Source organism: Eumetopias jubatus, unplaced genomic scaffold (assembly GCF_037043125.1).
Source record: "Eumetopias jubatus isolate StellerSeaLion01/CBP00866 unplaced genomic scaffold, mEumJub1_p1.0 scaffold_11, whole genome shotgun sequence".
Taxonomy (NCBI): domain Eukaryota; kingdom Metazoa; phylum Chordata; class Mammalia; order Carnivora; family Otariidae; genus Eumetopias; species Eumetopias jubatus.
Window position 1 is genome coordinate 97404419 of NW_028274817.1, and position 72089 is coordinate 97476507.

The window sequence follows — 72089 nt, forward strand, 5'->3', positions numbered from 1 at the left end:
TCAGATGAGGAAACAAAGACAATTAGTAAGTTCACTAAAGTTTATGGCCACTAATAGGACAAATTCTGATATTCAGATACCTTTAAAAGTTCTATATTTTCCCACTTTGTCATACAACATACAGTTGACCCTTGAACAACTCCAGTCATATCAGCCCTAAGCAACCACTGAGCTACTTTCTGTCTCTTTAGATTTGCATATTCTGGACATTTGATATGAATGAAATCATAGAAATGTGGTAATTTTTGATTGGCTTCTTTAATTTAGCATACTGTTTTCAAGTTTCATCCATATTATCGCATATATTGGTACTTCATTTCTTTTTTATTGTCAAATAATCAACTGTGTGGATATACTATATTCATTAATCAACTGAACATTTGGGTTTCCACTTTTTTGTTATTATGAATAATGTTGCTATAAACATTTATGTACACGTTTTTACTTTCCTATTTAGTGTTTTGAAATTTATTACTCTTATTTACCAAGCTTTATTGAAGTATACTTGAGAATTTAAAATTTTATGTATTTAAGGTGTACAACTTGATAATTTGATATACATATATATTGTAAAACAATCATCATAGTCAAGCTAATTCACATATCCAGCCCCTCACATCATTACCATCTTCTTTTCTTGTGTTTACAACACTTAAGATCTATCCTCTTAGCAAATCACAAATATACAATATGGTATTTTTTTAAAGATTTTATTTATTTTTTGACAGAGAGAGACAGCGAGAGAGAAAACACAAGCAGGGGGAGTGGGAGAGGGAGAAGCAGGCTTCCCACAGAGCAGGGAGCCTGATGAGGGACTCGATCCCAGGACCCTGGGATCATGACCTGAGCTGAAGGCAGACGCTTAACGACTGAGCCACCTAGGCTCTCCTACAATATGGTATTATTAACTGTATTCACAGTGTTGTACATTAGATCTCCTGAATCTGTCTTAAACAACTGAAACTTTGTACTCCTTGACCAATAAGCTTCCCATTCACCCTCCCTCCCCTGCCAGCTTCTGAAAACCAGAACTAGTAGTATTCTCTACTCCTAGGAGTTTGATTATTTTAGATTCTGCATGTAAGTGAAATCATACAGTATTTGTTTTTCTGCATCTGGCTTATTTCACTTGGCATAAAGTTCTCCAGGTTCATTCATACTGTTATAAAAGGCAGGATATTCTTTTTTAAGGCTGACTAATATTCCTGTGTGTGTATGTGTGTCTGTCTCACATTTTCTTTATCTATTCATCTGTGGGTGGACATTTAATTTGTTTCCATATCTTGACTATTGTGAATAATGCTGCAATAAACTTGGGAGTAAATATATCTCAATATCCCTGTGATTTCATTCCTATTGGATATATATACCAAAGTGAGATTGCTGGATCATAAGGTGGTTCTATTTGTAATATTTTGAGGAACTTCCATACTGCTTTCCATAGTGGCTATACCAATTTACTTTCCCACTAACAGTGCACAAGGGTTCTCTTTACTCCACATCCTTGCCAACACTTGTTAACTTTTGTCTTTCTGATGATAGCCCTTCTGGCGGGTGTGAGCTGATATCTCATTGTGGTTTTGATTTGTACGCCCCTAAAAATTAGTGAAGTTGAGCACCCTTTCATACCTGTTGGCCATTTGTATGTCTTCTTTGCAGAAATTCAGGTCTTTTGCCCATTTTTTTATTAAGATTTTTTTTTTTATTTGCGAGAGAGAGAATGAGAGACAGAGAGCATGAGAGGGAGGAGGGTCAGAGGGAGAAGCAGACTCCCTGCTGGGCAGGGAGCCCGACGTGGGACTCGATCCCGGGACTCCAAGATCATGACCTGAGCTGAAGGCAGTCGCTTAACCAACTGAGCCACCCAGGCGCCCTTGCCCACTTTTTAATAGAGGTTTTTTGTTTTGTTTTGCTATTGAGTTGTATATATTTTCAATATTAATCCTTATCAGATATATGGTTTGAAAATATTTTCTCCCATTCTGAAGGTTGCCTTTTCACTATATTGATTGTTTCTTTTGCTTTGCAGAAGATTTTTGTTTGATGCAACCTCACTTGTCTACTTTTGCTTTTGTTGCCTGTGCTTTTGCTGACATAACCCAAAAATAATTGCCCAGACTAATGTCAAGAACCTTTCCTCTATGCTTTCTTCTAGTAGTTTTATAGTTTCCGGTCTTCCATTTAAGTCTTAATCCATTTTGAGTTGATTTTTTTAATATGGTATGAGATAATTTCATTCTTCTGCATGTATGTATCCACTTTTCTCAGCACCATTTATTGAAGAGACTCTGTTCCCATTTGTGTGTTCTTGGCACCTTTGTCAAAGACCAGTTGATCATAGATGTATGGATTTAGTTCTAGGCTTGCTGTTCTGTTCCTTTGGTCTATATGTTTATTTTTATGCCAGTACCATGCTATTTTGATTACTATAGCTTTGCAGTTTATTTTGAAATCAAAAAGTATGAGGGCTCCAGCTTTGTGGTTCTTTCTCAGGATTGCTTTGGCTATTTTGGGGTCTTAAATTCATTAACACTTGTTTTGTGACTTAATATGTAATCTATTCTGGAGAATATTTTGTGTGCACTTGAGAAGAATGTATGTTCTTCTACTTTTGGGTGGTAACTACTGTATATGTCTGTTATGTCTGTTTGGTCTATAGTGTTATAAAATCAGCTGTTTATTGGTTTTCTGTCTGGATATTCTATCCACTATTATTGTACTGCCATCACTTTCTGCCTTTAGATCTGTCAGTATTTGCTTTATGTATTAAGTTCTCCGAAATTGGGTGCCTATGTATTTATAATTACAATATTGTCCTGTTCAATTGACCCTTTTATCATTATGCAATGGCCTTATTTGTCTTCGGAGAGTTTTAGACTTAAAGTCTGTTTTCTCTAAGTATAGTCGCCCTTGCCAGGCTGGAGAAGGGTAAGCCAGGCTGGACAAGGTGAGCAGGACAGGCTCACCACTAACAACAGCATCCCTTTGGGGCCTACCCTGCGGCCCTGCCTTTTAAAATCATGGTGCTGCTAATCCAAGGTCAAGGACAGGAGACTAGTGTTCTCCATACTCCTACCGCATTCCACCTGGTACCAGCATGACATTAAAAAAAAAAAAAGTCAGTGAATAGAATTGACTGTCTTTTTTTTCCTCCTGTAACAACATAAACATAAGTCCAATAAATATATATCCATATCGACCAACTCTTGTGAGAGCAGTAAGTTGACATGACCAAATCATATTATATGAGTTACATGCTAATGAGGTTTGAGAATCTGATAGGCTTTTCTGTTTTTTCATTTTTGTTAGTTTAATAATATATTGACCTCCACTTATCAGTCTGAGCAGCTCATGTGTGTTACAGAACCTAATGGTAGGAAGAACATGCAATCCAAAAAAAAAACAAAAAATGGAGAAGGGGGTGACACGGACCCATCAGAGGAAATATGAGTATGTATTTATCACAGCAATTTGAGGTATTCACTTATATCTTCTTGTGACTGCCATTAGGTCAGCACAGAATTCAGTTCAAGATTTGGTAGCTGGGCATTGTCCTATGTAGTCCTTGCTTACTTAGATATCAGAGTTTCTAGCACTCTCAAACAAGTTGGAGATCCAAAAGATTTCTAAGATCAGCTTGTGTATACTGATAGGAAATGACCTTTGTCCTGCCTTTTCAAGCATATACATTTTTTTTTTAAAGATTTTATTTATTTATTTGACAGACAGAGAGACAGCGAGAGCAGGAACACAAGCAGGGGGAGTGGGAGAGGGAGAAGCAGGCTTCCTGCAGAGCAAGGAGCCCGATGTGGGACTCGATCCCAGGACCCTGAGATCATGACCTGAGCCGAAGGCAGACGCTTAACGACTGAGCCACCCAGGCGCCCCAAGCATATACATTTTTAAAATAGACAATCTAGAGCTATTTCCTTTACCTTTCTGTACCTTTTCTCATGTGTAAAATGAAGTGGTTGAAGCAGATTATCTGGCTTCGTAGACCAAAATAATTTAAATCAGGAAGATTTTTTTCATAAATATCTGAAAAATCTCTGTTTAGGGAGAATTTTAAAGCATCATCTTAATGGTATCTAAGCAGAAACAAAGACCTTTATCCTTCCATTAAGAACAGAATAAAGTTCTTATACCTTAGAAGTAAGCAGACTTTTTAGGAGCTTGGATCAATACATTTAGAAAATAATTTACTCCTCTGTATTAAAGAATTCTTAGTTTCCAGGAAAAGTTGCAGCTGCCTTCCAAAATATAGGCCTTTTGCTCCATTATCTCCCATGATTAGTGCTCTGAGGGATGAGTTGTTTGGTCTCTTTTTAATCAGTCACCTTAATGTTTCTGATGTGGAGAACAAAGGCAAAAACAAAACAAAACAAAACAAAAAAAACCTTAACCTTCCTTACAGCTTGCAGCCCAATGACAAGTAATTGAGACAGGCAGTGATTCCTCCAGGAATTCAACTGCCTTAATGTTAATACTTTGCTAGAGGCAAAAGGCAACCTTAGCTTGATATTAGCCTGACCTCCAGGATCCTGTAAGTCTTTAATATATAGAAATCCCTTTGAAAACTTTCTTTACCTCTACTCCACCCGCCCCCAAGATATATGTTAGCCATCATCCTCCAAGCACATGGCCCACTGATACACATCCGAAGGGTCTCATGACTAAGGTTTTACTAGACAGTAGTAAATGACCTTATCCTAACAATAGCTAGCCCCTCAAGGTCCTGGAAACCTTGCTTCCAGATTCCTTAGAGACTTAAGCTATCCCTTAGGGGTAGCGTACCCCCTCCCAACGTGAAAGTATATAATCAGTCACGCCTCACAATTCCAGTGCAGCTCTTTTTGCCCATGGGTCCTGTTCCCATGCCTTAATAAAACCACCTTTTTGCACTGAAAAAGTCTCAAGAATTCTTTATTGACCATTTCCTCGCGAACTCCAACATTTCATATCAATTTCTTTTCAAATTTTTTTTCTAGCCAGACTTTGGTAATTGAATGAGGTAGTCATTTATCTGCAGTTCAGTCATTGTTACCATCCTGCCTCCATGAGTTTTAAAAGTTCAAATGGATTACTGAAGCAGCACTTTCTGTTTGGGAGAAGCTTACAGTGCCCGTCCCCTCCCACTAAGAACATATTTACTCTACTGTCTCAAAGACCTGCTGCAGTTTTGTTTTGTTTTGCTTTGTTTCCTAGTAAATACCAAGAATAGCATGGGTTGGTGAATAGCTTGATAGGATTGACAGTAAAAGTATTATAGAGCCCTTAATATATGTTTTAATATTTATCAACTATTTATCGATTTTGTATCTCAATGATTCTCTGATTCTTTCATTTATCCATGTATATAGACTAATCAAATTCAATGGAAAATTTGAGTAAGAAGCACTTTGAGTCACCAATATGACAGGAGACTACATTTTAACAGTATGAAATTATCTTTTTTTTTTTAAGATTTATTTATTTTAGAGAGAGAGCACACACCAGGAGTAGAGGGGCAGAGGGAGAGGGAGAGAATCTTCAAGCAGACTGTGCACTGAGCATGGAGCCCAATGCAGGACTCAGTCTCACAAACCTGAGATCATGACCTGAGCTGAAATCAGGAGTCACATGCCCAACCCACTGAGCTACCCAGGTGCCCCATGAAATTGTCTTTAAAAGCAAGAAAAAAGAGATCTGTTTAATTGTCAAAAGCTGATCTGCATTTCAATTTTTAAATACACTCCAGGGTTCCTGATCTGCAAAGCAAAATAAGTAGGGGGGTGGGGGGTTGGGATACAAAATCTTTGATTTCCTTTGCCAGAGATGGTGAACATTGTTAATCCAGCAATACTGCCACAGTTTGAGCCTGGACTCTACATCACCCCCCTCCCCCTCCCCCTTGTCCAGCCTTATAGTCCTGCCCAGATCTTGATTTCCTTAGAGAGTGAGGAAAGATGGGAGCTAGAGAGAATCCTAATATGTCCTGAAGAAGAAAACAAATGAGTCTTGTTGATTTTGGTTTTGTCATTGATATGCAGAGTGCATGCATTAACATGCAGAGAAAAGTGCCAGGAATCTTCACCTGGAGTCATTCTCTAATTCTTTTCTAAAGCAACCTGTTTAACTATATTCACAGATGCACTTTTATATCTCAAAGCAGAAAACAAATGCAATAGTGTAAACAAGTGCTCATACTTTAGAGGTAAAAAGAATCAATGCTGATGGTGCTATTTGATGTGTTGCATGTGTTTCAGAATCTTCGATTCTATATTTTTTCTTAAAATATTTATTTTTCTTGAAGTATACTTGACACACAATGTGACATTAGTTTCAGGTGTACAACATAGTGATTACAAGTCCCGGTATTATGCTGTACTCACTACAGGTGTAGCTACCACGTGTCCCCATACAGTGCTGTTATAATGCCATTGATTATATTCCTTATGCTGTACTTTTCATTCCTGTGATTTCAGAAACTTCTTTTGCATGCCCCCTCAATGGCATTCTCTAAGTTCTTCCTCCAAAGAGGTAACCATTACCTTAAAGTGTAGCTTTTGTTTCCTGTCTGTGTTTTCACACTTTTTCCATCTGTGTAGTTGGTATTGTTTGCGGTGTGTTTAATATTTACAGAAGTTGTTTTGATGTTATTTGTGCAACTTGCTCTTTTGGAGCTATAAAATTTACCCATGTAGGTATGTATAGCCCTTACTTAAATATCTTGACCCTTTTATACAAAGAAATTGTATGCCTGTTTTACCATCTATTTTTTATGGATTTCTCTTGTTTGGGTATTATTTGTTGTTATTGTTGTCGTATTTTGCTATTACAGAAATATTTTGCCATGTATGTCCTAGTAGGAAGTGCCTTGTGTCCATGTGCACTTGAGAGTTTCTCTTTGCCAAATACCTACCAACTGACTTGCCATCTTGGAGAGAATGTACATCTTCTGACATGTGGGAGAAGGGAAATACTAAGCTCCAGCTCACTGTAGAGATCCTGTGCCACCTAAGGGGATAGAAAAAACTAAGGAACACTTGTGAAGTTTACAGTCCAGAGGCGTAGTCTCACTAAAAGATTTTGAGACCTAATCGTAAGACTATAGAATGCTTCCCCTACCCACCCCCCTTAGCACTGTATTACTGAAGGCCTCTTTATAGCAGTTCTTTTTATCCAGTATATCATGTCAGGCAATCAAAAAAAGTTGCAAAGTATACTAAAAGACAAAAAACACAATTTGAAGAGACAAAGGAGGCGTCAGAACCAGTAATGGCAGGTGAGTTGGAATTATCAGACAAGGAATTTAAAACAACCACGATTAATATGCTAAGGGCTCTAATGGGTAAAGTAGACAGCATGCAACAACAGATGGGTAATGTAAGCAAAGAGGTGAAAATCTTAAGACAGAACCAAAAAGTAATGGTAGCAATGAAAAACATTGCAACAGAAATGAAGAGTGCCTTTGGAAGGTTTATTACTACATTGAACATTGCAGAAAAAAGAATCTCTTAGCTGAAAAATGAAACTGAAAAGCAAAGAGAACAAAGGCAAAAAAAGAAAAAGAAAACTGAAAGCAAAGAGAAAAAAGACCGAAAACAAAACAAAACAAAAAAACAGGTCAGAATATCCAAGGAACAAGGACAATTACAAAAGTTGTAACATGTATAATAGGAATACCAGAAGGAAAAGAAAAAGATAAAGGAGCTAAAGAAATATTTGAAGCAATAATGACTGAGAATTTGCCCCATATTAAAGTCTGACACTAAACCACAGATCCAGAGAGCTCAGAAGACTCTAAGCAGCTTAATGCCAAGAAAAAGTATACCTAGGCATATCATTTTCAAATTACAGAAAATCCAAGATAAAAAAAAAATTCCTGAAAGAAGCCAAAGGAAAATAGCTCCCTGCCTATAGTGGAACAAAGATAATAATCACATCAGACTTCTTAGAGACCATGCAAAGAAGAAAATATAGAGAAATAAAATGTTGAAAGAGGAAAAAAAAAACCAACAAACAAAAACCCTGTGAAATTATCCTTCAAAAGAGAAGGAGAAATAAAGACTTTATTAGACAAAAATTGAGAGAATTTGTTGCCAGTAGACAGGCGTGCCTTTCAAAAAATAGTAAAAGAAATTCATTAGAAAGAGAAAAAAATATAGGTTAGAAACTTGGATCTATTTAAAGGAAGAGCATTGAAGAAGGAATAAGGGAAGGTAAAATAAAAACTTGTTTTATTCTTAATTGCTCTAACAGATAACTGTTTAAAATAATAACAACAATGTATTCAGTTGTGGGTGCTTATGTGTGTGTGTGGGTGGGTGTGTGTGTGAGCCAACATATACATGTTTATGTGTGTTTATATATAAATGAAAGGAATGACATCAAAGATACAGAGGACGGGAGGAAAGAAATAGGATTATTGTGTTATAAGATACTCACACTACCCATGAAGTGGTATAGTGTTATTTGAAAGATGACTTGGAGAAGTGATGTCACCAAGATGGTGGAGTAGGAGACCCTAGTCTCTCTCCTCTCACAAAAATCAGCAATTATATAGCTATCCATGAAAAAAATAGTTCTGGGAGAGCTCAGAGATCTACAAAAGGACACACATAAACAGTTTAAGAAAATCAGGAAAATAATACAAAAACAAAATGAGAAGTTTCACTGAGAGAAAACATAAAAAAGAAACAGAAATTTGGGGGCTGAAGAATACAATGAATGAACTCAAGAATTTACTAGAGAGCTTCAACATCAGACTGTATTAAACAGAAGAAGGAATCAGTGAACTCAAAAACAGAGTATTTGAAATTATACAGTCAGAGAACAAAAAGGAAAAGAGAATAAAAAGGAATGAAGACAGGACTTACGGGATCCCATTAAGAGAAACAATGTATGCATCGTTGAAATTCCAGAAGGAGAAGAGAAAGAGAAAGGAGCAGAAAGCTTATTTGAAGAAATAATGCCTAAGAACTTTCGAAACTAGGGAGAGATTTAGATATCCAATTTCATGCAGCTAATGGGTCAACCCCAAAATTTCAATCCAAAATTGTTTTCTCTAAGAAATATTATAATACAGTTGTCTAAAATCAAAGGCAAAAGAGAATTTTTAAAGCAGCAAGAGAAAAAAAAAATTCTCATATAAGGGAACCACTTAGAAGGCTATCAGCAGAGTTTTCATCAGAAATCTTTCAGGTAGGGAGAGAATGGGAAATATTCAAAGTGCTGAAAGAAGAAATATCCAACCAAGAATACTTTACATGGCAAAGTTGTCCTTCAGAAACAAAGGTGAGATAAAGACTTCCCAAAACAAACAAAAGCTGAAGGAGTTATCACCACTCAGCCTGCCTTACAGGAAATGCTAAAAGGAGTGTTTCAAGCTGATATGAAAAGGTGCTAATTAGTTACATGAAAATGTATGAAAATACACAACACACTGGTAAAAGTAATCATGTACGCAGATTCTGAATACTCTGTGTAATATTGTGGTGTGTTAACCACACCACATGAGGTTTATATCCTTCACAAAAATTTAAGGCAGGAGGGTCTGAATAGACATTTTTCCAAAACGACATGCAGATGGCCAACAGATACGTGAAAAGATGCTCAGCATCACTCATCATCAGGGAAATGCAAATCAAAACCACAATGAGGTATCACTTAGCATCTGTTACAATGGCTAGAATCAAAAAGACAAGAAATAACAGGTGTTGGTGAAGGTATAAAGAAAAGGGAACATTTGTTCAATGTTGGTAGGAATATAGATTGTGCAGCTGCTATGGAAAACAGTATGGAGGTTCCTCTAAAAATTAAAAATAAAACTACCATATGATCCAGCCTGTTGCTATTATTTATGATAGCCAACACATGGAAATAACCTAAGTATCTATTAATGGATGAATGGAGAAATAAAATGTGGTATACAGGCATACCTCAGAGATATTGTAGGTTCAGTTCCAGACCATTACAATAAAGCAAGTATGCAATAAATGGAGTTGAATGATTTTTTTGGCTTCCCAGTGCATGTAAACGTTTATGTTTACATTATACTATAGTCTATAAAGTGTGCAACAGCATTATGTCTAAAAAAACGATATATATACCTTAATTTTAAAATACTTTATTGCTGAGCACCTGGGTGGCTCAATTCGTTAAGCGTCTGCCTTCGGCTCAGGTCATGATCCCAGGGTCCTGGGATCGAGCCCTGCATCGGGCTCCCTGCTCCACGGGAAGCCTGCTTCTCCCTCTCCCACTCCCCCTGCTTGTGTTCCCTTTCTTGCTGTCTCTCTCTCTGTCAAATAAATAAAAATCTTTAAAAAAATAAAACACTTTATTGCTAAAAAAATAAATAAAAATAAAAATACTTTTTTGCTAAAAATTGCTAACCATCATCTGAGCTTTCACTGAGTTATTATCTTTTTGCTAGTCCTCGATATTGATGGCTGCTGACTGATCAGGGTGGTGGCTGCTCAAAGATGGGTTGGTGTGGCAATTTCTTAAAAATGAGACAGTGAAGTTTGCCTCATCTTCCTTTCATGAATGATTTCTCTGTAGCATATGTTGCTATTTGATAGCATTTTACCCATGGTAGAAGTTATTTCAAAATTGGCGTCATTCCTCTCAAACTCTGCTTCTGTTTTATCAACTAAATTTATGTAATATTCTAATTTTTTTTTTCATTTCAACAATCTTCACAGCATCTTCACCAGGATTTGATTCCATCTCAAGAAACCACTTTCTTTGCTCATCCAAGAGAAGCAAGTCCTCGGGGTGCCTGGGTGGCTCAGTGGGTTGAGTGTCTGAGTCTTGATCTCAGGGTCATGAATTCAAGCCCCATATTGGGCTTCATGCAGGGCATGGAGCCTACTTAAGAAAAAAAAAAAAAGGCAACTCCTCATCCATTAAAGTTTCATCATGAGATTACAGCAATTCAGTCCCATCTTCAGGCTCCACTTTCTAGTTCTCTTGCTCTTTCTACCACATCTGCAGTTACTTCCTGCACCGAAGTCTTGAACCCCTCAAAATCATCCGTGAAGGTTGGAATCAGCTTCTTCCAAACTCCTGTTAGTGATGATATTTGACCTCTTCCCATGAATCACAAATGTTGTTTCTAAGAATGGTAAATTCTTTACAAAAGATTTACTTTGCCAAAATCCAATAGAAGAATCATAATCTTATGGCAAATAATAGCCTTACAAAATGTATTTCTTAAATAATAAGGCTTGAAAGTCAAAATTGCTCCTTGATCCATGGACCGCAGAATGGATGTTGTGTCAGCAGGCATGAGAAAACATTAATCTTATACATCTCCATCAGAGCTCTTGGGTGACCAAGTGCATTATCAGTAAGAAGTAATACTTTGAAAGGAATCTTTTTTTTCTGAGCAGTAGGTATCAACAGTGGGCTTATTCGGTAAACCATGTTGTAAACACATATGCTGTCATCTGTGTTTTGTTCCATTTATAGAGCACATGCAGAGTAGAGTTGGCATAATTCTTAAGGGCTCTAGGATTTTTGGAATGGTAAATGAGCACTGGCTTCAACTTAGTCACCAACTGGTGACTAAGTTAGCCCCTAACAAGGTAGCCTGTCTTTTAAAGCTTTGAAGCCAGGCATTGACTTCTCCTCTCTAGCTATGAAAGTCCTAGATGGCATCTTCTTCCAATATAAGGTTGTTTTTTATATATTGAAAATCTGTTGTTTAGTGTAGCCACCTTTTCTAATTATTTTAACAAGATCTTCTGGATAACTTGCTGCAGCTTCTCCATCAGCACTTGCTGCTTCACCTTGTACTTTTGTGCTATGGAGATGACTTCTTTCCTTAAACCTCATGAACCAACCTCTGCTAGCTTCCAACTTTTCTTCTGCAGCTTCCTCACCTCTCAGCCTTCATAGAACTGAAGAGAGTTAGGGACTTGCTCTGGATTAGGCTTTGGCTTAAGGGAATGTTATGGCTGGTTTGATCTTCTATTCAGACCACTAAAACTTTCTCCGTATCAGCAAGAAGGCTGTTTCACTTTCTTATTCATGTATTCACTGGAGGAGCACTTTTAATTTTTCAAGCATTTTCCCTTTGCATTCACATCTTGACTAACTGTTTGGCACAAAAGGCATGGCTTTTGGCCTGTCTTGGCTTTTGGCAGGCCTTCCTCACTAAACTTAATCATTATTTCTAGCTTTTGGTTTAGAGAGAGAAATGTATGACTCTTCCTTCAGTTGAACACTTAATGGCTATTGTAGGGTTATTAATTGGCCCAATTTCCTTTTTTTCTTCCGAGTTTTTACTTAAATTCCAGTTAGTTAACATACAGTGTAATATTAGTTTCAGGTGTAGAATTTAGTGATTCATCACTTATACATAAAACACTTGGTGCTTATCACAACAAGTGCACTCCTTAATCCCCATCACCTATTTAACCCATATCCCCACCTACCTCCCCTCTGGTAACCATCAGTTTGTTCTCTACAGTTAAGATCCTGGTTTTTGGTTTTCCTCTCTTTTTTTCCCTCTAATGTTTGTTTGTTTTGTTTCTTAAATTCCACATGAGTAAAATCATGAGTTAAATTTGTCTTTCTCTGACTTTCACTTTAGCATAATACTCTCCAGCTCCATCCGCATCGTTGCAAATGGAAAGATTTCATTCTTTTTTATATTTGGCCCAATTTCAATGCTATTGTGTCTTAGGGAATAGGGAGGCCATGGAGAAGAAGAGAGATGGGAGAACTGCCAGTCCGTGGAGCAGTCAGAACACACATTTATTGATTAAGTTCTCCATCTTATATCGTTCATGGTGCCCCAAAACAATTACAACAGTAACATCAAAGATCACTGACCACAGATCACCATAACAAATTCAACAGTAATGAACAAGTTTGAAATATTATGAGAATTACCAAAAATGTGACATGGAGACACAAAATGAGCAAATGCTATTGGAAAAAATGGTACCAATAGACTTGCTCCATGAAGGATTGCCACAAACTTCCAGTTGTAAAAAACACAATTATCTGTGAAGCACAATAAAACAAAGCACAATAAAATGAGGTATGTCTGTATGTATACTTATATTTGTATTTGTATTTATATTTATTTAGTTATTGTAACGTTTGGCTCATGAAATTATGGAGACTGGCAAGTCCCAAGGTCTGCAGTTGGCAAACTGGAGACCCAGGAGAGCCAATGATATAGTTCCAGTCAGAGGGCCAGCAGGCTTAATGTCCAGGAAGAGCCAATGTTTCAGTTTGAATTCAAAAGCAAGAAAACTTCACCCTTACTCAACGTAGGGTCAGCCCTTTTGTTCTATTCAGGCTTTCAACTGAATGGATGAAGCTTACCCACACTGGTGGGGAGGAGGGGGAGCAGGAACCTGCTTTACTTGGTCTATCAATGTTCAGCTTATCCAGAAGTACCCTCACAAACACATTCAGAATGTTTGACCAAATACTTGGGTGCTCCTTGGCCCTATCGAGTCGACACAAAATTAACCATCACATAAGTCCTTTGTCCTATATATGTATTATAAATATTCTTTTCCGGTCTGTAACTTGTCTTTTAATTTAATTAAAATCCATTTGACCAACTGTCAAATTTTCTTTTACTGTTTGTGGGTTTTGTGTCCTATGTAAGAAATTTTTGTTTACTCCATGTTTGCAAAGATTTTCTGCTATACTTTCTGCTAGAAGTTTTATAGCTTACATTTTATGAGTAGTTTTAAAATCTACTTTTAGTTAATTTTTGTTTATATGATGAGTTAAGGGTTGAGGTTCATCTTTATTGATATTGATAGACAATTGTTCTAGAACTTTTGATGAAAAGATTATCCTTTCCCCACTGAATTGACATTGAAACCCAACCAACCATATGTATGTGGGTCTAGCCTGTTCCATTCATCTAAATGTATATTCTTACACCATCAAATACTACAATGTTTTGATTATTGTTGCTTTCATTTTCCTTTCATGCAAGTATTGAAGTAAAGCAGTATGGGTCCTCCATCTTTGCTTTTTTTTTTTTTTCAAAATTGTTTTGGCTACCCTGAGACCTTTGAATTTCCATATAAATATTAGAATTAAGTTATTAATTTCTTTGGAAAGTCCTGCTGAGATTTTGATTGAAACTATGTTGAATATATAGACCAATTTAGGAAGGATTGTCATTTAAATAATATTTAGTCTTCCAATCTGTTTATCCTATATCTCTCCATCTATTTAGTCTTCTTTAATTTCACTAAGCAGAGTTTTATAATTTTTAGTATATAGGACTTATATATACTTTGTAAAATTTATCCCAAATTATTTAATGTTCTTAATACAATTTTAAGTGATAACTTTTCCATTTTTTAATTTTCCAACTGTTCATTGTTTACTAGCATAGAATACAATTGATTTTGTGTATTGATCTCGTATACTGAAATCTTTTGTTTGTAGATATAATTTAGTAGCTATTAGAACTAATTCCTTAGCGTTATACATAAATCATGTTGTCTGTCAATAAAGAGAGTTTAACTTCTTTCTTTCCAATCTGGATATCTTTTCCCCCTTTCTGCTACCTTGTTTAGCTGGTTAGTATCTCCTAAAAATATAGATTAGAAGTGATGAGAGCAGGCTTGCTTTCCTTGTTTCTGGTCTTAGGGGGAAAGTACCCAATATTTCACCGTTAAAAATAATGTTAACACACGCAGCTGACACGGTTGGTGGTTGCCGGCGGTGTGGGGTTTCTTAAAACTGTTCCCTGCGGAGCCAGTCAGCAGCCAACATGTCTAACAGAAACAATAACAAGCTGCCCAGCAACCTGCCGCAGTTACAGAATCTGATCAAGTGGGATCTGCCAGCCTACGTCGAGGAGTTTCTACAGCAGTATAATCACTACAAATCCAATGTGGAGATTTTCAAATTACAACCAAACAAACCTAGCAGAGAACTGGCAGAGCTGGTGATGTTTATGGCACAGATTGGTCACTGCTATCCAGAACATTTAAGTAATTTTCCTCAAGAGCTGAAAGATCTTCTCTCCTACAATCACGCTGTCTTGGATCCAGGTCTTCGAATGACATTTTGCAAAACTTTGATCTTGCTGAGAAATAAGAATCTCATCAATCCATCAAATTTGCTAGAACTCTTCTTTGAACTTCTGTGTTGCCGTGATAAGCTTCTGCGAAAGACTTTATACACACATATTGTCACTGTTATCAAGAATATAAATGCAAAACACAAGAACAATAAAGTGAATGTAGTGTTGCAGAATTTCATGTACACCATGTTAAGAGACAGCAATGCAACTGCAGCCAAGGTATCTTTGGATGTGATGATTGAACTCTACAGAAGAAACATCTGGAATGATGCCAAAACTGTCAATGGGATCACAACTGCATGTTTCTCCAAGGTTACCAAGATATTAGTTGCTGCTTTGACATTTTTCCTTGGGAAAGATGAAGAGGAGAAACAGGACAGCGACTCAGAATCTGAGGATAAAGGACCAACAGCAAGAGACCTGCTAGTGCAATATGCCACAGGGAAGAAAAGCTCCAAACACAAGAAAAGGTTGGAAAAGGCTATGAAAGTGCTCAAGAAACAAAAAAAGAAGAAAAAACCAGAGGTCTTTAACTTTTCAGTTATTCATTTGATTCATGATCCCCAAGACTTTGCAGAAAATCTCTTAAAGCAGCTAGAGAGCTCTACAGAGAGGTTGGAGGTGAAAATGATGCTCATGAACCTCATCTCCAGATTGGTGGGAATTCACGAGCTTTCTCTCTTTAACTTCTATCCATTTGTGCAAAGGTTTCTGCAGCCCCACCAAAGAGAAGTAACAAAGATCCTTCTGTTTGCTGCCCAAACATCTCATCACTTAGAACCCCCAGAGATCATTCAGTCAGTGCTCATGACTGTGGCCAACAATTTTGTCACCAACAAGAACTCTGGGGAGGTCATGACAGTAGGAATCAATGCTATAAAAGAGCTAACAGCTCGATGTCCTCTAGCCATGACTGAAGAACTTCTCCAAGACCTGGCTCAGTATAAAACACACAGAGATAAGAATGTGATGATGTCTGCTAGAACTTTGATTCAGCTCTTCCAAACACTGAATCCTAAGATGTTGCAGAAGAAATTCTGGGGTAAGCCTACAGAGGCCTCCATAGAAACAAGAGTGCAAGAATATGGAGAATTAGATGCTAAAGATTACATTCCAGGAGCAGAAGTTCTAGAATTTGAAAAAGAAGAGGATGCTGAAAACGATGAAGATGGGTGGGAAAGTACCAGTCTCAGTGAGGAGGCAGATGCCGATGGTGAGTGGGTTGATGTGCGCCACTCTTCAGATGAAGAACAGCCAAGAAATATCCAAGAAGCTCAACAGCATGCCCATGGAGGAGCGGAAAGCCAAAGCTGCAGCCATTAGCACGAGCCGAGTTTTAACTCAGGAAGACTCCAGACTGCATGGCCCAAATGACGAAAGAACTCGACGCTGCCCCAGGGAAAGCCCAAAAGAGGAAATATATTGAAATCGATAGTGATGAGGATCCCAGGGGTGAGTTACTTTCTCTTCGGGACATTGAACGCCTTCTTAAGAAGCCAAAGTCTGACAAGGAGACAAGACTAGCAACGGCAATGGCCAGAAAGACCGGAAAGAATTTGTGAGGAAGAAAACCAAAATGAACCCATTTTCCAGTTCCACAAATAAAGAGAAGAAAAAACAGAAGAACTTTATGATGATGCGATATAGCCATAATGTCCGGTCAAAAAACAAGGGTTCCTTCCGAGAAAAGCAGCTGGCACTATGAGATGCATTTTTGAAAAAGAGAAAAAGAATGAAGTAATCTCAAAGCAAATTTTCCATTCCAAGAAGAATGCTAAATTTGTATCATTATTTTGGAAAATTAGTTAACCAAAAATATTTATTTACACTAAAAAGTCCTGAAGCACTATATTGTGAAAAACATAGTAAACTTGGTAGCAATTTAAAAAAAATAATAATAATAATGTTAGCTTGTGTAGCTGTTTACCAAGTTTATGGTGGTGCCTTCTATTTTCTGTTTGCTGAAAGTTTTTATTGTAAATATATATTACATTATGTGAAATGCTTTTATGTATCTATTGAGATGGTCTCATTTTTCTCCATTACTCTGTTATTATCCTGAATTAATCTGATTGATTATTGAATGTTCTATCAATCTAGCATTCCTGGGTTAAACCATAAATGTTCATACTGTATTATTCTTTGTTATATATTGATGGATTTGATGTACAGTGTTAAGGATTTTTCCTTGAATGTCCATGAGGGATTTTTTCTGTAGTATTTTTCCTTCCTATAATGACTTTGCTTGGTTTTAGTACCATGGTAATGTGGGACTCATAAAGTGAATTAGGAAGTGGTCGCATTTCCTATATTTTCTGAATGACTTTGCACAGAATTATTATTCTTATTTAAATGTGTGATAGGATTCATCAGTGAAGAAAATTATCCTTGGCATTTTCTTAGTGGAAAGGAATTTAATAACAAATTCGATATACATCTATTCAGATTTTATATTTCTTGTGTTTGAGTAATTTTGTCTTTCAAGGAATTTATCCATTTCATCTAAATTTATAAAATATTTTGGCATAGAATTGTAATATTCCCTGATTATACAGTAAAAGAGTATATGGTCTGTAATAATACTATCTCTCATTCCTGATATTGATAATTTCTGTTTTTTTCCTCTTTTACTTGAACAGTCTAATCTAGAGATTTATCAATTTGATTGATTTTTAAAAGAACCAGTGTTTTGTTTCATTACTTTTCTTTATTGTTTATAGCTATAAATTTCCCTCTAAACACTGCTTTAGTTGTGCCCCACAGATTTTTATACATTATTTTTTATATTTGTGTGTTGCTGGTCATTGAGTTCAAAAGAGTTTCTAATTTCCCTGCAAATTTTTCTCTGAGCCATGGCTTATTTATAAGTGTGCTATTTAACTTTCCAATTCTGGAGGACTGCAGATAGCTTTTTGTTGTTGACTTCAGTTTAATTCCATTGTAGTCAGAGAATATGTGTATGATTTAATATTTTTCAAAATTAATTGAGATTCCTTTCACGCATTAGCATATAGTCTATCTTAGTGAATGTTCCAGGCACATTGGAAAAGAATATGCATTCTGCTATTGGGGGGGAGTAGCCTATAAATGTCAATCAGGTCAAATTTGTTGATAGATTTGATCAGGTCTTATATATATTTACTAATTTTCTACCTTCTTGTTTAGTTAATTACTGATAATTGTTATAATCTTAAGGGCGGGCTCCACACTTCGCAGGGAGTCTGCTTCTCTCCCTCTTCCTCTCCCTCTGCCCCTCGCCCCACTCATGTGCATGCACTCTCTTTCTCTAAAATAAATAAATAAATCTTTTTTAAAAAAAGAATTGTTATAATCCTTTAGTTTTTGTTTGTCCTGGAAACTCTTTATCTCTCCTATTCTGAATGACAGCCTTGCTGGATAAAGTATTCTTGGCTGCATATTCTTCCCATTTAGCACATTGAATGTATCATTCCAGTCCTTTCTGGCCTGCCCGGTCTCTGTGGACAAGTTGGCTGCCAGCCTTATGTGTCTACCCTTGTCAGTTAAGAACCTGTTGTCCTGAGCTGCTTTCAGGATTTTCTCTTTATCTTTGAAATGTGTAAGCTTCACTATTATATGTCAAGGTGTTGCCATATTTTTATTGATTTTGAAGGGGGATCTCTGTGCCTCCTGGACCTGAATGCCTGTTTCCTTCCCCAGATTAGGGAAGCTCTCAGCTATAATTTGTTCAAATAAACCTTCTGCTCATCTCTTCCTCTCTTCATCTTCTGGGACCCCTATTATCTGGATATTATTTCACTTTATGGAATTGCTGAGTTCTCAAAGTCTCCCTTCGTGATCCAGTAATTGTCTTTCTCTCTTCTTTTCAGCTTCCTTATTTTCCATCATTTTATATTCTCTATTACTGACTCTTCTGTCTCATTTATCCTTGCTTTTAGAGCTTCTATTTGGGACTGCATCTCAGTAAGAGCATTTTAATTTTGGCCTGACTAGATTTTAGTTCTTTTATTTCTCCAGAAGGGGATTCTCTAGTGTCTTCTATGCTTTTTTCAAGCCCAGCTAGTATCTTTATAATCATTGTTTTAAATTCTAGTTCAGACATCTTACTTATATCCTTATTGATTAAATCCCTGGCAGTGAGTACTACTTCCTGTTCGTTCTTTTGGGATGAATTTCTCCATCTCGTCATTTTGTCCAGAAGAGAATAGAAGAAAAAGACAACAATAACAACAACAGAAAAAAAAGAAAAAGAAAAAACAAAACAAAATAAGAAAAAATCAAGCAACAAACAAAACAGAACAAAACAAAAAACTAGATCCTGGATGTGTTTTGGTCTGCTAGTTAAAAGAAACCAGATCCCAAAATAGGAAGGACAAAAAACTTATATATATACAAAAATAAAATAAAATACAATGAAAGGAAACCCAAAGTAAAATATATAATATATATATATATATAAACTTAAAAATAATAAAGAAAGAATTGAAAAAATAAGAAAATAGTTGAAAAAATAATACTGAAAGACTAAAGCATTAAAAAAAAAAAACCCAGGAATGCTATATATTGTTTTCCCCAAAAGCCGAAGCTTTGCAGTTCTCTATGATCAGTAAACTTGGTGCTAGCCAGTTGTTCCTGCTGGTCTTCTGGGGGAGGAGCCTGTTGCGCTGATTCTCAGGTGCCTTACCCTTGTGGAAAAGCACCTCCCTTGCCAGGGGGCCAGGCTCAGGGTAAGAGGCCCCAGATTCCACTATGTGGCGCTGTTTTGCTCCCTGAAGGCTTTGAGCACCAATGGGCAGGATGAAAATGGTGGCACCCCACTCTCTAGCCCCAGAGCTGAAAGTTTGTGCCCCCTGCTCTTCAGTGAGCCCTCACAGAAAAGCAGTCAATCACTCTTGTCTCCCTGGTTTCCATGGGAACTCTGTGTTCGCCCAGGCTGTGACCAAGCGTTTTTATCTCAGGCACACTACTGAGTTTCAAGACTCCAAATTATAAGGACTCTGCAGTGCAGACCCACGCTGTTCCTCTCAGGGGAGGGAGGGGGGTCTCGCCATTGCTTTCTGCCTTTTGCTGGGCCCCTGCTAGGAGAGATGTCGCAGAATCGTGCAGCACTTCAGTTTATAGCAACACAGAGCAGAAAGCCTGCACCTAGACTCGCTCTTTTCAGCCGGCTTCCCTGCTCTTATACATGGGAACTCTGCCCCACTCGGGCATCTCCATTCTTCCTGTGACCGCACGGAATACTGAGACCACGCTGTCCCGCCTGGGATTCTGCCCCACTTAGCTACCTGAGCACCTTTAAGCCAGGGACGTCCCCCACTGTAGCAGACTTCTAAAAGTTCTGATTTTTCACTCCATTATGATAGTTTGCGGTAGCCTCCTTAAGCCAGCTCCCTCCCCATTGCATTATTCTCTCTCTCTCTCTCTTTCTCTCCCTCTCCCCCTCTCCCTCTCTCTCTCTATATATATATCACCCCAGATTCAAGTCTCTGCACCTCCTACCTTCCAAGAGGTGGTCGCTTTTCTGTTTGTAAAATTGCAGCATTTCTTTTCTCAGATCTCTGATTGATTTTGCAGGTGTTCAGAATGATTTGATAACTACCTACTGGATTCCAGGGACCAGACGAACTTAGGGTCCCCTACTCCTCCACTATCTTAACTCCTCCCCAAAAGGCATTTTCATGTATTACATCTTTATGTAGAGAAATTGGACCCTCACATATTACTGATAGAAATATAAAATAATGTAGACATTTTAGAAAATAGATTAGAGGGGTGCCTGGGTGGCTCAGTCGGTTAAGTGGCTGCATTCGGCTCAGGTCATGATCCCAGAGTCCTGGGATCCAGCCCCGCATCAGGCTCCCTGCTCAGCGGGGAGCCTGCTTCTCCTTCTCCCTCTGCCTGCTACTCCCCCTGCTTGTGCTCTCTCTGTCAAATAAATAAATAAAATCTTTAAAAAAAAAAGAAAACAGATCAGATTAGCAGTTTCTTATAAAGTTGAGTATGTGCTTACCATATGCCACAGCAATATCACTCCGGTATCTGCCCAGGAGAAATGAAAACATGCTTTTAAATTTGTATGTGACTGTTTATAGCAGCAGTATTCCCAACAGCCTAAAAGTAGAGCACATATCTTTCAGCTGGTAAATAAACAGAAGTGGTATATCCATACAGTAGAATGTTACTCAGCAATAAATAATAGAATGAAGTACCAATATATGTTGCAACATGGATGAAACTCAAAAACATTTTGCCCAGTGAAAGAAATACAAAAGAGTACACATTGTATGCTTCCATTTATATTAAATGTCTAGAAAGGGCAAATGTGTAGAATAGATCAGTGTTTGCCAGGGGCTGGGGGTGTTATTGCAGAGTGACTGTAGTTGGGGGGAGGGTAGTGATGAATTGTTCTAAAATTAGATTGTGATGTTAGTTGCACAACTCAGTAAATATATTAAAATATTAATATTAATATATTAAAATCATTGAATTGGGTGATGTCAGGGTCAGTAGCATAGTAGGGAACTCCAAGGGCTTATCCCTCCACAGAAACACCCATTAGGTTGAAATATTTGGGAGGCTGGAGAGATTGACAGAATGAATGATTCACCATAAATCTTTTGATGTATTTTGATTTCTGAATCTTACAGATGTATTACTGCTTCTAAAACTTAACGCAAACAAATTCATTTTTTCAGGGAAGTAAAAAAGCACAAGTGATCCTTTTAAGAAACCTAACTGTGACCTATAAAAGTAAAGAGAGCAGCCAGTTTGTGATACATATGAGGATTAGGGACCTGTGTGTTCAGTGAACACCAAGTGTGAAATAAGTAATTCAGGGCTGGATGCAACAGAGAAGAATAGGACTCTGGGTCTGAACACCAGCAAGGGACATGCAAACACCACCCATAAGCCTGTCATTTTTTAATAAAATAGAGATAGAGATTCATCCCACAGTACCACTGCTTAAATGAAATAATCTATGCAATGTGGATTACATGGCTCAAGGAATTGAGATGACAGCAGAGCAGAAAATATGCAGAGTTTATCCCCTTCTAAAGTCAGATGATTCTAGCCCTATCACTTATCAGCTGTGCTGTCCCAAAAAAATGACGCTACTCTGAACCCAATTTCTCATATTTAAAGTAGGGAGGATCCATACTTCACAAGGTTGATGTGACAACAACACAACGTCTGGAAAGCATCTGAAATAGTACCTCAAATATAGCATGCACTTATAACACTGGGTGTTCAAAAAAGGAGAAAAACTGATGGATTTAACTTTGAGTGAGACTAAAAACGGACTTCTTTAGTCCTCTTATATGTGTTAGATCACCAGTATGTAACAGAATAGCAACGTACATACACACCTGTAAGGTCTGAGACAAATCAGAAAGAGGAGGTCCTCAAAACAGGCAGAGAAGGAAATAAAGGAAAAAGACTAAATTTGACTAAACAGAGTTAAGGGTCAGTAGCTAGTTTCCTGTAAACTGAACTCAGAGAACCATAATCCTCATTCTTAAGGAACTATTGAAGCACAGCCATGGGGAGACGTGGATGTAATTATTGCTTACCTTAACTTCGTTATATTTTTCTAAATGCTTCAAAGCCATCTGCTGGCTTTAAAAAACTATCCATGTGTCTTTGAATATAAGATACAAAGTCTGTAAATTTTTAACTTTTGTCTTTGTAACCCACACATGGCAGAGAGGAAACATAATATTTTGAGTGTTTTTCTCAGATAGATAGCACTAGGGACTACATGGGTGATGATTTCATCTGGTTAAATAGAGAATGGACTGAAAAAGAGGCAGAGTTTTGAAAGGGGAACATAAAAAAGAAAATCATACAAATACATGTCTATCCTTTCCTTTGGAAATCTTTTTTTTTTTTTTTTTTTTTTTTAACTGGGACATAATTTCTTTCTACACATAGCCAGGAAGATTAAAAAAAAAAAAAAAGGCTAAATCTTTACCACATACTGAAGGGAACAATCCAGAGGCCACAGTGAGGTCAGGAACAGGCTGATTTGGGGATACAGTGGGTGTGCACATAAGTGGCCATTCAGTCTGGAATAAGATAATGGTCAAGTTGGGGTCAGCAGCTCTCTGGGTGTTCAAACGCCTCAGTCCCTTCTCTAAATGTTACCTGCCCTGGGCTTGGGGTGGGCTGTGCCATACTCTCTCTACATTCTTTCTAAGTGAATTTATCCAGTCACAATGCTTCCCGTGTGTATATTCCCAAGCTTGACTTCCTATCTGAGCTCCAGATTCATTTTTTTCCCAGCTGCCTGCATGATAGTTCTATTTGGATATCTAATAGGCATCTCAGATTTTATGTGATACGACTTTCCCATTCTTCCAACCCAGATGTGCCTCTGGCAAAAGTCCCCAAATTAATAAATAGCACTATTGTCAACCCAGGTGTTCAAGTCCAAACATCAGAACCTAGATTATTTTCATTTCTCCTTCTTCACCTCTGGTCCATGAGCAAACCTTGTTGACTCATCCAAGTCCAACTAGAATGTGTCTCATCCTCCACTTGTGAGCCTCCCCTCCAATTCAGCCACCAATATCTCTCATTGGACCAACTATAGTATCTCCTGACTGGCCTCCCAGCTTCAGGTCTTCCCCAACCCCCTACATTCTTCAAAGCAGCCAGACTCACTGACTTAACATTCAAGGGGATTTATTGTACTTCATATTCAGTATCACAGATTTGAGTTTCAGCCTTGACCATGTATTCTTCAGCTCTTCTAATAAGGTAATTTTGGTTTTCTGGTACCACATTACTTTCCTGGAAGAAAGGGTACAATTGAAGGAAAAAATATATTTAGATGTTTTGTAAGGGCAGTATGCATGTCCAGCATGGTGACTTATGAACTCACTCCCCTGTCTGTGGGAAAGTGAGCTGAGGCTCAGTTACACTGTCACTTGCGCCCAGGGTAGCTTGTCAAAGAGATACTCTGCCAAGCTGGCTTCTGGTGTCTCCATCATGCTACCCAGTTAACAAAATTTAACATTTGCATATATCAGTAAACTAAAAATTTTCAAGTAAAATTTAAGAACCCTTTATTTTAATGCCTGCCTGATCCCATTCCCTCCACTTTCTCCAGAGGCAACCCCAATTGTGACTGTCAGGTCATGTTTTTATACTTTTACCATGCACTGGCTCCCACATTCACCAGGGCTCCACCTCACCCCACCCCACCCCATTCCACCCCACCCCATTCCACCCCTACATCATTTATAAAGGGAAGATTGATTTTGTGTTTTCCAGGATCCCATAGAATACCTTCTCCCTCCATCTCTGGAGATCCTGAGCTGTGTGTGGTTGGGGCATGGGTGGGTGGAGGGACTGCTGGAAAGGCGAGAGATTTGGACACGAATCAACCAGAGAACTTTAACAAATAATTTTATTGGAAGAAATGGCAAAACTGGAAGAAAAAACCTGGAACGTTTTGCAAAGGCAATACTGCAATATGCAGGCTCGGCATGGTGATCAGGGAAAGTCACCATGCACCCTGTGGCTATAGGGGAAACAGTCCCAACTCAGTTCTTTTTGTCGCTGTCGCCCAGGGTGAGCTTGTCAAAGAGGTACTCTGCCATGCCGGCTTCCGGGGCCCCCATCTTGCTCAGGTTGGTGACATAGGCCCCCAGCTCTTTGATGGACTTGACTTGCTCGTGCAGGTAGTGGCTCTCGAGGAAGTCGCACAGGTGGGCGTCGCTCTTGTCGGTGGCCAGCTGGTGCAGGTCGAGCAGGCTCTGGTTCACGTTCTTCCCCAGGTGCAGGGCGCACTCCATGGCGTTCAGGCCGCTCTCCCAGTCGTCGCGGTCCGGCTTCTTGATGTCGCGGAGGCGGATGCGGCCCCCGCGCTGGTTCTGCAGCTGCATCAGCTTCTCGGCATGCTCGGTCTCCTCGCGGGACTGGCGCAGGAAGAACTGGGCGAAGTTCTTCAAGGCCACGTCGTCGCGGTCGAAGTAGAAGGCCATGGACAGGTACACGTAGGAGGCGTAGAGCTCCAGGTTGATCTGGCTGTTGATGGCGGCCTCGCAGTCGGGGTGGTAGTTCTGGCGCACTTGTGAGAGCGGCGAGGTGGCCATGGCTGGCAGCCCGGGCATCAAGGCGAAGGTGGTGCTGAAGCGAGGGCTGTGGGGCCAAAGGCGGTGGCGGCGGGTCCTCGGCGCCTTTTCAGGGTGGGCGACGAGGGAGGCAGGAGGCAGGCAGGCTCCTGGGCTAGCGGCTCACGAGCTCTGGGCTGGAACCGGAAGGTGGGTCCGTTACCCGGGAGTTGGGGGGTGGGGTGAGGATCCGTTAGCAGGTCATTGGGGTCAGAGGGGAGGGTGCCCTGGGCTCTCGTGGGGCTAGGGGGGCGTGACTGGGCGGGGCTGGGGGCGGGGCTGGGGCGGGGCCGAGCGCGAGCGCTGTTCCAGGTTCCAAGGAGCTGGGTGACAGTGCGACTCTGTGCTGAGCGGGTGGCCTACATAATGCTTTTAAATGTTACTCGTGAATAGAAGTGCAACCGTTTTGAGTTAGTCACATGCATGGTTTCTTTGAGCAATGTACTGGAATATTGTCCTGATGGGATTGTTCATTAAGTACAGTGTGGAATCATTGGAATATTTAGTATCACAGAGCTTTATTTGGATGGCAGCTATCTTCAGTGACTCAACATCCATATTAATGACACTTCTTTTTTTTTTAAGATTTTATTTATTTGAGAGAGAGAATGAGAGAGAGAGAGTACATGAGAGGGGGAGGGTCAGAGGGAGAAGCAGACTCCCTGCCAAGCAGGGAGCCCGATGCGGGACTCGATCCCGGGACTCCAGGATCATGACCTGAGCCGAAGGCAGTCGCTTAACCAACTGAGCCACCCAGGCGTCCCTTAATGACACTTCTGATAGCCTCCTTATTCAGTTCCTGGAGGGACCTCCACTTCTCTCCTATTCATGATCAGGTTCAGTCTTTTCCAACAGAGCAGCACCTCCAAAGTCTCAGCGAATCTTTCCACCTCTCAGTCTTCCACTCTTTTTGCACTTGTTCTTCACTCCCTGTATTCCCTCTTATCTCTTACTCTTGCAGCGCAGTGCTAGTAACACATTCCTTCTGCACTGTCTGGACCCCAGTATGGACAGCGTCAGTGATCTCTTCACTGACATCCTAGATTTGCTCCCCCCCCCCCCCCCCCCGCCGCACCTGGCTCGCCAGTTCCCTTCCTCTTGGGTAAATGCAGATTTCTCTTTTCTCTCGCAGAAAACACAAGTTTTAGGTGCATTCTTAGAGAATGCACTGCTAACCATGTGGATGTATCCCTCCCTCCGACCTCATCTGTACTTTCACTGCCACTCAGCAAGCCTCTTTTTTTTTTTTAACTCCTTCAGTTATATTCTGTGGAATGAACCACAGTGGTAGGAAATACCACTGATCTCAAATTGCCTTTTATTCATTCATTCAACAAATATTTATTGATTACCTAATATTGCCCAGGCACTGGTCTGTGATTTGGGCCTACATTAGTAACAAAGAGACAAATTCTGTTCCCATGGGGTTTGCATTTTAATGGAGAAGCAGACCAAACTAAACAAAGACAAAACTGCCATCTTCCCCCCCTTATTGTTGTAAGTGCATGCATACAAGATACTACACATGTATATGGAAATTTAAAAGGCAATATATCCTCAGAATTAAAGGATATTATAATGGAAGACATAAAACCATCCTAGGTATTGATAATTCATTTATTTGTGCATTAATGCAACAACTGTTTAGATACTCCGAATATGTGTCAGACACTGTTTTTGATTCTGGAGATACACAGAAAAATCAAATGTGGTCTCTGTTCTCAAGGTAGAGGATAGAGTGACAGAATATTATAAGTACTCTCAGATAAAGTTAGAATAACCTATTTTTTAGAAAGGTTTATTCCCATGGCTCTAATTAATGCACCTTTGTTTTTTTGTTTTTTGGTCTCTTTATTTCTCTTTGGAAATTTATACTATTTTATAATCACTGTTTATGATTATACATCATCATTCATACTTTGTTCACCAATAAAATGCAAATATGGCCAATATAAAATTAGTTGCTAATGAGTTGATAATTAATAGAATATATATTAATTTATTTACTTTGAAATATTCACGTGTATTCAAAAATATTTTGTTTCAAATCTTTACTTCTGTTGTCACAGATACGGAAATTTCTACAGGAGTTCTCATACCTTTTCCTACATAGCAATTATGTTTAGGGAAAATATATTTAGTGAAATTAGGTTAGTTAACCTTGTCAACCTTAAAATAAAATGTCCAGTTATTTTACCAGCACAATGAGTTTATATGGGAATAGCAGGGAATTGCAATTCGAGACAGGCAAACTATGACAAACCATTGGCAATTCTGGAGAGCAAAGGAGTGGACTTGCTTTTATTGATGAAAGATGGAAATTGGGAGGGGCGGTATAGAACAAAAGTCCATTATAGGAAGGTGAGAGTTCAAACTTCTAATTGGCTGAGTATGGGAGTTTCTCATTGGCTGTTGCTGTTGATGGGCAAGAAGAAAATTTTCCTTCCTCCTGCTGGGGTAGTAAACTAAGTTTCTTCCTGCTGAGGTCAGATTCTTCCAGTTGGGGTTTGCAATCCACAGTGAGTGGTCGTGTCTGAGAGCTCCCCCTTCAGGGCTTTCCAACTCCATTTTAGATGAGATTTCCATTATTTGTTTCCCAACCTAAAGATCCAGAATGTCTTGGTTGAAGCTCTAGGTGTTTTGTTCATTAAACACAAATGTATGTTTTTCCAAACTAGTTAGGGGAAAAAACATAATCCTTTCAAAATTTTCCTGTGATTCCATACCTTACTCTAATATTAACCCAGAGTGTTAATAGGATAAGCTTATATTTAATGTGATCATTATTCTTCATAATTTGACATGAATAACCAATTTACTCTCAGTTTTTAATTTTCTAAACTTTTCTTCCACATTCTGAATGGCTTATTTGATTTTTTCCTCTTTCATAAAAATGTAATTACCTCAACCAGCAAATATTAAAACTCAGTGAAAAACACAACTTAGAAAAGCAGAAGTTTTTTTGTAAAGAGCTTCCTGTGTATTATTTACATTTATTATCTTCTTTTTGAGCTTTTAATTCTTCAATTCTTGCTTGTCAGGAAAATAAACAATGTCCTTTTGACTTATTTTCTGAAGACTTTTGCCATATTCCAAAAATATCTCTGAATATTTAAGGTCATGGCAGCCTATTTAGGGAATTTCAAATTCCTAGGAAATATCTGATACTTAGTAGCTTTCTGCCAAAATGATCGTAAACCTCATTTATTTCAATATGAATCAGTGGATTGGGATATATTCTTTAGATAAGAAAGATTATTTAACGTTTCACTTTTGCTCATACAGATGGTGCTCTTAAGTTATGATTTCTTGCATGACAAACAACTCTTGAGGAAAGGCTCGTTAATAATCTGCCAAATGCTATTGCCTTTATGACTCAGTTGTCCATTAGTAATGTTACCCCTTGATTTTCTCCTGCCAGAAAAGTGCTGATTCTTTGAAATCATTGGCAGTGATATGAATTTATATAGCACGTGTTTGTGTTTTGTGTGCGCACGCGTGCGTGTGCATGTGCGTGTGCATGTGTGTGTGTGCGTGTGTGTTGGAAGAGGGGTTGAGTGCAAAGACAAAACCTAGCATTTCTTTTCAGGAGATGAATTAAGGATGTGCTGTGGAGGAACTGGTGGATTTGGGAAGGAAGGTGAGGCTAAAGGCGGCCCTCTTGAAAGGATAGAGGCCATTGAAACTGGAAATTGAGTGGGAGAAATCTTTTGAAAAAATTCCTGAGGGATAACACTTTGTGTGTGGTAAAGTCCCTGGCTTAGAGTAGAAGGGGAAAGCTGAGCTGAGAGCAGCTTCTGGTGGCACTGAATATTATTTTCTTTTACCTCCTGCTATTCATACATTCCTTAGCACTCCTTAGAGCCTAACAAACCACCAAAGACTAAAAACATTAATGATAACTAGAAATATCAGTTCCATGTCCAAAATAATGTACTTAAATTGCTTCCTTCCCTATTTTACCATGTCTCTGTCAATTATCAATGCTTTTATTCCCTCCTAAATCATTACTTTGGTCCTTAATCAAATGTATTCCTCAGTTATCCTACAGAGAAATACAATTTTCCCAATGTGGCCCTTCTCCCTTAATTCTTTTTTTCTTTTTCACATTAACAATCCCTAATTTTTAGGGAAAAAAAGTTTATAAATGGATCAAAGTACACAATTCCCCAAATTATGATAATCAATTCTTATATTATTACAGATTGGTAAATACATTGATCACATCAGAGTATTTTAGTTAATCATTTTGTCTGCAGAGATTATAGGTACAAGAGAAAAAACATTCAGTTTATTCAGTTGTTACAAATGTAGGAGGGGAAATGGAGATAGGAATAATAAGATTCTATGCAGAACCAAAAGTCTACTTTCTTTTCTCCCAGAGACACTGTTTTATAAACCATGGTGGTGATTCTCCTAGCCATCCTGTTAAATGTATTTGGTTAGATTACATTCTAAATTAAACCAGTTCATTGGAGTAAGTCTCTGTATGGGACACATGGTTTTATAAAACTGTTTCATAGCTGAATGATGTAGAGCATCTCTCAGGCTATCTTCTTGCAAAGGAGTGTTGTTAGGTCAAATAAACAAGAGAAAACAGGTAATAATATAATAATCAGACTATTTTTGTAAAATAGCAATTCATTTCAAAATTTGTGATAGGTTCAATAACATCTTAGAAAATCATGGTGTGTATGTGTGTACTGAATGCATATATTTGTGTGTACATATTATGATTTAATAGCTAATGTTAATGTTAGCTAAAATTTGGACCTTAATGTGGATTGTGGTATGAATATGTGTTATTCTAAAGAGATATGATTAACATGAATTAATAGCCTGTATTTCATAATTTGGGTTAGAGTGATATAATGTATAAATAATAATAATAACATGGAATATTTTTGCCCACTCTTCCAAAGTTGGACATTAGCCAGGTAAAGTTGAATTAGCAGGAACATGCATTTTATCTGATTATAAGTGTGTTTTTTTGTGAACTTTTAATTATTTAAAAGATACAAATGTTGCTTTAGAAGCCATGGAGTAAGATTAAGCCAATAGAGAACTAAGTTTATTGATTATACTGCATTTTTTGTATCCATAATATGAAGTGATTCTGAAATTTTTTTTTTGCTAGCTACTAGAAAATAAGCTAAGATTTATGGTAGTTCTTTGAATGCTTCCATCAAAGTTCCATCAATAGGAATGTGCAGTCAGCCTTCTTTTGATTAAATCAGTGGACATAACATAGTAACATTTACATGTCCTCTGACAGTTTTATTACTTTAACAACACAATAAATGGTCAAGATTTTAGACCCTTGAGAGATCTTCTAACTACATACCAGAGAATTTCATGTGAACCTGGCATGAACCATCTTATAAAATAGAACTTCATCTGCTTATTACCTAAATCTATCTATATTAGTGAAATGGAGCTGTGGTTCAGGTAATCAAATATGTATACACTGAGATAGGAACAACCTTCATATTTTTTCTGGAATTTATCTATGTAAGAAAATAAACGGAACCTATTACAAATATGAAAAAAATTAGCCTGATGTTCATTCTTATTAAGAATTTGAGTAAGCCATTTGTTCTCCCTTAGCCTCAAGTTCTTTAAAAAAAGTGGTCTTGGACTATATTCTTTCTGAGATTTTGTGGTCAAATGATTATATGCCCAGGGATTTTAACCCTTGGCTGTGAATCAAAATCAACTGAGGGAATTTCGATTGAGCAGATTCAGGATAGAAGTTTGGTATATGTACTTTTAAGAAGTGCCACAAGTGATTGTGATACTCAGCCAGGATATGGAATGGTGATTCTGTGCTATTTGGTGCAAAGAACAAAATGGGACTCTCGAAGTCTACATATTGCTTATAATTTATCTAAATTTCATATTTTGTGAAAAAATGTCAGTGGATATAGCATTGGTAAAATAGCAGTGTATCTCATTAAAAGAAAAGATGCTCACAGTGTTATTGGTAGAAAAAATTATCAGAATGGACAGTGTACTAGTCAGCGTTCTCTAAAGAAACAGAACTAATATATTTTTGTGCTTATGTATATATATACATATGTATATATTATTATTATTTTTTAAAGATTTATTTGACAGAGAGAGACACAGCAAGAGAGGAAACACAAGCAGGGGGGCGTGGAAGAGGGAGAAGCAGGCTTCCCGCTGAGCAGGGAACCCGATGCAGGGCTCCATCCCAGGACCCTGGGATCATGACCTGAGCCAAAGGCAGACGCTTAACGACTGAGCCACCCAGGCGCCCCTATACATATGTGTGTGTGTGTGTGTTTATAAATATATATATACACACATACCACACACACAAACACTTACATATGATGTTTCTTTTTCCTTCCTGCATATACTGAATTTTAACTTTCTCCAGATTTGGTTACCTTAGGTAATACCATTACTACTTTGTTTTTTTAAAGGCTTTGAAAGTCTCTTGGGCCTATAAAAGCCACAGGGCTCTCAAAAAGTAATACTCAGGTTTTGATGTGCATAAGAATAATCTAAAGACCATGTAAAATGCAGATTTTCAGCTTCATTTCTAGAAAATTCTGATGCAGTTTATATGGGGAGAGGGTGCCCACAAATCTGCATTTTAAAGGAGCTGCAGTTTCTCTCTGGTTTGCTCAATAACTATTCTATATTGATGCATCATAATTCAATATGCACTTTAAAGAAAACCTTATCCTTTGGGGTGCCTGCGTGGCTTAGTTGGTTAACTGGCTGACTCTTGATTTCAGCTCAAGTCATCATCTCAGGGTTGTAAAATTGAGCCCCGCATCAGGCTCTGTGCTGAGCATGGAGCCTGCTTAAGTTTCTCTCTCTCCCTCTGCCCCTCCTCACTGACCCCGCTAGCACACTTGCTCACTCTCAAAAAAAAACAAACAAACAACCCCCCCAAAACTAAACCTTTTATTTTGGAATATTAGATTTATAAAACACTTGCAGAGATTTTATGGAGAGTTCCCATGTATTCTCTTCATCCAGCTTTCCCTAATGTTAATATTTTATGTAACACTTATGTTAAAACTTAAAAAAAATTGGTAATTGCTGGGGTGCCTGGGTGGCTCAGTCAGTTAAGCGTCCTACTCTTGGTTTTTGGCTCAGATCATGATCTCAGGGTCGTGAGATGGAGCCCCACGTCAGGGTCGTGAGATTGAGTTCTGTGTCGGGCTTGCACTCAGCATGGAGTCTGCTTGAGATTCTTTCCCCCTCTCTCTCCCTCCACCCCTGCTCCTCCCCCCCTTTCTCTCTCTAAAATAAATAAATTAAATCTTTAAAAAATGGTATATTGCTTTTAGCTTCTCTCAAGAGTTTATTCAGATTTGTAGATTTTTTTTTACAGTAATATACTTTTTCTGTTCCAGAATCTAATCCAGTATATCACATTGAATTAACTTGTCATCATTTATCTTCAATGGTCTTTGACAGGTTCTTAGCCTTTCCTGTTTCCCCATGACCTTTGAGAAGTATTCCCCATGACCTTTGAGAAGAATGATTTTGAGAACTATTGGGCCAAGTATTTTGTAGAGTGATCCTGAATTTGGGTTTGTTAGGTGTTGTTCTCATGATTGACCAGGATTCTGGTTTTTAGGGAAGAACACCGTAAAAGTGAAATGTCTTTCTTATCACGTTGTTTTGGGGGGTACATGATACTAGCATGACTTATAACTGGTGATGTTAACCTTGATTACTTAGTTAAGGTGAAGTCTGCCAGATTTCTTCACTGTAAAGAAAGTTAGTATTGTTCCCTTTACTTTTTTTTTTTTAAGATTTTATTTATTTGACGCAGAGAGTGAGAGCACAAGTAGGGGGAGCATCAGGGGGAGAGGGAGAAGCAGACTCCCCGCTGAGCAGGGAGCCTGTTGTGGGGCTCAATCCCAGGACCCCAGGATTATGACCTGAGGCCAAGGCAGATGCTTAACCAACTGAGTGATCCAGGCACCCCAGTATTATTCCCATTTCATACTCTATCTTTTTGAATCAAGTCCATACTCTGAGGATGGTGTTTAAGACCCACATCCTAAAGGGAGGAGTATCTACATAAATTATTTTAAATTCTTTCCAAAAAAAGATTAGTACCTTCTTCCCCATTTATTTATGTATTCACTTATGTATATCAATTTGGACTCATGGACATTTATTTTGTATTGTGCAATAATCTTAAAATTTAGTTAATTATATTGCTCAAATTGTTCTAACTTAGGCTATCTGGTTCTCCTTTAGTTGGCTCCCATGTTCTTTGATCTGCCTCTGTTCTTTTGCTTTTTGAGCACTTTGTGTTTTTTGGCACTATGTAACGCTCCAGGTTCATCTTGTATTTTCATTGCCCCAGTCCTAGAATTAGTCATTTCTCCAAGGATGTCTTGGATGTTTTTGTTTTCTGTTATTTTGGAGAATGCTATTTAGAAACCAGTGTCTGGATGCTGGATGTGCTTGTTGCTCCTTGGGGGTCATTGTTTCTAGTCTCTTGGCAGACAGAGATGAAATATATGCATGTAAACTAACTGATATATACACACATATCTATAATCATTTCTTTAGGTATCTATCTCTATACATACTAAACATGAGTTTATACTGATGTCTATGACTCTAATCCAGCATCGTACAGTTCATTCTAGCCTTCTCTCTTTGCTTATTTGTAACTTCTTTTACTAATAGTGAGGAACCTGACTCACTTCATTTACCATTTATTTACTTGTTTAGTCTTAGCTTGAATGTAGTTTCATATTTTTTTCTGAAGATTTTATGTGTTTATTTGTCAGAGAGAGAGCACATAAGCAGGGGGAGTGGCAGGCAGAGGGAGAAGCAGGCTCCCCGCTGAGCAGGGAGCCCGATGTGGGACTCGATCCCAGGACTCTGGGATCATGACCTGAGCCAAAGGCGGACGCTTAACTGACTGAGCCACCCAGGCATCGCTGTAGTTTCATATATTTAAACCATACCCCTGTGAGAAACAAACTTACCAACTAAGATTGTGTTTATGTGCAGTTATTTTGTGTTTAGTCTTACATTTCCCAATCAAAACATCATTTTCCAAAGTGACTTATGTCAGCTCCTTTTTCTCAGTGCAGTTATATCATATATAGGTAATACAGTTAGATTTATTTGGCACAGGCTACATTCCATCCTGGGATACTATGATTTTTTTTAATTGCATACATTAAACTTTACCCTGTGATATACTGTTCTGAAGGTTTTGACAAATGCATAGAACCATGTATTTTCCACCTAATAATGTAAAGAACAGTTGCATCACCCTAAAAATTTCCGAGTCCCCTTTGTAGTCAGTCAGTTCCTCCCAACCCCTGACAAATACTGATTTGTTTTCCATCCCTATAATTTGTTTTTTTCCAAAATATTAAATAAATAGAATCATACAATATGTAGGCTTTTGGAGTTGGTATCTTTGACTTAGTAATATTTAAGATGCATCTGGTGTGAATCAATTGTTTCTTTTTATCACTGAACAGTATCCATTGTTTCCAAATCCAAATATGTTTATCCATTCATTTGTTGAAGGACAATTTGGTTATTTCCAGTTTGGGACAATTATGAATAAAGCTGCTATAAATATTTGTGTAGGTTTTTGTGTGAATATAGATTTTCAATTCACTGGGGAGTATGAATGTTGGATCCTATAGCAAGACAGTTTTGCTCTATAAGAAATTGCCAAACTGTTTCCAAGTAAATGTATTATTTTACATTCCCACTAGCAATGAATGTGATTTCCTGTTGTATTAAATCTTCATCACCATTTGGGATTGCCAGTTTTTAGATTTTAGCTATTCTACTAGGTGTGTAGTGATAGCTCATAGTGGCATTATTTGTATTACCCTAATGAAAAATGATGAGCATCTTTTCATATATTTGCTTGCTATATGTATATCTTCCTTGGTGAATACATATATTCACTAGGTTGTTTGATTTCTTATTGTTGACCTTTTACGAGTACTTTATGTATCCTGGATATGAGTCCTTTATACATTATATTCTTGGAAGGTGGAAAAAGATGAAGTGGCCATAAGGTACAAAAATTGTTTTTAATGAACAGTCGTATGAAAAATTTTGAAGATACCCAATTCAACTTTAGTGTATTTTGTTTTAAAATTTTTAATCTATTTTTTAAGTTTTTATTTAAATTCCAGTTAGTTAACATACAGCATAATATTAGTTTCAGGTATACAATATACTGATTCAACACTTCCATACAACACTTGCTGCTTATCACAAGTACATTCCTTAATCCTGGTCACCTATTTAACCTGTCCCCCTCCCCCCAACCTTCCCTCTGCAAACCATCAGTTTGTTCTCTATAGTTAAGAGTCTCTTTTCATGGTTTACCTCTCTCTCTCTTTTCCCCTCTGCTTATTTCTTAAATTCTACATATTAGTGAAATCATATGGTATTTGTCTTTCTCTGACTGACATATTTCACTTAGCGTAATACTCTCTAGCTCCATCCACGTTGTTGCAAATGGAAAGATTCCATTCTTTATTTTGGCTAAGTAATATTCCATTTACATATATATATATAACATCTTCTTTATTCATCAGTTGAAGGATACTTGGGCAGTTTCCATGGTCTGGCTATTGTAGATAATGCTGCTATAAACATTTGGGTGCGTGTATCACTTTGAAATGGTATTTTTGTGTTTTTTGGGTAAATACCTAGTAGTACAAATACCTAGTACCCTAGTAGATCATAGGGTAGTTCTATTTTTAACTTTTTGTGGAACCGCCACACTGTTTTCCACAGTGGCTGCAACAGTTTGCACTTTTACCAACAATGCAGGAGGGTTCCCCCTTCTCCACATCCTCACCAACACCTGTTGTTTCTTGTGTTGTTGATTTTGGCCACTCTGACTTGTGGGAGGTGATACCTCATTGAAGTTTTGATTTGTAGGTCTCTGATGATCAGTGATGTTGAGCATCTTTTTGTGTGTCTATTTGCCATCTGCATGTCTTCTTTGGAAAAATGACTATTCATGTTTTCTGCCCATTTTTAATTGGATTATTCATTTTTGGGGTATTGAGTTTTATAAGTTCTTTATATATTTTGGATACTAACCCTTTAACGGGTCATTTGCAAATATCTTCTTCCATTTCATAGGTTACCTTTTAGTTTTGTTGATTATTTCCTTCGCTGTGCAGAAGCTTTTTATCTTGATGAAGTCCTAAAAGTTTATTTTTACTTTTGTTTCCCTTGCCTCAGGAGACTTATGTAGAAGTTGCTATGACCAATGTCACAGAGGTTGCTGCCTGTGTTCTCCACTAGGATATTTATGGTTCCATGCCTTACATTTAGATCTTTAGTCCATTTTGAATTTGCTTTTGTGTATGGTGTAAGAAAGTGGTCCAGTTTCATTCTTCTTCATGTTGCTGTCCAGTTTTCCCGACACCATTTGTTGAAGAGATTGTCTTTTTCCCATTGGATATACTTAACTACTTTGTTGAAGATTAACTGACTCTAGTTGTGGGTTCATTTGTGGGTTTTCTATTATGCTCCATGGATTTATGTGTCTATTTTTGTGCCAGTACCATACTGTGTTGATCACTACAGCTTTGTAATGTTCCTTGAGGTCCGGAATTGTGATGCTTCCAGCTCAGCTTTTCTTTTTTCAAGGTTTCTTTGGCTATTCGGGGTCTTTGTGGTTTCATATAAATTTTAGGATTGTTTGTTCTAGCTCTGTGAAAAATGCTGGTGGTATTTTGATAGGGATTGCCTTAAATGTGTAGATTGCTTTGGGTTGTATAGACATTTTAACAATATTTGTTCTTCCAATCCATGAGCATGGAATGTCTTTCCGTTTCTTTGTGTCACCTTCAATTTCTTTCATCTATCAATGTTTGACAGTTTAGGTTTCTCCCTAGGTATCTTATTATTTTTTGTACAATTGTAAATGGGATTGCTTCCTTGAATTCTCTTTCTGCTGCTTCATTATTGGTGTATAGAAATCCAACAGATTTCTGTATGTTGATTTTGTATCCTGACTTTACTAAATTCATGTATCAGTTCTAGCAGTTTTTTGGTGGAGTCTTGTGGGTTTTCTATATTAGAGTATCAAGTCATCTGCAAATAGTGAAAGTTTGTATTCCTTGCTGATTTGGATGCCTTTTTTTATTTTTAATTTTTTATTGTTATGTTAATCACCATATATTACATAATTTGTTTTGGTGTACTGTTCCATGATTCATTGTTTGTTCACAACACCCAGTGCTCCATGCAGAACGTGCCCTCCTCAATACCCATCACCAGGCTAACCCATCTCCCCACCCTCCTCCCCTCCAGAAACCTCAGTTTGTTTTTCAGAGTCCATCATCTCTTCTGGTTCGTCTCCCCCTCTGACTTACTCCCCTTCATTCTTCCTCTCCTGCTATCTTCTTCTTTTTCTTTTTTCTTAAAATATGTTGCCTTATTTGTTTCAGAAGTACAGATCTGTGATTCAACAGTCTTACACAATTCACAGTGCTCACCGTAGCACATATCTTCCCCAATGTCCATCACCCAGCCACCCCATCCCTCCCACCCCCGACCACTCCAGCAACCCTCAGTTTGTTCCTGAGATTAAGAATTCCTCATATCAGTGAGGTCATATGATACCTGTCTTTCTCTGATTGACTTATTTCACTCAGCATAACACCCTCCAGTTCCATCCACGTCGTTGCAAATGGCAAGATCTCATTCCTTTTGATGGCTGCATAATATTCCATTGTGTATATATACCACATCTTCTTTATCCATTCATCTGTCGATGGACATCTTGGCTCTTTCCACAGTTTGGCTATTGTGGACATTGCTGCTATAAACATTGGGGTGCACATACCCCTTCGGGTCCCTACATTTGTATCTTTGGGGTAAATACCTAGAAGTGCAATTGCTGGATCGAATGGTAGCTCTAATTTCAACTGTTTGAGGAACCTGCATACTGTTTTCCAGAGGGGTTGCACCAGCTTGCATTCCCACCAACAGTGTAGGAGGGTTCCCCTTTCTCCGCATCCCCGCCAACATCTGTCGTTTCCTGACTTGTTAATTTTAGCCATTCTGACGGGTGTGAGGTGGTATCTCATTGAGGTTTTGATTTGGATTTCCCTGATGCCGAGCAATGTTGAGCACTTTTTCATGTGCCTGTTGGCCATTTGGATGTCTTCTTTGGAAAAATGTCTGTTCATGTCTTCTGCCCATTTCTTGATTGGATTATTTGTTCTTTGGGTGTTGAGTTTGATAAGTTCTTTATAGATTTTGGATACTAGCCCTTTATCTGATATGTCATTTGCAAATATTTTCTCCCATTCTGTCGGTTGTCTTTTGTGGTTTTGTGGACTGTTTCTTTTGCTGTGCAAAAGCTTTTTATCTTGATGAAATCCCAATAGTTCATGTTTGCCCTGGCTTCCTGTGCCTTTGGTGATGTTTCTAGGAAGAAGTTGCTGCGGCTGAGGTCGAAGAGGTTGCTACCTGTGTTCTCCTTTAGGATTTGGATGGACTCCTGTCTCACGTTTAGGTCTTTCAACCATTTGGAGTCTATTTTTGTGTGTGGTGTAAGGAAATGGTCCAGTTTCATTCTTCTGCATGTGGCTGTCCAATTTTCCCAACACCATTTGTTGAAGAGACTGTCATTTTTCCACTGGACATTCTTTCCTGCTTTGTCAAAGATAAGTTGACCATAGAGTTGAGGGTCCATTTCTGGGCTCTCGATTCTGTTCCATTGATCTATGTGTCTGTGTCTGTGCCAGTACCATACTGTCTTGATGATGACAGCTTTGTAATAGAGCTGGAAGTCCGGAATTGTGATGCCGCCAGCTTTGCTTTTCTTTTTCAATATTCCTCTGGCTATTCGGGGTCTCTTCTGGTTCCATACAAATTTTAGGATTATTTGTTCCATTTCTTTGAAAAAAGTGGATGGTATTTTGATGGGGATTGCACTGAATGTGTAGATTGCTCTAGGTAGCATTGACATCTTCACAATGTTGGTTCTTCCAATCCATGAGCAGGGAACGTTTTTCCATTTCTTTGTGTCTTCTTCAATTTCTTTCCTGAGTATTTTATAGTTTTCTGAGTACAGATCCTTTGCCTCTTTGGTTAAATTTATTCCTAGGTATCTTATGGTTTTGGGTGCAATTGTGAATGGGATCGACTCCTTGATTTGTCTCTCTTCTGTCTTGCTGTTGGTGTATAGGAATGCCACTGATTTCTGTGCATTGATTTTATAGCCTGCTACTTTACTGAATTCCTGTATGAGTTCTAGCAGTTTTGGGGTGGAGTCTTTTGGGTTTTCCACATAAAGTATCATATCATCTGCAAAGAGTGAGAGTTTGACTTCCTCTTTGCCAGTTTGGATGCCTTTTATTTCATTTTGTTGTCTGATTGCTGAGGCTAGGACTTGCAGTATTATGTTATAAAACAGTGATGAGAGTAGACATCCCTGTCTTGCTACTGACCTTAGAGGAAAAGCTCTCAGTTTTTCCTCACTGAGGATGATATCACCTGTGGGGTTTTCATAGATGGCTTTATTATGTTGAGGTATGTTCCCTCTAAACCTACTTTATTGAGGGTTTTTATCATGAATGGATGTTTGTCAAGTGCTTTTTCTGCATCTATTGAGAGGATCATATGGTTTTCATCCTTTCTTTTATAAATGTGGCATATCATATTGATTGATTTGTGAATATTGAACCACCCTTGCAACCCAGGAATAAATCCCACCTGATCTTGGTGAACGAATTTATTAATGTATTGTTGGATTTGGTTTGCTAGTATTTTATTGAGAATTTTTGCGTCCATGTTCATCAGGGATATTGGCCAGTAATTGTCTTTTTTAATGGAGACCTTCTCTGGTTTTGGTATCAGGGTAATGCTAGCCTCATAGAATGAGTTTGGAAGTTTTCCTTCCTTTTATATTTTTTGGAATAGTTTGAGAAGAATAGGTATTAACTCTTCTTTAAATGTTTGGTAGAATTTGCCTGTGAAGCTGTCTGGCCCTGGACTTTTGTTTCTTGGGAGTTTTTTTGATAACTGATTCAGATTCTTTCCTGGTTATCGGTCTGTTCAAACTTTCTATTTCGTCCTGTTTCAGTTTTGCTAGTTTAAATGTTTTTAGGAATTTATCTATTTCTTCCAGGTTGTCCAGTTTGTTGGTATATCATTTTTCATAATATTCTCTTATAATTGTTTGCATTTCTGTGGTGTTGGTTGCTATTTCTCCTTTCTCATTTGTGATTTTGTTTATTTGGGTCATTTCTTTTTTCTTTTTGATGAGTCTGGCTAGAGGTTTGTCAGTTTTATTAATTCTTTCAAAGACCCAGCTCCCAGATGCTCCCTGGTGGTCTAGTGGTTAGGATTTGGCTCTCTCAAAGAAACAGCTCCTAGTTTCATTGATCTGTTCTATTGTGTTTTTAGTTTTGTATCATTTACTTCTGCTCTGACCTTTATTATTTCCTTCCTTCTGCTAGCTTTAGGCTTCTTTTTTTGACCCTTTTCTAGCTCCTACAGGTGTAATGGTAGGTTGTTTACTTGAGATTTTTCTTCCTTCTTGAGGTAGGCCTGTATTGGTATATACTTCCCTCTTAGGACCACTTTTGGGGCATCCCAAAGGTTTTGGACTGTTGTGTTTCCTTTTTCCCTCTGAGCAGGGAGCCTGATGAAGGGCTCGATCCCAGGACCCCAGGACCATGACCTGAGCCAAAGGCAGGCACTTAACTGACTGAGCCCCCCAGATGCCCCTAGACTATCATGTTTTTATTTTCATTTGTTTCCATGTAGTTTTAAAATTTCTTCTTTGATTTCCTGGTTGACTCATACATTGTTTAGTAGCATGTTGTTTAACCTCCATGTATTTCTTTTCTTTCCAGAATTTTTCTTGTGGTTGACTTCTAGTTTCATAGCGATGCATGGTATGATTTTAATCTTTTTGTATTTGTTGAGGCTTGATTTGTGACCTAATATGTGATCTATTCTGGAGAATGTCCCATGTGCACTTGACAAGGATGTGTGTTCTACTTGTTTTAGGATAGAATGTCCTGAATATGTGTGTTCAGTCCATTTGGTCCAGTGTGTCATTCAAAGGCACTGTTTCTTTGTTGATTTTCTGTTTAGATCATCTGTCCATTGATGTAAGTGGGCTGTTAAAGTCCCCTACTATTTTTATATTATTGTAAATGAGTTCCTTTATGTTTTTTTTTGATAGTGTTACATATTCCTGTGTTTCCATGTTGAGTTGGTAAATATTTACAATTGTTAGATATTTTTGTTGGATTGTCCCCTTTATTATGATATAGTGCCCTTCTTTACCTCTTGTTACAGTCTTTCTTTTATCTAGTTCCTCCAATATAAATATTGGTACTCTGGCTTTCTTTTGACATCTGTTTGATAAATGTTTCTCCATCCCCTCACTTTCAATCTGCATGTGTCTTTAGGTCTAAAATGAATCTCTTGTAGGCAACATGCAGATAGGTCTTATTTTTTATCCATTCTGACACCCTACGTTGATTGGAGTGTTAAGTCCATTTACATTCAAAGTAATTATTGATAGATATGTATTTAGTTCCATTTTATTACTTGTTGGTGTTTCTGGAGATGTTACCTGATTCTTTCTTATCTTTGTCACTTTTGGTCTCTCCTTTGCACTCAAAGAGTCCCCTTTAATATTTCTTGCAGGACTGGCTTATTGGTCACGAACTCCTTTCACTTTTGTTTGTTTGGGGAAATTCTATCTCTCCTTTTACTCTGAATGATAGCCTTGCTGAATACAGTATTGTTGGCTGCAGATTTTTCCCATTCAACACTTTGAATATATTGTGCCACTTTCTTCTGGCTTGCCAAGTTTCTGTTGAGAAGTTTCCAGCTAGCCTTATGGGTCTTTCCTTGTAAGTTAAGGACTTCTTTTGTCTTGTTGCTTTTAAGACTTTTTCTTCATCACTATATTTTACAAATTTAATTACAATATGTCTTGTTGTTGACCTGCTTTTGTTGATTTTGATGGGAGTTCTCTATGCCACCTGGATCTGGATGTCTGTTTCCTTCCCCTGATTAGGAAAGTTTTCAGCTATATTTCCTCAAAAAATGTTTCTTCCCCCTTTTCTCTCTCTTCCTCTTCTGGGACTCCTGGAATATGAATGTTATTATATTTGATGGGGTCACTGAGTTCCCTAAGTCTGTTCTCAGGTTGCATAATTCTTCTTTGTCTCTTTTGTTCAGCTTCGTTATTTTTCATTATTTTGTCTTCTCAGTCACTGATTTATTCCTCTGCTTCTTCCAGCCTGGTGTTCATTACATCAGGCCTGTTTCCAATCTCATTTATTGTATTCTTCATCTCTTATTGATTCTCTTCTCTTTAATCTCTGTGGTAAGGGTCTCCCTGAAGTCTTCTATTCTTTTCTCAAGCCCAGTGAGTAGCCTTATGATTGTTGGTTTAAATTCTCCATCAGGCATATTACTTATATCTGTTTTGCTTGGATCTCTGGCTGTGGCCTTATCTTGTTCTTTCATTTGGATAAAATCCTGTGTCTTGGAGTTTTGTTTAAGTTTCTGACTTCTTCTCCACGTTAGAAAAGCCAATTATGTTTCCTCCTGAAAGTAATGGCTTTATGAAGAGTTCATATATTGTCCAGGGCCTGGAGTTTCAGCGAGTGTCTCCCAGGTGTGCCACCTGCATTTTGCTATTGTGTTTTGGCTGCCCTATCCTTTAGGGCAGTTGTCTTCAGAGGCTCTCCTTGCCTGCAGTGGGCAGTGTTTGGTCCTTAGAATGAATGTGGTGAGTTTTAACTAAGTGTGCTCTGGTGTGTTTGTGAGATGAACCTGATACTACTTTCATGAGAACTGAGGCTCTGCACAATGCCCTGGTTGGGAGACATGGTGTGGTCAGGGAGTTGTGATGGTCTTCTGAGGGAGAGACCTACTGTGTTGGGACTGAGGCAAGCTTGGTTAGAGAGGCAGTCCCAACAGAGTGCAGGCGGGTGGTGCTTGGTATCAGCAAGTTAGGCAGCCAGTATGAAGTACTGCACTGCCTCCCTCGCGTGGCTCTGTGTTTGTGCTGAGGGGTGGGGAAGGGAAATGGCACCAGCCAACATAGAGAAAGGTGTCTCCATGAATGCTGCCTTTTAGGGAAGCCCTCCTAGAAGAGTGAATAATCTTCCCTGTGAGCATCAGGCACTCTTCAGATCACTGTTTCCATGCTGTCTGCCTCTGGGTTTTTTTTGCCTGCCTTCTCTCCATGAGCAGTGCCCATAGGCTGTATCCCAGCTAAGCCCACTAACCTTCAAAACTCCAGACTCTAAGCCTCACTGGTTGCAAAAACTCAAGAGAATTCAGCCCCTCTCATTTTTCAAGCCAGCAGCTTTGGGGAAGTATTCTTTTTGTGCATTCCCCTGTATGCTATTCTCTGCTATTCTCTCTTGCCCTTTTCTGTGACCCCACAGCTCCCTCCCCTCTGCAGCACCTATAATTCCCTTCTCCCCTAAATCATGTCTACACACTTCCTAGCTTTTTTGATGTGGCTTCTTCTCTCCATTTACCTGTGGAGTTCTGTCAGTCTTCAGGTGGATTTCAGGGGTATTTAGGATGATTTGATAGTTATCTAGTTGTGTTCTTACAACGAGAAGAGGGGAGGGATCCTCTTACTCTGCTGCCATCTTCCCTCTCTCCAACTTTATTATATTTTATTTTATTTTTTTTATTTTTTATTGTTATGTTAATCACCATATATTACATCATTAGTTTTTGATGTAGTGTTCCATGATTCATTGTTTGTTCATAACACCCAGTGCTCCATGCAGAATGTGCCCTCTTTAATACCCATCACCAGGCTAACCCATCCCCCTACCCTCCTCCCCTCTAGAACCCTCAGTTTGTTTTTCAGAGTCCATCATCTCTCATAGTTCATCTCCCCCTCTGACTTACTCCCCTTCATTCTTCCTCTCCTGCTATGTTCTTCTTTTTCTTTTTTCTTAAAATATGTTGCGTTATTTGTTTCAGAAGTACAGATCTGTGATTCAACAGTCTTGCACAATTCACAGCGCTCACCGTAGCACATACCCTCCCCATTGTCTATCACCCAGCCACCCCATCCCTCCCACCCCCAACCACTCTAGTCACACTCAGTTTGTTTCCTGAGATTAAGAATTCCTCATATCAGTGAGGTCATATGATACATGTCTTTCTCTGATTGACTTATTTCACTCAGCATAACACCCTCCAGTTCCATCCACGTCGTTGCAAATGGCAAGATCTCATTCCTTTTGATGGCTGCATAATATTCCATTGTGTATATATACCACAACTTCTTTATCCATTCATCTGTCGATGGACATCTTGGCTCTTTCCACAGTTTGGCTATTGTGGACAAATTTATTATATTTTAGATAAATACTCCCACTAGCTACTAGTTAGAGTATTGTTATAGGAAATAGTTAAAGCATTGCCTCTTGAATTTAACACAAAGTGTATAGAATTTCTCCAAATAAGAGGGTTAAAGTATACCTATTTCAAAATCTGCCTTACCAATTTAATATTATGAAATCTACTAAATGTACTGAGACTTTAAAGAACATTCTTAAAATCAATAAATGAAAATATTTGTGAGATATAATTAGATCTCTAAGGTTTTTCTTCCCCTTTGTGCATTGACTGTAGCTTAGTTCTGATTATAATTATACTATATAAAATAGCAATATTATACTGAATGCTTATTCTGTGCCTGACACTATGCAAAATCATGTTATGTAGATTATCTTGATTTATACATAATCCATTTGTTTGATTTCATCAAAAACTTAATAAATATTGTGTCTAGTTTACAGAGGAGGAGCCAGAGGCAAAAGAGGCAATTATCATGCCTTATTTACAAGAAGGGCTAAGGCATACTTGCTAGTAATGCTAGAAAACGTTTCATCTATATCCAACAAGGGAAATGAAAAACATTCCCTTGATAAGATAAACACATTCAAAACAATTTATTCTGTCAAGAAAAAGATGGCAAAAGAATAATCCAAAATGAATTTGTCTATATTTAAAATCTTTAAAAAAAACCCAGCTTTATCATAGGCATTGTATAAGCATCATAAAAGAGATAAAAATTTAACTATCATTCATGGAAAAATTAAAGTCTGCAATTGGATCTATAGAGTGAGAAATATAACTCCATAACATTAATTGCCTACTGCTTAAAAAAAAGTCTTAATTTTCAGGGTCTAATGTATTTATTTTTATTTCTTTGGAACTTTCTTTTCTTCTTATAGATCATATTGTGCTACCAGTGTTTAAAATTCTCATATCATTACTTCATTAAAAAAGTAATTTTGTTAAAGCCCTTCTTATAGAATTTTAAAAATATGATTGCATGATGGGAAAGCTTCCTTAGCATTTGCTTATTTGTCTTATTTCATACAATTGATCATCTGAGTGGGTATGAATAGTCAGGACAAAATAGATTTTTCAAGCATTATTTTGTTAACACATAGTATCCAGCATTTCTGTGGTAAAGGGTTTGATGCACATCTGATTCTTATTCCTTAGTAGGTAAGTTGTTTTCTGTTCTGAAATCTTTTTGAAAAGGCTTATTTTTGAGATTCTGAAATTTCAGAAGCATATATTTCTTTTTTTTTAAAGGGTTCCCAAGTCTTTTTTTTTTTTAAGATTTTATTTATTTATTTGGCAGAGAGATAGAGAGCACAAGTAGGCACCGTGACAGGCAGAAGGAGAGGGAGGAGCAGGCCCTCCGCTGAGCAGGGAGTTGGATGCGGGGCTTGATCCCAGGACCCTGAGAACATGACCTGGGGCCAAAGGCAGATGCTTAACAACTGAGCCACCCAGGCGCCCCTCATCAACATATATTTCAATATAGGTTATTTTTTTCATCTTTTTAATTCAGTACTTTATTCCAGAGACCTATTTCATTTTGTAAACTCAGATCTTTCTTCAACTCAGGGATATTTATTAATGTCTCTTTGATGATTGTTTATGTTCTCTGATTTTAGGACATCTGTTAGTATTGTGTTGGACTTAATCACCACACTTCTTAATTATCTCTCATATGATCACTTTACCTTTTGCTCAGTATTTTTTAGTATTTCCTAGATTTTATTTCCCTTTTGCCTGATCCATTGCATTGCTTAGTTCATATACTGAAGATTTAAATTCCAGAAACAGTATTTTATTTTTTTGTTTATAACATATAAATGTAATATATTAATTTCAAAATATTAAGTTATATTACTTGCTTAAACTAAATTGTAAATACAGATAAAACTCTCTTTTTTCTCAAGGGTGTTCCACTTGATCTGTGAAAGTTTAGTACATATTGCTTGAAAAAAAACGTTCTGAGGTCAAATGAGTTTCGGAAACCCTGTGTTTGACAGGTGTCAAACTTATTTCCTGAATCCATCATTTTTATTTTATTTTATTTTATTTTACAGATTTTGTTTATTTATTTGTCAGAGAGAGAGAGAGAGGGAGAGGAAAGCACAAACAGGGGGAGTGACAGGCAGAGGGAGCAGCAGGCTCCCCGCTGAGCAGGAAGCCCAATGCAGAGCTTGATCCTAGGACCCTGGGATTATAACCTGAGCCGAAGGCAGACCCTTAACCAACTGAGTCACCCAGGTGTCCCAAATCCATTTTTTTAAAATAGCATTTAATAAATTCATGGGCATTAGAAACTCTAAGAAGCTGTTTTATACAGAGGATTTTTCAGATTTATTTTACTAAAAATATTTATAAATCAAGAAACAACTTAAGGCACAGGGCAGTCTAAGAAATGGAAAAATACCACTTTAGAATATATGTCATCGGAAATATATTTTTTACAGTGAGATTTAAAAAAATTAATGTGGTGTATTGCTAGAAATTTCTAATATCTTTGTATTAAATACATACATAAGAGCTATTTCTGAGTACAAGAGTAAGGGAATATCACTTATTCCTCCATGCCCCTTTCTATTTCCTCTTGCAGGATTTCAGAACTAATTTTTTTACATTTTTGCTTTGATGAGAGTTTGGAAGTTTGGTTGTATTTTTCTAGATGATGTAATGATATAAATGGGGTAATTCAAGGATTACTGAATGGTTTCCCTAAGTTTATTTCAGCTTTCCTCCTTAATACTACGAAGAGAGCAGTATTCAGTCAAGATCTGTCTTTATGAAGAGTAACTGTCAACAGCATCTAAAAGAAGCACTGTGTGAGATTTTTCTTCTATAAAATTTATTATAATCAGATCAACAGTGGTCCATAGAAATAGCTTTGTAAAAGTAGAACTAGTCAACATGCATATTGATTGATTGCCTTTGTAATAAGGTGAGCTATATGGGATACTGTTTGTTTTGTAGCTAAATTCTAGAAAAATGGCATTTGTTTATAGTGGTGACTTTTCTTCCCCCAACAGGATGGGCAGAATATTCTCAGAAACAATAGAAATATTTCAGCATAGTCAATTTTGGGGTTGTAACTGTATTTATTTTAATTGATTTTTCATATGGTTACATGTTTGCAAGCCCCTTTATATGTAAATCTTTGGTGCATTATAGCTCATTATTTTGAATACAGTTCATTAGATAATGGAATTTTATGAACTTTATTAATTTTTTTTCCTTTTCTTACCCAGGAGTAAATAAATACGGTGCTCATTCTAAATAATAAATTTTGTAAACTATTGGTAAGATGGCTTTGCTAAAAAAAAAAAGCAATCAAAAATAAATGAAAAGCTTGTTGCTATCTTCTGCCATCATCATCTTGCAGAACACAAGTTTCATGTTCACATTAAAAAGACATATTGCTCATGTTGATCATTAACCAGGAAAGTGAGCCATAGGGGATACATTATGCTAAAGAACAGTTAAATGAGACATATTCCCAAGACATTTGCTTCTGGAAAACAGCCTATAACTAAAATCTTTTAAAACAGCATTCTGTCTTCTTATAAACTGTTAGACTGAAAAAGTAAAAGTCAGTACCCAAATTTGAGATGTAACCGCACCTCCACATTGTATAACCTTATATATCTGTAAATTGAAATCCTCCTTTTACATTAATTTTAGTTTCAATAGTATTCTGATAGTTGGCAAAAAAGTTATAAATAATAGCTTTATTATATAATAGCAGACTTGGGAATTGAGATAATTCATGATCTATAATCTCAGTGTACTGCTACTTCCTTTAAGATACATAGATGCAGAATGAATGCAATAATCATTCTTTATTCCCTTCTTAGGAGGTGATTTTGTCAAATAGCCCTCAGTTGAAAAGTCTGACTCTACCCTTTCCAAGCTGTGTGAACTTTTGTATAGTGATTTACTCATCAGAAAAATAGGACTAATAGTACCAGATATTATAAATATTAAATTAGGTGATATATTTAAAATGACACTAATAATTCACTTACCTTATTGGTTTCAGTCGATATGTGGTAGTAATTATTTAAAAGGCTGACTTTGAGAAAGTAGTCTATTTAATTACATAAAAACTGAAGTTAATTTTTTCACTTTAGATTTTTGGGTTTTTTTTTTAAAGATTTATTTATTTATTTTAAAGAGAGAGGGGGAGAGAGAGAGAGCGAGCGAGTACATGAGCTATGGAAGAGAGAGAGAGGAAACAGACTCCCTGCTGAGTGCGGAGCCCTATGTGGAGCCCAGGACACTGAGATCATGACCTGAGCCTAAACTAAGAATTGGATGCTTAACTGACTGAGCCATCCAGGTACCCCTCACTTGAGATTTTTCTAAGTTTGCAAAGCTAATATAATACTTTTTCTCTTCCCTTTCACATTTTTTTTCTTTTCTAGGTAGTCACTGAAATATCATTTATATTTTTTCTGGTAGAAATATTAGTAGGTAATACATTTCCACATATAAATAGCTTTTGGAATCAATAAATCCCAAAGATTACTATAAAAAAGGAACTAGACTTAAAAAATTAACTTAAAAAGGCTTCAGACATTCATATAGGCTTTAGACATTTCTTATGTTATTGTCCTGAATTGCTTAATTTTAAGAATTTCTGTCTTGCCTGTACCCCTGAAACAAATAATACATTATATGTTAATAAAAAAAAGAAAAAAGAAAAGAATATCTGTCTTGTCTAACAACAGCAAAAAAAGGAACCTTAGGATTTGTTTCCATTACAGATTTTTTTCTCCTGCAGGCTCAATAATAACTGTGTAAGAAGTAATAGATCTTGTAAAGTTATTTTAGTCCATTGACTACAGATACCCTAAATACTGGTATTGATACTCTGTATTGTATTGTGAAAATTTTCATAGTTTATAATGCTGAATTTGCTTTTTCTTAAGAAAATGAAGGAAAGATTGTGAATACGCAACATATAGTAGATTTTCGTGATTTTTACTTTTTATTTTTTTTTAAAGATTTTATTTATTTATTTGACAGAGAGAGACACAGCAAGAGAGGGAACACAAGCAGAGGGACTGGTAGAGGGAGAAGCAGGCTTCCCACGGAGCAGGGAGCCCGATGCGGGGCTTGATCCCAGGACCTTGGGATCATGACCTGAGCCGAAGGCAGATGCTTAACAACTGAGCCACCCAGGTGCCCCAATTTTTACTTTTTAATTAAAATATTTGGGGCGCCTGGGTGGCTCAGTCATTAAGCGTCTGCCTTTGGCTCAGGTCATGATCTCGGGGTCCTGGGATCAAGCCCCGTGTTGGGCTCCCTGCTCAGCGGGAAGCCTGCTTCTCCCTCTCCCTCTGCCTCCCCCCTGCTTGTGCACTTTCTCTCTCTCTGTCAAATAAAATAATAAAATCTTAAAAAAAAGAGAAAGTCATTGATAGTAATGCAGTAATAGCAGGGGACTTTAACACCCCACTCACAGCAATGGACAGGTGACCTAAGCAGAAGATCAATAAGGAAGCAATGCCCTTGAATGACACACTGGACCAGATGGACTTAACAGTTATATTCAGAGTATTTCATCCTAAAGCCTCAAAATACACATACTTTTCTAGTGTACATGGAACATTCTCCAGAATAGATCATATACTGGGTCACAAATCAGGCCTCAACCAGCAAAAAAGATAAGATCCTACCATGCATCTTTTCAGGACACAATGCTATGAAACTTGAAGTCAACCACAAGAAAAAAATTGGAAAGATCACAAATACATGGACATTAAAGAACATCCTACTTAATAGGGAGGGAAACTACTGGCCGCCACTGTTCAGGAGGCCCTCATAGAAAAGCGAACTATGTCCCCTCCTGTGTCCCAGGCTTTGGTCGGATCCCTGCCCTCGCCCTGTCTGTGCCTGGGCCATTGGCACTGCCAGTGCCACAGTTATCTTGTGTTTTACCTTTGGTTGGCAGTTAGGATTCAAAATTCTAAATCTTTTAAGATTTATTTATTCTAGAGAGGGGTGGAGAGAGAGAGAATGAGCAGGAGGGGCAAAGGGAGAGGGAGACAGAATCTCAAGCAGACTCTGTGCTGTGCATGGAGCCTGATGAGGGGCTCGATCCCAGGACCCTGAGATCATGACCTGAGTTGAAACCAAGAGTTGGACATTTAACCGACTGAGCCACCCACGCACCTCTCAAAATTCCAAGTCTTAAAGGACCTAACAAGGTGCACCCCTCCCCTGGAGGAGTGCCTTGCAGCACTGCACCTGGCACTGTTCTGTCCCAGAAAAACAGTCGCATGGCCGTACACGTGCCTGGAGTCTATGGTGAAGCACAGCAAAATGCTGCCACCAGGTTATCTGCCATCTGGGTAGGCCTCAGTCCGCTGCTGTTGAACGGCTTCTCAGTGGTGCCCAGTGGGCCTTTTGTCCTTAGAGAGGCAATATACCCTCTTCCAAATATACTCCAGGAAGGGGAACATTCTCTCCCAGTCCGACCCAGGGGTCCCCACTCCATGGCATCTTGCACAAACACTAAGAGCTGCTCCAGTCTCTCCCTCTCTCCCTGACTTCTCTCTGTGAAAAGGGCTCCCTCCCTTCCATGGCACCGTGGCTTTTCTCACCCCCAATTCGTGTCTCCAAACCTTGCATTTGCCATGTTCTCTCTCTCCAATTGTGCAGATTGTTTTCTTAATTCTCAGGTTGATTTCCTAGTTGTTCAAAATGATTTTATGTTGATCTATATCTGTTTGAGGGATGAGCCAAAATCAGGGTCCCCCTACTGCTTCACCATCTTAACTCCTCCCCTTGCTCCGTTTTACAATTTTGATGCAGCATAGCTTTTCTTTTGTCATAACCAATAATACTGTAATACACAAATTACAGATTAGGTATAATTCTCCAACTGTGGGTACATCTTCTGTCTTAAAATCAATTTTTTCATTCATTCATTCATTTAGCACATACTTGTTAAGTTCCATTTTGTGTCAGGCCATGTGCTGCATCCTCAAATTAGTGCAGTTAAAGATACAAACACTATGGTTTCTTTATAATAAGATCCCCGTCAGTTCTTTGCCAGATGAAATAATTTTTTCATATGAATTATTTAAAATTCTTTGTTCAAACTTCATCCTTGAAGTACATCCTTTCTGAGTAAGTGTTGAGTGAGGCAGGTGGAGATTGTAAATCAATGAAGTAGAATTAAATATATCAATGCAACCAAGATGACCAAAGATTGGTGTCAGAAGCTGAAGTATGAAGCAAAAAAGTGAAAATTCAGATTATCATTCAGCGAGGACTTGGTTAGTCTAGCAATTATTGTTTGTAACTGTTTTTACTACTCTTGTTATCTTTCTTTGCAGTTTGAAGCACAGGCAGAATATCTGTGCTTAAGGTCTAGCACAAAGTGACATTTTCATATAAAGAAGAAAATGTGATTAGCAAACTGCCTAAAGTTAATGGCCAGTATAGGAAAACATCTGATACTCCAACATCTTTGAAGGTTCCCTATCTTCCCACTTCATCAAAAGGCATATACTTTTTCCATATAGGAAAGATAGATAGACAACAGAAATTATACATACCCGTTATTATAATTATTAAGTGAAATCTCATGAATAAGCATTATGTGTTCCAAGTAATGCTTCCAGAGCTCACTTCACTCTTAAATGAAAGGGATTGCATTAGTGTATGAAAATCAATATCTGGGGCGCCTGGGTGGCTCAGTCGGTTAAGTGACTGCCTTCGCTCAGGTCATGATCTCGGGGTCCTGGGATCGAGCCCCACATCAGGCTCCCTGCTCCGCGGGAAGCCTGCTTCTCCCCCTCCCACTCCCCCTGCTTGTGTTCCCTCTCTCGCTGTGTCTCTCTCTGTCAAATAAATAAATAAAATCTTTAAAAAAAAAAGAAAATCAATATCTTCCATATCTGGGCTATTATAAATAATGATACAGTAAACAGAGGGGTGCATTTATCCTTCTGAATTAGTCTTTTTGTTTGCTTTGAATAAATACCCAGTGTTCAGTGATAGATGAATAGATAAAGAATATGTGATATATATATACACACACACAATGCAATATTACTCAGCCATAAAAAAGAATGGAATCTTGCCATTTCTGGCAATGTGGATGGGCCTAAAGGGTATTACGCTAAGTGAAATAAGCCAGACAGAGACAAATACCATATAATTTCACTTATATGTTGAATCTGACAAACAAAACAAATGAACAAATAATAACAACAAAGAGAGACAGACTCATAGAGAACAAACTGGTGGTTGCCAGAGGGGAGGGGGTTGGAAGATGGGTAAAAAGGGGGATTAAGAAGTACAAACTTCTAGTAGAATAAGTCATGGAAATAGAAAGTACAGCATAGGGGTGGCACCTGAGTGGCTCAGTCAGTTAAACATCTGACTCTTGATCTCAGCTCAGTTCTTGATCTCAGGGTTGTAAGTTCAAGCCCCATGTTGAGTTCCACCCTGGGTGTGGAGCCTACTTAAAAGAAAAAAAATAAGTACAGCATAGGGAATATAGTCAATAATACTGTAATATGTTTATTGTGGTGAGCCTTTTGTAGTGTATATAATTGTTGAATCATTTTGTTGTACGCCTGAAACTAATTTAATATTGTAGGTCAACTGTACTTCAATTAAAAACAAAACATGGAAAAAGAAGAAAATCAACATCTTCCAATTATCCATCCTACTCTAGCCATGGAATTCAGTGTTAGGAGATATGGCTATTGAAAATTAGCGTACTGAGGTTGTTTAACATCTCCCAAAGTCATAGTTCTGAAAAGTGATTATTGATATATAATGCCAATCTCTTTGCTCACTTGCCTCATTTTTTTGCTTCTTAAAATAATAGGAAGCTTGCTAATGTGTCTTAAAGGTGATTGTTACCCTAACTTTGGTCTTTTATACCAACACACAATAAAAAACATATTTGACATCTTGTAATCTAGGAAAAATTTCAATATCAGATTATTTTATTAGTTTCCCCTTTTAGTTTTCTTTTTAGTTTTTGTTTTTTTTAAATCAGTGTGACATTGTTAATTCTCTGTACTCATGGCTTCTATATATCACTTCTCTCTCCTTTGACATCTATCAAATATTCATATATAATTATGCTTCTAGTTAGGCATCTGCTTTTCCACGTTTTCCAAATTTAGTTTCCCTTGTTTAATAATTTTTCATAAATCGTTCCAGGCATGCATCATCTTGTTCATCTTCTCTGAACTTCAATGTCATCTAATTTTGCCCTTAATTTTCACTCTGGAAACATTGCAAAGTTCATTCTTGCTAAAATCTCAAGAAAGTTCATATTTTATTACTTGAATAATCAAATAAAAGGAACATGGAATTTTAGATTTATATTTGGACTTGCAAAAGAAAACAACCAAAATGCTGTTGTAATGTGCAACTGTATAGGTGAAAAGAATCAGCAAAGTATTATATGCAACTGATGAATCACAGACTTGTACCTCTGAAACCAGTAATACATTGTATGTTAATTAATTGAATTAAAATTAAAAAAAGAATCAGGAAAATTGCAAGCAGAATTCAGTAATCACCAAAACTTTGTGAATTTTAGAAATTAAGTAAAGATAAAGTTCAGCTTTCAACTATTATGAGAAAAGCACAGATTCTTTAATAACACAGTATTTTGTATAGGAGAAATATCAAAGTACAAACTCATTTTTGATTTCTCAAAAGGAAAACATCTTTGTCTTTTCAAAAATATGCTAAGTCTAAGGGCACCTGGGTGGCTCAGTAGGTTAAGCGTCTGCCTTTGGCTCAGGTCATGATCCCCGGGTCCTGGGATCGAGCCCCACATAGGGCCCTCTGCTCTGTGGGGAGCCTGCTTCTCCCTCTCTCTCTGCCTGCCACTCCCCCTGCTTGTGCTGTTTTGTGCTCTCTCTGTCAAATAAATAAATAAAGTCTTTAAAAAATATGCTGTCTTTTTTTTTAAGATTTTATTTATTTGACAGAGAGAGAGAGAACACAAGCAGGGGGAACAGCAGAGGGAGAGTGAGAAGCAGACTCCCTGCTGAGCAGGGAGCCCTATGTGGGGCTCAGTCCTGGGACCCGGATCATGACTTGAGCCAAAGGCACATGCCCAACCAACTCAGCCACCCAGGAGCCCCAAATATGCTAAGTCTTATATGTGTTACTTTACTTACATTTGCTGAGATTTTCAGTGTTGCACATTAGGAAAAACCATAGTATTCTGAAAGCTTTTCCTTCTAGCATGTCTCCTCTGCTTTCTATTTTGATTTAGAACAATCTCCTTTTTAAAAAATAACAGCTTTATTTTGACATCATTCATATACCATACAGTTAACCCATTTCAAATGAATAATTCAATAGTTTTTAGTATATTCACACGGTTGTACAACAATCACCACAATCAATTTGAGAGCATTGTCGTCATCCCCAGGGAAAACATCGTACTTATTAATGCTACTACCTATTTCCCCCAGCTCCCTTAGCCCTTGGCTACCAGAAATCTACTTTTTGTCTATAGATTTGCCTATTCTGAACATTTCATATAAATGTAATTATAGAATATGTGGTCTTTTGTGACTTGTTTTAGTTAGCAAAATGTTTTCAAGGCTCATTCATGTTGTGGCATGTGTCAGTCAATATTTCATTTCTTTCTATTGCCAAATAGTTTTCCATTGCATAGATATTCAATATTTTATTTTTTTCTACTGTGAATAATGCTACTGTAAACATTTACATGCAAATAATTTTTTTGTGTGACATGTTTTTTCATTTTCTCTTGGTTATATACCTAGGAATGAAATTTCTGGGTCATATGCTAACTCTGTATTTAATATTTAGAGGAACTGTGAGACTGTTTCAAAGGAGCTGCACCATTTTACATTCTCAGTAGCAGTGAATTAGAGTTCTAATTTCTTCAGATCCTTACCAGCACTTGCTATTATCTGGTTTTTTTGATGATAGCCATGCCATTGTGTGTGAATTGATATCTGATTGGGATTTCAATTTGCATTTCCCTTATGGTTAATAACATTAAGTATTTTTCTTGTGCTTATAGGCCATTTTGTATGTCTCCTTTGGAGAAATGTTTATTTAGACATATTTTGCCCATTTTTAATTGGATTATTTGTGTATTATTGATCTGTAAGAATTCTTTATATATTCCAGATACAAGCTATATATGATTAGCAAATATTTTTTCCCATTCTCTGGGTTGTCTTTTCATTTCTTTGATGGTGTCCTTTGAAGCACAGGACCTTTTATTTGTGTTGAAATCCAATTTATCTATTTTCTTTTGTTGCTTGTGCTTTAATTTGATGTCATTTTTTTAATCTCTCTTTTTTTTTCTTTTTTAAAAGATTTTATTTACTTTTGACAGAGAAAGCACAGGGGGAGTGGCAGGCAGAGGGAGAAGCAGGCTCCCCACTGAGCAGGGAGCCCAGTGTGGGACTCGATCCCAGGACCCTGGAATCATGACCTGAGTCCAAGGCAGGTGCTTAACCAACTAAGCCACCCAGGCATCCTGATTTTGGTGTCATATTTAAGATACCCATTGCCTAGTCCAAGTACACAAAGATTTATCCCTATCTTTTCTTCTAAGTGCTTAATAGCTTTATCTTTTACACTTCCATTTTGAGTTAATTTTTGTATATGGTATGAGAGATGGGTCCAACTTCATTTTTTGAATGTGGATATTCAGTCATCTTAGCTCCATTCGTTGTAAAGACTATTCTTCCTCCATTGAATTGTCTTGGCAGCCCTGTTGAAAATCAGTTAACTTTAAATGTGAAGGTTTATTTCTGGACTCTCCATTATATTCCATTAATTCATGGGTCTGGCCTTATACCAGTACCAAACTCTAATTTATCATAGCTTTGTTTTAAGCTTTGAAATATAGAAGTGAAGTCGAAGTTTTATACTTCTTTCATTAAATTTATTCCTGAATATTTCATTCTTTTTGATGTTATTGAAAAATATTTTACAAATTTCATTTTAGAATGGATTATTGCTAGTATATAGAAATACAATTGATGTTTCTATATTGATCTTGTACCCTGCTACCTTGATGGACTCATTTATTAGTTCTAACCATTTTTTAGTGGATTCCGTAGGATTTTCTAATATATAAGATTGTATCGTCTGCATATATTTAATTCTTTGCTCACTTGGATGCCTTTTATTTCATTATTTTTCCTAAGTAACCTGACTAGAACCTATAGTATAATGTTTACTAGAAGTAGTAAGAGTGGCCATCCTTGTCTTGCCGTTCTCATCTTGTGGGCAAACCATTCAGTCTTTCACAATTAAGTATACTGTGATACATTCGTAGCTAAATATATCTAGTTTTTTGAGTGTTTTTATCATGAAGGGGTGTTGAATATTGTCAAATTCTTTCCCTGTATTTATTGAAATGATATGTGTTTTTTGTCTTTTGTTCTTTTGATAAAGGTGTATTACATAAGTTCTGTTTTGGATGTTAGTTCAACTTTGCATTCATGACATATATCTTACATGGTCATGGTGTATATTATTTTTATACATTGCAGAGTGTGGTTTGCTAGTATTTTATTGACTTATTATTATTTTTTTTTTTTACAATACCCAAGTAATTTAAGAACATTTGCAGGGGTGATTTTTGAGGCCAGTCCTTGAGGTTTGTTCTGACTCTAGGAGGGATATTCTTAGGTGTCTCTTTTCCTGCTACTAAACTAGTTTGCATATGGTTTAGTTTGAAGTTCTTATTTAGTTACAAGCTTCCTTTTGTTTGTTTACTACTAAAATCTCCATTATTGTCAAAAACACCCATAGGCTTGAACTTTCTCAATCTCAGTTCTTTTGGGGAGAGCTTTGAATATCTGTTTTTATAACCTCTTCCCATTGGGCTAAATCTCTGCACCACTGCTCTAGAGTAGGGACTGGCATAATGGCCCTGCTTTATAAGCAAAGCACTGGACAGAGCAGTAGGCTTTGATCTTCTCTACTTGTTTTTCCTGGTGTGGAACTTCCACCCAATGAATGAACTGGGGCAAGGGTCTCTAGGACCCCAGGATTTTTAGCCTGCTATGCTTAGGTTAGAGCCTCTGCCTATGAGTAGGGGATACGTATATATTGTTGTGATTGTTTTGCTGGAGGAATTTGTCCACTTTTCATATCACCATTCCATAAATGCTAGTGTGAGAATAATCTTGAGCTTGATTCTGACCGTACAACTTTCTTCCTTGAATAATATTGCTTTCTTCTTACTCTATACAAAATTCTCATTTTCTAAATAGAATGATGTGATAGCTGCCTTCCAAGCCTTGTTTTCCATTTTTCCCCATGATAATCGGGGCGCAGAGAATGGCTATGTTTTGAAAACACCTGTACCTTTTAGTATATATACCTTTAAAATGAATCTTTCTGCAATGCTCTTTTATCCACCTCTGTCAAAAAGTTGTCAGTCTTTCAGGGATCCTTCAAATACCACCTTCTCCTTCATGAATCATTTTATAATCTCAGGAGGTAAAAGAAGTATTTCCATCACTGCCTATATTAGCAGTTTGGAAGTCTTCTATAACCATATTGCATTAAACTTTGCTTTAGAGTTATTTTATGTATGCTTTTCTTATGTACTATTCCATTGGCTCTTTGCAGGCAAGATTTCTTTTTTATTGATACATTTCCACAATACTTAGCACAATTCCTTGCATATAATAGGATCTTAAATTTTTGTTGAATCCAAGCGAATACATGTTCTGTCCCAAAGTACACATACTTTGTGTCCCTTAAAGAATTCTAAAACATAAAACATTCAGAACTGACCATGGGGTAATTTAAATTTGCTTTTCATTCATTCTTTTACTGGACCATTGAAACACTATATTTTATCTTCTAATTATGGGATCTAGCAAAATGAACAAAGCTGATCTTTCAGTCTTCACTATGACTGAAGCAACAGCATGGGTTGCAGGGTAGGTTACATTGATTTACTGCTAAGTAAATGGAGACTTGTGGACTAGTCATGTTAGGTTGCGATATTGCTTCTATTTGGAATAGATTCACTTAGTTAAGGGGAAAATAAAATCTTTTCCTCCTAGGAGCTTTAACAGATTATATTTACTTCTACTTTGGTTAAAATGAATACTTATGAAACAGTAAAATTTTCAAGGAATAGGTAGCATTAATAAACACTGATTTGCATTGATTCAATAATTTAGAGTATGAAATGTGGTCTGAGAAATGTTATGAGTATTCATAGTCATTTAGAGATTTTTGCCAGAGCTATTTGGAAATGTGAAATTGAAAACAGATGAGATTTGGACCTGATGGTAAACAGCCCTTAGATTTGCCATGAGGCAGCATAGGATCTATTTTCTTCTATAATATAAAGGATAATGGGTAATTTGAGTATCATTTTTGCACACTCTTATAGACTTGTTTTCTGATCTATACATTTTGTTTCTGTGGTAAGGCATGATTCATTTCAAATTTGTTATACTTTGTGATGGGTTTTAAAAAATTGGTTCATATTGTTTTGGTTTTGGTTTTTTCCCCCATCTACTAGAATATATTGGCATAGAGTTATGACAAGGGACTATAAGCACATACATACACACAGACACACACCCACAGAAACACAAATAGAACATAAAATAAGAAAAACCCTTAGGGTCTTTCTAATATTATTCTAAAGCCATTTTTCACATTTCACCCTAAAGCTGTGCCTGGACAAATTCATCAAATAAGAGAATAGTTCTTTATGATGAGATCATATTTTTTTCTGATTTCATGTCTGATAAAAATATTGCTCTTACATTCCCAGGATTGCCTTCCTAAAATTGATAATTTTTATTAGTGATACCTAATTGAGTTTTAAAAATGTTTAAAACTGTGACTTTATAAATCAGGTGAAATTGCTACAACACATGGTATATATGTAATCCATAAATAAAAGGTAACAATAAAAATTTGGGGCTCAGGCAAAGCTCAGATTCACTTTAAAACAATTAATAGTTCATTAAGGCATATACAAAGAAAAACCTGGACCTCAGTACCCTCTGACACCAAGTAACTTTTCTTTTTTTAATACTTTTTGTGTCCCTGAAGCTGCCTTTCAAAGTTGCTAATGTCCCTTCCCCTCTAAGGGTCTGGGAAACTGCTGGAGACACTCTGGATGCTGGAAGGAGAAAAGCTGATGAAGTTCAAAATTGGCTAGACTGTGTCATAGTGGTCATGGAATATCTGACAAGCTAAAGGAAGAAAAGATTCCAAATAACCAACACCTTATCTTCCATAGCAAGCTTCCCTCCTTCCTCAGTGCTGACAATGGATCTAGAGCGGATTGATCTGTACTCAGGGGCCTGTTTCTTAAGAAGTCATTGTGCACATTCATGGATAAGAATATGGGTACTAAGCACTTAAATAAGAGTTTCAACAGTCTCTTTCTTAATCTTTCACTTAGCAATAAATGGCTTTGACACACATCTCTGAGCTCTGGTGTGTCATGATCCTGGGGTCCTGGAATCAAGCCCCACATCGGGCTCCCTGCTCAGCGGGAAGCCTGCTTCTTCCTCTCCCACTCCCCCTACTTGTGTTCCCTCTCTTGCTATGTGTCTATCTGTCAAATAAATAAATAAAATCTTTTTTTTAAGAAAAAGAAGAATCAGAACCTCTTTAATAGGAAGAGAGAAGAGAAAAGAATGGGAACACTCATGGAACAGTATTTCTTTTTCAAATATGCATATATTTAAAAAGATTTGAGAAGGAATCTCTGCAGCAGGGAAAAGATATATAAGGGACATCTGGGGAGGAGTCATAGACTTTTGGAGAGAAATGAATTTTGGGGAAATGGAGATGGCCATGATTAGAGTAGGTTTCAGAGATAATGTATGATCATTGGAAGTTTTTGGTGATTATAGTGATCATTTTTGTTACTGGTGTGACCAGAGAAGAAGCTAAATTACAGTGGTTTGGGAAATACATGGGGCTTGAGAAATAGAGGTAGAGAATTTAGATAGCTTTTTAAAAGAAATTAAGGTAGGAGGACCTTAAAAGAAATCGTAAGATTGCTGATGGTGATGGTGGTGATGATGGGGGAGATGCAGAATACATGAGGAATTGCTTTGGAGAATCTGAGTGGTTTAAATGAATATTTTCTTAAATGCTGAGAGGAGAAGAATATAGGATGAGAAGATAATGATATATAAATCATTGCTTGAAGAAGTGAGAACATATGGAATCTAGAACACAGATGGAAGGATTGTCACAGTCATGAGGAAGAATACTTCCTTCATTGGGACAGGAAGGAAAAGTGGGTGTGACTGCAGACATTTTAGGGAGACTCACTAATGACAGTAGTCATTAGTTAGAGAGGTAAGCAATGCCTCCAGACGTTTCTTGCTGGAAAATCATGTGCTTGAAATCTGGTGTGTTGCTTCCCTGAGAAATAATTCAAGGCCACTCGCTAACCCTTTCCTAATTCCGTATATAACACCTCCAAAAGGAGGAGGATAGTTTATGAATAGGTTAGAGTAAATAAGCCTTGCTTACTTTTTTTTTAAAGATTTTTTTTTATTTATTTATTCATGAGAGAGAGAGAGAGAGAGAGAGGCAGAGGGAGAAGCAGGCTTCCCGCTGAGCAGGGAACCTGATGGCGGGCGGGGCTCGATCCCAGGACCCCGGGATCATGACCTGAGCCGAAGGCAGACGCTTAACCATCTGAGCCACCGAGGCGCCTGAACCTTGCTTACTTTTAAAAGTAAATGAAGGATTAAAATTTTAGTTTATCAGAGTGGTTTGTTTCTCTTTTACTCATATGGCTAGAACATTCAGCAAACCAACGGCATACGCTTAGATAAGGCCTATTTTTTTTTCTTCTGCCTTTTCTTGCCACTCAGCTAGAAAGTAAGGAGGCTTGAGTTTGGACACCTGCCATATCATCTACATTTCTGCTTACTTGGTCTGCCCTGGTAGCTTCCTGTGGTTAACTCCTATTGTCAGGACCGGCAAAAATGTCCCTTCTTCAAAGAGATCTAGTCTTACAACTGAATCATGACTAGTGTTTTATTTGTGTGTCTCAAAATAGGCCATTTTTTTGTGTCAATTATCAATATTTATGACTGCATGTTGTTGGTATTGTTATTGTTTCAGTGTTGCTTTCCCACAAGACTATAAACTTTGGAAAGATAGGTATAGAGTATATTTTATGTAAGAATATATATTTAGCTTAGAGCATATAACTGGTCACATTTTAAACTTTCAGTAAAATGTGCGTTGAATAAATTAGAGAAGGATTAAAACAGAGTATGGTCTGCTTTGACATGAAGCTATTTAGGCCTACTTTAGGAAAAATGGAACATTTTTTTATGTGGTCCATTTTAGTTTACCAGACCTCACTGCATTGAGAAAAGGGGCTAGGGATTCAAGTTGATAAGAATCCTACTGTATGCACTCTCTCCATAGTTTGGCTATTGTTGATACTGCTTCTATAAACATCAGGGTGCATGTATCCCTTCCAATCAGTATTTTTGTATCCTTTGGGTAAATATCTAGTACTGCAGTTGGATCGTAGGGTAGTCCTATTTTTAACATTTTCAGAAACCTCCATACTGTTCTGCAGAGTGGCTGCATCAGTTTGCATTCCCACCAACAGTGCAAGCAGGTTCCTCTTTCTCCGCACCCTCACCAATACCTGTTGTTTCTTATGTTGTTAATTTTAGCCATTCTGACAGGTGTGAGATGGTATCTCATTGTGGTTTTGATTTGTATTTTCCTGATGATGAGTGATGTTGAGCATCTTTTTATGTGTCTGTTAGCCACCTGGGTGTCTTTTTTGGAAAAGTGTCTATTCATGTCTTCTGCCCATTTCTTTAGTGGGTTATTTGTTTTTTAGGTGTTGAGTTTGATAAGTTCTTTATAATTTTGGATACAAACCCTTTATCAGATATGTCGTTTGCCAATATCTTCTCCCATTCTGTCGGTTGTCTTTTAGTTTTGTTGATTGTTTCCTTTGCTGTGCGGAAGCTTTTTATCTTGATGAAGTGGCACTAGTTTGGTTTTGCTTTTGTTTCCCTTGCCTATGGTGACATGTTCAGTAAGAAGTTGCTCTGGTCGAGATCAGAGAGGTTGCTGCCCGTGTTCTCCTCTAGGATTTTGATGGTTTCTTGACTCACATTAAGGTCTTTTATCCATTTTGAATTTATTTTTGTTTATGGTGTAAGGAAATGGTCCAATTTCATTCTTCTGAATGTGGGTGACCAGTTTTCCCAACACCATTGGTTGAAGAGACTGTCTTTTTTCCATTGGATAGTCTTCCCTGCTTTGTTGAAGATTAGTTGACCATAATTGTGGGTCCATTTCTGGGTTTTGTATTCTGTTCCATTGATCTCTGTGTTTGTTTTTATGCCAGTATCGTGCTGTCTTGATGACTACAGTTTTGTGATATAGCTTGAAATCTGGAATGGTGATGCCTCCAGTTTTGTTTTTCTTTTTCAGAATTGCTTTGGCTATTCACGGTCTTTTGTGGTTCCATACAAATTTTGTTTTCTTTTCTTTTTTTAAATTTCCTGAGTTTGATTACTCTATTGGTTTTATTTTTTTTAAACATTTTATTCATTTGACACAGAGAGAGAGAGCACAAGCAGGAGGAGAGGCAGGCAGAGGGAGGGGGAGAAGCAGGCTCCCTGCTGAGGAGAGAGCCCAATTTGGGACTCGATCCCAGGACTCTGGGATCATGATCTGAGACAAAGGCAGACACTTAACCCACTAAGCTACCCAGGTGCCCCCCCCATACAAATTTTAGGGTTGTTCTAGCTTTGTGAAAAATGCTGGTGGTATTTTGATGGGTATTGCATGAAATGTATAGATTGCTTTGGGTAGTATAGGCATTTTAAGAATGTTTGTTCTTCCATGCACCCTGATGTTTATAGCAGCCTTATCAACTACTGCAAACTATGGAGAGAGTCCAAATGTCCATCGACTGATGAATGGATAAAGAAGATGTGTATATATACAACAGAATATTACTTAGCCATCGGAAAGAATGAAATCTTGCCATTTGCAATGACATGGATAGAGCTAGTGTGTATTATGTTATATGTTAAGTTAAATAAGTCAGAGAAAGATAAATACTGTACGATCTCACTCATGTGGAATTTAAGAAAGAAAATAGATGAACATATGGGATGGGGAAAAGAAAAAAAGGAGAGAGGGAAACAAACCATAAGAGACTCTTATCAACAGAGAACAAACTGAGGGTTGATGGAGGGAGGTGGGTGGGGGATGGGCTAGATGGGGGATGGGGATTAAGGAGGACACTTGTGATGAGCACTGGGTGTTGTATATAATTCTACTCCAGAAATCAATATTGCATTGTGTGTTAACTACCTAAAATTTAAATTAGATAATAATAAAATAAATGTTTTACCAAAAAAAGTCTTACTATAACTTTAAGATCTCATGGTTTGTTTTATATTTATCTTTTTAGAGCACACAATTCCCCCTGCCCCCCAAAGATATAGCTGTGGTCCACAGCAGGATTAAGATGATTTTGATTCCTCTTTTTGCAATTCTACCAATAAGCACTGCAATATCACTGTAGGTTGTAAACCAGTTGAGGAAAAGGAAATGTTAATGATTTGGCTGACATAATGTAAAACACACTCATTAAACTTTAGGAGGACGTTGGCAATGTCTGATCAGGAAATTTAAATGACTTTAATAAGCTCCTGGGTTTTATTCTATTTAATTGGATGTTCTCAGCATTTCCCAATGTCGTTTGTTTCCTTTCTGTACCCTAACTTGATTTACTGTTTCTTAGTTAAAAACAACGTGTAGGGGAGCAAAATTTGCCACCCCAAAATGTGTACCTTTGGCATGTGGATTGTTTTAGGCTGATTACCTTTAAGAAACAGAAGACTCAAAAAGTTGTTTTTGTTTTGTTTTGTTTTTGCCTCGTCCATAATTGCCTAAAAGGATTTAGATAGAGGACCTGCTCCAGGGGAAGGGAGCTATCAACATAGATAACTATAGTATAATATAAGCTAAATATAGGTAGACAGGGAGGAACTGAGCAAGGCCTGTTTGATCAAAGTCAGCTCTGTGTCCCATTGTTTCTCTATGGCCCAGCAAACATTTGTTTACCAAACATTTATTCTTTCCATTCTTCCTGTGAATTGCGATCCTTTCTTTTGAAGCTGCAGACCCTTACCCCTTCTCCTTAGTCCAGAATGATCTATATGCCTCATTTTTCCTTTATTTGAAATTTGTCATGTTTATGTAGATTCCCTTTATATATGTAGTGAAATGTGATTTTTCTCCTGTTACTCTGTTTCATTTCAATTTAGTTCTTAAGACCAGCCAAAGAACCTCAAAAGTTAGAGGAAAATTTTTCCTCTGCAACAAATGCAATCATCTGATTGCAAATAGCCTAACCAACTGAACACCAGACCCACAGGAAAAGAATTGAGCAACAGATTAAAATTAATTTTTGATGTCTAACACATCATTAGTCAGTAGGCACAAAAGCATGCGATTATTTTTTTTAGTTAATTGGAGTGCTCGACTGAAGAAGAACACAAAATACTTTTTTTATTTGTTTTTATATTTAAAACTTTCATAGCACTGCAAGTAAACCTCAAAAATAAGTAACTTGGTTTAGAGTCATCAACCCTGCTAGAATTAAGTCTAAAGTTACTGAGAATTTTATAGCAAAATTATGTTGCATGTGTTTTTTAAGCCCTTCCCCTTTATGAATAAGGAATAACTCAGGAGGCACAGCAAGATTTGTTTACATAAAACATAAAAATAATTTCAAGCATACAGGGATAATTTCAGACCTTTGAGTTTCTATGCAGTAATAGCAGCTTCTTAAACCCTAATTTTCCAAACATGCTGTAAAACCCATAGAGATCAACAAGGAAGGAAAATAAAACCACATAAAACTTATGTCAACAGAATAACTAGAAGTTAAAGAATACTATAACTTGAGATTACATTTAATAGGAAAACCCCTGAATCCAACACAACTGGGCTTTGAAGCCCAGGCTGATGAGAAGATTCAGATGAGACTGCTTGAAAATCATGAGCATGCAGCAGGATAATGCTGGTGCCAGAACACAGATAACATTTCTCTTGGAAAAATGAGGTCTTCACTCTGAGTGGGAAAATAATAAGAACAGAAATGAAACAAGAAGGATTAGACTTGCTAGTGAGAATCCAAAGGAAGGGACCTTAAAGTGTGGGACCAGTGATGAGAATCATAGGAAGACACTGCTTCTGGGGGAAATGGAAGCAAATTGTAAAGGAGTGAGTATCCCTTGGACTTTTGAAAATGAAGAGAAAGAACAAAGTAAATAAAGGGGATTAGAGATCATACAGGAACAAAATAATAATGCAGAATCCAAATATACGATCCTACCTTAATTGTGTCATTCATTAAAGAAACTACACTTCACTATAGCACTTCTATTCTAACTCTAGAACATAATTAGGAAAATAGGAGTTACAAATGATTGTAGAGTTTTGACATGTTGATAAGCTAGTAACAAAGAACATAAATAACACTGAGATCTTGGTTTCTTTTTTTTTTTAGATTTTTATTTTTTATTTTTTGATAGAGACAGCAAGAGAGGGGACACAAGCAGGGCGAGTGGGAGAGGGAGAAGCAGGTTACCCACTGAGCAGTGAGCCCAATGCGGGGTTTGATCCCAGGACCGTGGGATCATGACCTGAGCCCTGAGCCGAAGGCAGATGCTTAATGATAGTAATTTATTATGTTTAAGTGATTGTGTACATGTTCTCTATTTATGACTACAATTATTTTAAACAACACATACCTAAAATTCTATCACAGAGATCAATAGTGGCCTTTGTGCAGTTTAACAAATCTGACATTCCATTCTCTAGTAGTATTTTTCCTAGACATTTTCAGATTTCCCTAATAAATGTAAATATCCCTTACCAACAGGGTAACTTCTACTTGGTTTTCAGAACTTCTTCTGTGTCTGCTGTTCCTAAAAAAAACCTGCCTAAAATAATACATATGCCAAAAAGGTAAATTTTGGGGTGGCAAATTCTCCTTCCCTTCAGTATAATGGTTAATAGAATTGAATTAATGTTAATTTTCTTAAGTGTGGTAATGGTGATATGGGTTTCCTTAATACAGGGACAGCCATGACGAAGCATTTAGAGGTGAAATATGATATTCTCAGGCTAATTTCAGATTGTTTGTTGAAAGAGGTGTGTATGGGCATGTGTGTGTGTGGAGACAGAGAGGTGGAACTGGCATGGTGATACATTAATAATTAGTATATTTATTCATTATACTGGCCTCTCAACTTTTCTTTGGGTTTGATACTTATACCCCTAAAATGTGAAAAATAAAATATAAATTGAAGATTTGGTTTAAATGCTTACAGACATTGTTAACTGAATGTATATTTATGAAACATAGAGTTTAAAAATTTTATCTCTTTTCCATAAATAATCCTATATTGGAGATCCCTGGAGCATCAATTTGAAGGAAACACTGTATACATGAATACCAAGATTGTTGTGTATAGTGACCATCAGCTTGTGATTTTTTTTATGAATATAGGCTGTTCTCAAGGAGTCTCTCCAGGCACTCAGGATATTCTGATATCAGCGCACACTTCTTCCCTTTTATCCACAAAATAAGTGTATGGAAATCATAGTTGACTATTTTTGAGGAGGAAATATTTTACTTCTACCGTTTTAGTTCCTTTGGCTGTTCTAATAATCAAATTAACATAAGACAGATTAACAGAACAACAAACTTAATTACATATGTATGGGGGCCTCCATAAGAATATGCCATCTAAAGACAAGCTGGACAGTTGAGGTTTATATGCCATTTTGAGCTAGAGAATGGGACAGAAGCCTGAGGCTTCAAAGGGCAGAGAAGAAGATCAGATGTGTGGTAATTAGATGTTTGCCCTGCACCTGGGTCATTTAGATAAAAAAGTTATCTTTTGGTGATAACTCTCTTTCTGCACCAGGCCCCCTATCTGAATGCTTGTAGGTAGTTAAGGAAGAGGTAAAAATCTTTCTTTAGTCTGCTGGTTCTTGATTGCCTTCAGCTCAAATTAGTCCATATACCAAAGTGGCACATTTTGGGGGAGACTTGTTCTGAACCCCTGGACTATGATAGAAGTTTGACTTAGAATAGACTTTTAAGAAGGGTTGACATTATTTTTAAAGGAAGGTCATAAAATTAGTGCTGGAATAGATTAATGCCTATGAATTTGGATTTTCTTTTTGTCTTGAGACCATTAATCTTTTATGAATGTCAAGGGATTGTTGTATAATGTGTTACTCAAGTTGAACTAGCTATAGCATATGGATGTTCATGTTATTTCATTTCTGTTTTGTTCCCTATATACTATGAAATCTCATTATGAGGATATTTGATAATGCTAGACTTTACTCAATTTCACCATAATATTGGGCTTAATATTCTATGCTTATATTCTGTGAAATACTGGTTTATAAGTAAAGTATATTACTTTTAGAAATCATAACCAAATTGGATATACAGAATGCAGTGAAATGAGTATTAAATGATCGGTTAGGACTCTAGCAAGACCTAGTAACCAGAAAGAAAAAAAAAATTCCGTGAAAACTATTGTGTTGTATTTTCAGTTTCATTGCTAATGCATGTATTTCCTACTTTTCTATGAAAAAAAAGCTAAAATGTCCATTATTCTTTTTAGGCCTTGCATACTTGAGAAATCTATTTTTCTATGCCATTCTGTGGTCTATTTTATAATGGTATCTCAAGTGCAATTCTGAGAGCATTTATGCTGTCATAACAATTGTGCATCTACTTTCATCTTATAAATTATACTCTTAGATTAATAGACTGCCTTTGCATGCTACATACTTAATAGTTTCCCACATAAGTTATATATAATTGTTCACTACTAGTTACTTTATTCATAAATGCTTTGCTTCCACCAGTGTTTTATGATGGCAAGTTCACTTATAGAAGTGTTTATTTGCAAAAATATATCTACAGGAATCATGTGTGGGGGAGGAAAAATAATTTTCCTTCTACCCTTCTAGTTTCTTTGGCTGGTCTAATAATTGACAAGACAGATTAACAGGAGAAAGGCAAACAAAAGTTTAATAAAATGTATACCATTTGTATACATGGGAGAGACCGGGGAAAACTCACTCCCCAAAATGGCCAAATCCGTAGCTTAAATACTATCATCAGTTAAGACAAAAGATGTTTGGGGTGGGGAGCCACTTGGGAGAGTTCTAGAAAAAGCACAGTAAAGGAGAGTAAGGTTGTTATGTAGATTTAAATCCTTGTCTTCTCCATTGATAGGAGTTTCTAGGGATTGAGTCATCCCCCTCTTCCTGGTACAGCAAGGGAGACACCCTTACAAATGAAAATTTCCCTTATACATGTAAATGTCTCTTTTAAGGATAACTTATACTCCATTTTCAGAGCTTCTCTCATGTCTGTAGTTTCTTAAAAATAAGTAATAAAGGATAGTTGGAAGAAAGGCAGGGACAAGGGTCCCGCCCCCTCCCCACCCCCCTAAGAGGAAACCACCCTTAAAAGTAATTTATACCACCCTGGAAGGAGCCCTCCACCCTTTCCCATATGAATGAACAAAAACCTGATTGGGTGACAGGCGCATGGAGGGGTAATCAGATTAAAACAGCCCACACCAAAGAGCCCATAAAAAACCCCTAGATTTAACTCCCAAATTGCAAACCCTCTTGGGTCCCTTCCCTCTTTGGGAGCTTTGTACTATTGCTCAATAAACTTTGCTTTACTATCATTCAATAAACTTTGATTTGCTTCCCACCACTCTTCATCTGGTCTACTTCTTCATTCTTAGAAGAGGCATGGCCAAGAACCGCGGGCACTAAAGGAAAAGAAACCCTGCAACATAACCAGCTTAAAGTAATCAATATGACGAAGAGGCATATCTTGGGGTGGCAAAATTTGATCCCCTTAAATTTGTACATATTGTTTTTACATCTTTTAATTTTGAGGTACTCTGTAGAATGTTACAGTTTGTGGTGGTTCATTTCTTGGAAGGAAAATATGCGTTTTTGTGAGAAGCTTATATTTATGATAATGGCTTTAGTTTGCAAAGTATATTCATGTGCATTATTCATGTCAACAAATGTTTGATGTGTACTTAACTATGTTCCATATACAAGGTTATATACTAGAGAGAAATTAGAAAAAAGAGGAGGAAGAGAGGAGAAAGCTTGATCCAAGACTCAGGAGGTAATAAAGGACAGATCCATGACAATTTTAACTTTTACTAATTACAAAGTATTCCAGTCTTACAAAAAATAACAAAGAATCACTAGTCTATCCAAAACCCAGATTCAAGGTGTGATTTTTTTTTCATATTTGATTGGTGTCCTTTTGTTTTAGAAATAAAGTGCTGGCAGTATACTGAGAGCTCTCAAATTCGATGGCATTTTCCTTTCTGCTCAGAGTTATACACAATCTAAAGTTTGACTGTATTCTACCATTCATATTTTTATAAATCTAGGTATTTGTTTCCAGTTAGAAATAATATTCTAGTTTTGTGTATTTTGCCTTTGCATAAAGTGTGTTATTTTTTTTAACTTTCATTTTTCATTCAGGGTTAGGTTTTTCCTCTCAATAGGTTTAGAGGTTATCTATTCTAATTCTAGATTTTTAGTAGTTAAACTGCTAAATTCTTACCTGAATGATCGCATTTTTATGTTTATATCTCTACCCCTTTCAGAAAAAAATTCAGAAGTTTCAAAGCATTTGTTCTGATCATATTTTTATCCTCTTCCATGTAATTATTGTCTAGATTTTAATTGCATTTCATTTTTGACTCAGCTCCCAAATTAGTCACATAGTTACACAATGTTTAATAGTTAATTTTTCTTGGATTTATCTACATGTGTATTAATTTCTTTACCTAGTATTGTTCTTTATCCCAGTTCTTCATGTGGGATTAATTCCCTTCAGTAAAAAACCTATTCCTTAGAAGTTCTCCAGTGAGGGTATGTAAGTAGAAATCTCTACCTTTGTCTGAAAATGTCATTTCTTTAATTTGTTAATATGGTTAGTTGAATTTTGCATTCTACAGTGATTTCTCCATTAGAACTTTAAAGATAGTATTTTTCAGTTATCTTTTGGAGTCTATTGTTACTAATGGGAAGATGGCTACCAGTCTAATTGTTCTTCTTATTTGGTATTCTTTCTTCCAGATTGCTTTTTAGATTTTCCTCTTTGTCATTAATGCACTATAGTTTACCAGCTGTTTTTAGCCTTGCTTCCCCAGAAAGCAGAGCCTTAGGCCAAGGGTTTATGTGTTCTTATTTAATTAGAGAGTACAATCCAAGTGAACAGGATGGCAGGGCAAAAGCAGAGAAGGAGGGTGATCCAATATAAGAATGCATGATCAAGCTGTAACTCGATCCCTAGAAGTCCTATAAACTAGGTCTCAAAGTCATGGGGAAGGGATTGTGAGGAAAGGAGAAAGAATTCACCATGGGCTCAGCATATAGAAGCCCTGAGCAGGTTGCTTTGATAGTATCCTCACCTGCTGGAATGAGGAAAGAGGTTTGAAGTAGATTTAGTGGAATCATGAGTAACAAGACTATCAGGTTGTGTATATAAGTGACCTACCAGAGTTGCACATTCTTTTAATGGGGAATGAGGAAAGGGTAAGGCTGAGGTGAGGTGTCTGGTACAGATGTACAGTTGTATATATGTTTTCATTCATTTTACTGGTGGTTCCATGTACTTCTTCAATTTGAGGATTTATTTCTAATTTCCTGTCTGAAAAGTCCTCACCAAGTATTTTTTAAATAATTACTACCTTCACTCTAGTCTCACCTTCTATAAATACTATTCGATGAATGTGGGTTTTCCATTTTATCATTTATTCCTTTATCATTCATGTTTTCATTTAGTCTCATTATAATTTTCTCTGATTTATTTTCAGTTTATGAAATTCAGCTTCAGTTTTATCTGTTATTTAAACTTTCTCTGGGGTGTCTGGGTGGCTCAGTTAAGCATCTACCTTGGGCTCAGGTCATGATCCCAGAGATGGAGCCCTGCGGCAGGCTCCCTGCTCAGCAGGGAGCCTGCTTCTCCCTCTCCTGCTTCCCCTGCTTGTGCTTTCTCTCAAACAAATAAATAAATAAATCTTTATAAACAAACTTTCTATGACATTTTGAACACCAGTGAACACATTTTATGCCTTTCTTCTGCACTAATTAACATGGTTATGTGGTTTTTGTCATTTATTCTGTTAATGTGGTATATTACATTGATTGGTTGTCATATGTTGAACCATCCTTGGATTTTAGGAATAAATCCCATTTGGTCATGGTATATAGTCCTTTTGATGTGGTGTTCAGTTCATTTTGCTGGTTAATTTACAGTCCATCTTTGCTGGTTCCAGCTTGTCCTTGATCTCCCCACTTCAGTCATCTCCCATTCCTGACTGCCAGCTCTGCTGACTTCAGGACTGGCCTCAGAGTCAGGGGCAATAGACTTATATAGACTGCTTAACAAATTCCCACTATCACGTAAGATTTAATCCCTATAATATAGT

The 72089-nt window shown here is 37.3% G+C and overlaps 2 pseudogenes; one reads left to right on the plus strand and one right to left on the minus strand.

The window, feature by feature from the left end:
- Window positions 1–14743: 14743 nt before the first annotated feature.
- On the plus strand, window positions 14744–16799 carry LOC148163120 (protein SDA1 homolog pseudogene; annotated as a pseudogene).
- A 7786-nt stretch (window positions 16800–24585) lies between these two features.
- On the minus strand, window positions 24586–25158 carry LOC148163121 (ferritin heavy chain pseudogene; annotated as a pseudogene).
- Window positions 25159–72089: the final 46931 nt, after the last annotated feature.